The 65,917-nt window shown below is 55.9% G+C and overlaps 6 protein-coding genes across 7 annotated transcripts; 5 read left to right on the top strand and 1 right to left on the bottom strand.

Annotated features, from left to right (window-relative positions):
• The first annotated feature begins 573 nt into the window (after positions 1-573).
• On the top strand, positions 574-5,311 carry TAFAZZIN (tafazzin, phospholipid-lysophospholipid transacylase). Its single transcript, XM_004598868.4, has 10 exons — positions 574-729; positions 867-995; positions 1,651-1,696; positions 1,780-1,865; positions 3,595-3,675; positions 3,753-3,794; positions 3,974-4,036; positions 4,123-4,175; positions 4,459-4,536; positions 4,620-5,311. The coding sequence occupies exons 1-10, from the start codon at positions 621-623 to the stop codon at positions 4,719-4,721; spliced, it is 789 nt and encodes a 262-aa protein (XP_004598925.1). The 5' UTR covers positions 574-620; the 3' UTR covers positions 4,722-5,311.
• Positions 5,312-12,582: 7,271 nt separating this feature from the next.
• ATP6AP1 (ATPase H+ transporting accessory protein 1) lies at positions 12,583-19,345 on the top strand. Its single transcript, XM_004598872.4, has 10 exons — positions 12,583-12,805; positions 13,046-13,172; positions 15,551-15,625; positions 15,800-15,993; positions 16,412-16,452; positions 17,136-17,221; positions 17,548-17,786; positions 18,358-18,405; positions 18,497-18,728; positions 18,909-19,345. Exons 1-10 carry the CDS (start codon positions 12,648-12,650, stop codon positions 19,116-19,118), a joined length of 1,410 nt encoding a protein of 469 aa, XP_004598929.4. The 5' UTR covers positions 12,583-12,647; the 3' UTR covers positions 19,119-19,345.
• A 944-nt stretch (positions 19,346-20,289) lies between these two features.
• GDI1 (GDP dissociation inhibitor 1) lies at positions 20,290-26,630 on the top strand. Its single transcript, XM_004598873.4, has 11 exons — positions 20,290-20,433; positions 21,469-21,576; positions 21,675-21,774; positions 21,883-22,017; positions 22,345-22,543; positions 22,757-22,888; positions 23,692-23,791; positions 25,101-25,272; positions 25,528-25,672; positions 25,754-25,808; positions 25,897-26,630. Exons 1-11 carry the CDS (start codon positions 20,389-20,391, stop codon positions 26,047-26,049), a joined length of 1,344 nt encoding a protein of 447 aa, XP_004598930.2. The 5' UTR covers positions 20,290-20,388; the 3' UTR covers positions 26,050-26,630.
• A 685-nt stretch (positions 26,631-27,315) lies between these two features.
• FAM50A (family with sequence similarity 50 member A) lies at positions 27,316-33,645 on the top strand. Its single transcript, XM_004598875.3, has 13 exons — positions 27,316-27,500; positions 28,517-28,601; positions 28,690-28,789; positions 28,884-29,026; positions 31,948-32,024; positions 32,138-32,204; positions 32,365-32,426; positions 32,630-32,706; positions 32,878-32,932; positions 33,021-33,069; positions 33,159-33,229; positions 33,318-33,428; positions 33,538-33,645. The coding sequence occupies exons 1-13, from the start codon at positions 27,390-27,392 to the stop codon at positions 33,544-33,546; spliced, it is 1,017 nt and encodes a 338-aa protein (XP_004598932.2). The 5' UTR covers positions 27,316-27,389; the 3' UTR covers positions 33,547-33,645.
• A 7,254-nt stretch (positions 33,646-40,899) lies between these two features.
• On the top strand, positions 40,900-54,614 carry PLXNA3 (plexin A3). Of its 2 annotated transcripts, XM_004598876.2 has the most exons (33): positions 40,900-41,010; positions 42,261-42,883; positions 43,155-43,694; positions 44,018-44,200; positions 45,039-45,167; positions 45,240-45,340; positions 45,655-45,778; positions 45,860-46,016; positions 46,106-46,205; positions 46,384-46,498; positions 46,652-46,852; positions 46,998-47,094; positions 47,209-47,399; positions 47,480-47,625; positions 47,694-47,814; positions 47,906-48,042; positions 48,145-48,315; positions 48,466-48,559; positions 48,639-48,878; positions 48,961-49,104; positions 49,189-49,423; positions 49,522-49,664; positions 49,743-49,999; positions 50,085-50,151; positions 50,248-50,394; positions 50,465-50,624; positions 50,765-50,868; positions 51,055-51,151; positions 51,371-51,561; positions 51,770-51,939; positions 52,424-52,636; positions 52,717-52,867; positions 53,987-54,614. In XM_004598876.2, exons 2-33 carry the CDS (start codon positions 42,287-42,289, stop codon positions 54,080-54,082), a joined length of 5,619 nt encoding a protein of 1,872 aa, XP_004598933.2. In that variant the 5' UTR covers positions 40,900-41,010; positions 42,261-42,286; the 3' UTR covers positions 54,083-54,614. The 2 variants fall into 2 exon arrangements, with proteins under 2 accessions (XP_004598933.2, XP_058514679.1); XM_058658696.1 differs by having other exon boundaries at positions 49,522-49,999.
• Positions 54,615-59,217: 4,603 nt separating this feature from the next.
• On the bottom strand, positions 59,218-60,224 carry LAGE3 (L antigen family member 3). Its single transcript, XM_012930858.2, has 3 exons — positions 59,946-60,224; positions 59,574-59,702; positions 59,218-59,409 (listed from the first exon to the last, which is right to left on the bottom strand). The coding sequence occupies exons 1-3, from the start codon at positions 60,116-60,118 to the stop codon at positions 59,295-59,297; spliced, it is 417 nt and encodes a 138-aa protein (XP_012786312.1). The 5' UTR covers positions 60,119-60,224; the 3' UTR covers positions 59,218-59,294.
• Between the last annotated feature and the right edge of the window lie 5,693 nt (positions 60,225-65,917).

Genomic DNA, 65,917 nt, shown 5'->3' on the forward strand with positions numbered 1-65,917 from the left:
CCGGCTCAGCTCTGGGCATTGTGGCCACTTGGGGAGTGAACCAGCGGATGGAAGATCTTTCAGCTCTCCTGCTCTGTATCTGACCGATAAAAAGAAATCTTTTTTTTTTTAAAAAGGGGGGCAGTCAAGTAAGGGCATCTCAGACTTCGAGTGACTTCTTCATATTCTGCTGCTCAGCTCATGAGTGAACAGAAACCGCTAGTGCTGCTGCTGGCGGCCTCGAGCCGGGGTCCCGCTAGAGAGAGGGCGGAGCCGGCGTGAGGGCAGTGGCCCGCGGCCCCGCCCCGCTGCCGTCAAGCGTCCCGATGCGTTTTTGCGACACCAGGCAGGGAGCCGGGCGCTGGAGCGGCCCGCTTTCCGGCGGCGGTAGGGCGTGTGCGCCGGCGCGGCAGGCGCTCCGAGGCCGCTGGCGGCCCCGCCCGGCCAGAGCGCCAGGCCAGGATCGGCCGTGGTTTGACCCACCGAGTGACCTTGGTTGAGTTCCCCTGTGCGGGAACCTGTCACTGCCGCCTCGCTGAAGTGCTTTAAATCCCAGAGGCACCCAGAGCGCCCTGCTGCGGGCTGCACAGCGGCCCGGGGAGCAGCAGGCCTCTGGGGGCGGGACGGGCAGGCAGGGTGCGATGCCCTTGCACGTGAAGTGGCCGTTTCCGGCGGTGCCGCGGCTCACCTGGACCCTGGCCAGCAGTGTCGTCATGGGCCTGGTGGGCACCTACAGCTGCTTCTGGACTAGTGAGTGGGCCCAAGGCGGAGTCCGGGCCTGTCTCGGGTCCCCACCCCGATCAGAGTTGGGATTTGGGGAGCGTGGGGCATCGGCAGGGTGCTTAGCCTGGTGGGAAGAAGCGGGTTGACGTGTCCTCTCCCGGTAGAGTACATGAACCATCTCAGTGTGCACAACAAGGAGGTCCTGTACGAGCTGATCGAGAACCGGGGGCCCACCACGCCCCTCATCACTGTCTCCAATCATCAGTCCTGCATGGATGATCCTCACCTGTGGGGTACGCGCCACCCGCTGGGCATGGAGAGGCCGGGACTGGCCAGGCAAAAGCTGAAGCGCGGCACTCGTGTTTGTGGAGTGTCTTGCCAACCCCCTCCCCTGGGGGAGGGAAGTGAAGGGTACCTGTGTGGTGTGGTCTGTAGGTGGAAGGAGGCAGCAGCTGGAGAGCAGCTGCTGTGCTGTGCCCGCAGGCCTTTCAAAGCATCTATTTGGGCTGCACTGTGTGGGCCTTAGGGGATCTGGCTGGAAGAACTGTGGGAATCACTCCCAGCTTTCCCCCCCGGGTGCTTGGTATTCTTCAGCCAGCCCCCATTTACAAGCCTTATTGCCTCCTGTAGAAACACCTGCTCTGCCGACTGCACAGTGGGAGGGGGTGCCAGGGACTCCCACCTGAGGCCCACTCAGACCTCTGGGTGAAGAATGGCCTGGAGCATGTCCCGGTGGGTGGTAGCAGACCTGAAAGGGCCCCTCAACTGCCCAGGCGGCCGCGGCCCAGGCGTTGGTGACAGCAGCAGGAGTGGCTAGACGGGAAGGAGGCAGGGAGACGGTGGCAGCGCTGTCCTTGGGCCCCGGTGGCAGCGCTGTCCTTGGGCCCCGTCTCTGCAGTGGGGGGGGGGGAGCGGGCTCCACCTGCAGCCTTTCATTCACTTCCACAGGCATCCTGAAGCTGCGCCACATCTGGAACCTGCAGCTCATGCGCTGGTGAGGCGGCGTCGGGCAGGCCAGGAGGGGCTGGGGCGGGTGTGCTGTGCTGATGGGGCGGCCTGACTGCATCTGCCCCCCAGGACGCCCGCGGCGGCAGACATTTGCTTCACGAAGGAGCTGCACTCCCGCTTCTTCAGCTTGGGCAAGTGCGTGCCTGTGTGCCGAGGTGAGCTGGGCTCAAGAGGCTATTGGCCTCGCCCGTGGCTTAGAGACCCCCACGTGCGGCGTAGCCTAGGAGGCCAGGCTGCAGGGGCTGAGCTGCTGCGGTGGAAAGTGCTGAGACCCCCCCCCCCCCCCCCCCCGTGGCATGCTGGCGTCATTGCCTTGTGACAGCAGTAGCAAGGACAGAAGTTTGGCTTCTGGGGAAACAGGCGGGGGGGGGGGGGCGAGTGAGCTGAGACCTCTTAGGTCAAGACTTGAGCACGTACGAAGGCCGAACACGCACGTGAGGTACCAGAGGGCTGAGAGGGGCAGGGAGCGCAGCAGCCCAGGCGGGCGTTTCTGCACACAGGGGCAGTTGGAAGGCACAGAGCTGACACGGATCAGCTTGCTGTGGCTAGACAGGACGCGGGAGAGGGTGACGAGGCAGGTATGAGGAACAAGAGCGGACAGGAGACGCCCAGGGAGCTGGATGGGAAGCTGAGCAGCTGGGGCACAAAACAGTGGCCAAATGGGATCCTGACACCTGCAAGGTGAGGATTTAGTCTCTCAGCCATCACACTGGGCCCTAAATACTTTTTTTTTTAAGTGTTTGCAAAAGCTAGAAATTATGAAGTATTTCTCGAATAGTTTTTTTTTTTAAGCTTATTTTTATTTGAAAGGCAGAGTCACAGACAGATCTTCCATCCACTGGTTTGCTCTCCAGATGGTCACAACAGGCAGGCCTGGGTGGGCCTGTCCATCTGTGAGGTCATGACTACACAGTAATTACGGCCATGTGACTTCAAGTGCTGAGATCTTTGGATCTGTGACTGCGTGGAGGGGACATGGGTGTGTGTGGCTAAGTTGTTGGAAGGGAAAGTCATAGGTAAGTGGAGGGACTGTGAATTCAGCTTTCAGGAGATGGTTAGAAATGATGATACCGTGTATGTGACAGAAACTTCAAGATTTAAAAATTCTTAAAGTATTTAAGGGGAAAATGACGAAAACAAAACACAAAATATTCAAGAAGCTGATACTGTGGTGTAGCAGGGTCATCCTCAACCTGTAAAGCTGACATCCCATGTGGTAGCCAGTTTGAGTCCCAGTTGCTCCACTTCCCATCCAGCTCCCTGCCTGTGGCCTGGGAAAGCAGTGGAGGACGGCCCAAAGCCTTGGGACCCTGCACCCGCGTGGGAGACCTGGAAGAAGCTTCTGGCTCCCGACTTCGGATTGGCTCAGCTCTGGCCATTGCTACCACTTGGGGAGTAAACCAGCAGATGGAAGATCTCTTTCTCTGTCTCCTTCTTTCTCTGTTATTCTACCTTTCAAATAAAAATAAATATTTTAAGAAAATTAAAAAGTGAGAAAGAGAGAGAACAGGGCAAAGCTCTGTTTTGCTGTTTCACTCCCCAGATGGCCTGCAGCAGCCCAGCCAGAGAGGAGCTGGGACCTGGGAACTACCTCGGGGGGTTGCATGTGGGCAGCAGAGCCATTGCTACTGTCTCCCAGGATGTGCATTGCCAGAAGCTGAAGGGAGGAGCCGGAGACCAGGACCCCACTGGGACACTGACATGGGACATGGGCAGGCTGGATCTTAGCTGCTAAGCTGAATGCCTGCCCTCAGCTGGAGGCCCCAAGGGTTTGCTGGGGAACACAGGAAGTTAGCGTCACAGTGTGGCTGCGGCCGTGGCACGGGGCCGGGGGACTGCCTGCCCTAGGAAGGGTGCCACTGGTGAGAGGCCTTTGTTTTGCAGGGGACGGCGTCTACCAGAAGGGCATGGACTTCATCTTGGAGAAGCTCAACCACGGAGACTGGGTGCACATCTTCCCAGAAGGTCAGTGGAGCTGGCTGGGCTGTGCTGCCCTCTGCGTGGCCCGGGCCTGCTGCTGAATCTGCTCTGTGCTCTCACAGGCAAAGTGAACATGAGCTCCGAGTTCATGCGTTTCAAGTGGGGTAAGCACTGTGGGCCCTGGCCGTGGCCATCCCCGTGGTGGAGTTTTCCCTGGAGGCTCCTCAGGGTTTCCTGTGGCTGGTGTGTTGGAGACCACCAGAAGGGAGACCCGTGCCAAGAGGACAACCACCCAGGGGAGCTGGGTGCAACTGGGAGCCGTTTCTGCCCCATCTCCTCTTAGGAATTGGGCGCCTGATTGCTGAGTGTCATCTGAATCCCGTCATCCTGCCGCTGTGGCATGTTGGTGAGTTGGCAGCGGGAGTGCCCCTCCCTAGTCCCTGGGAGACTGCCCTGCAGCTCCCCATGTCTGCCTTGTCTCCTGTGCTACAGGAATGAATGACGTGCTCCCTAACGGCCCACCCTACTTTCCCCGCTTCGGGCAGGTGAGCAGGGCCTGCCTTGGCCCATCCATCCTGTCACCCACGAGCCGTGGAGCTCATGTGGGCCTGGGCAGGGGCTACCGGGGCAGGGATTTGTGAGCCTGGGATAGACGTGGACTCTGGGGACAGGACAAAGTCATTTCCAGAACGGACCCTGGGAGTAGGGTGGCCTTGGAACATTGTGGCGGCTAGCAGCTCACTTTCAAGAAGGAGATGCAGTGTGCCGAGGCCAGGACTTGCTTGGGCTGCAGCAATGAACAGCTGCCCTACTCCTTGTCCTGCACAGAAAATCACCGTGCTGATCGGAAAGCCCTTCAGTGCACTGCCTGTGCTTGAGCGGCTTCGCGCAGAGAACAAGTCAGCCGTGAGTCTCAGCCCCCCTGCCGCCCAGCACCCCCTCGGCTGAGCGCCCCGAAAGGTGCAGGCCAGCCGTGCCCTTGTCCACAGGTGGAGATGCGCAAGGCCCTGACGGACTTCATCCAGGAGGAATTCCAGCACCTGAAGACCCAGGCTGAGCAGCTGCACCATCATCTACAGCCCGGGAGATAGGCCCCACCTGGCCAGCGCCTGGCCCTGGCCTCCTCTTGGCCTCCCAGGCTGTGGGGGCCCCTGCTGCAGCCCGATTGGCTCTCAGGGCTGCCTTTCGGATCCTCACCCCACAGCTGAGACTGGCAGATGGATTGATGCTTTTAGCTCAAATGTGACTTTTAGACAGATAGGTTTCAGGCCTTACTAGGTGCCCCTCTGTGGATACTGAACTCGGTGGCTCCTCTCACATGACTGAGAAAGGAGGAGGAAGCTTCTGGAGGGATCTCTTCCCTTCTGGTCTTTGGCTGTTGTCTCCCCAGGCTTGTATCAGGAGGGGGCAAGTAGCTGTGTGGTAAGTGGGAGGCCCACAAGGCCCCTTAACCTAGTTTTTCACAACCTCTTCAGGGACAGCAGCAAGTGATGACCCCTTTCTGCAGGTGCCCTCCCCCTGGAGGGCCTCAGGTAGGCTGCAGACAGAAAGGGAGCCTTCGGGGAGGGCTGCCATGGGGGGACCCATGGCCTGTCCATCCTTTCTGTCCCTTGGCATTGCTCATGTCCTGGGGCCTGGGTTTTCACGTTTTGTAAAATAAAGCAACCGTGTCGTGCTGTTACACCTGTGGCCTCTCTGCTGAGGAGAGGGAAGGGAGGTGACAGCTAGATCTCCAAGCTGTGCACATGGCGGGAGCACACGAGCAAATGGCCATTGAGCTCTCTGTGTGTACCCGTGACTTAAGGTGTCAGTTACTGCCTGTAGTCCACGTAGCAACCTTAACTGACTAGCCATCAGTCCCTCTTTTGGCGAGGAGACCAGCACGTGTACAAAGCTTGCTTCAAAAGCAAAGCTCGGAATAGGTGCTGGGCACAGTGGGCAGGATGTGCCTGGATTGCCCACATCCCACAGCAGAGTGCCTAGCTTTGAGTTCTTCTCAAATGTTATCCATGTGGGAGACGCGGATTCAGTTCCCAGCTCCTGGCTTTGGCCATGACTGCTGTGGGTGTTTGGAGAGTGAATCAGCAGGTGGGAATGTCTGTCTCAAAAATGAAAAACAAGGATAAGTAGGTAGCATAGGCCTTGCTGAGAGAGCCTTAAGTATGTAGAGTCAGTTGAGTTCTGTGCTGGCTCATGGCAGGAAGGGGCTTTCTGAGGGGCCCAGCGAGCTGCTGGCCATGACCAGGAGGTACTGGGACTGGCAGCTGGGAGCAGAAGGACCAAGGGCAGCAATGTCCTGGACTTCTGGGAGTCAGAGACCTGGAGAAAGGAGAATGCTCGCATTTGGCCACCAGGTTGTGTATAGGTTAAAATCAACCGACAGATCTCCGTGTGGAAGGATGCATCATTGTACACTGTCAGCAGAAACTGGAGCAGCTTGGGGACTTCCGGTACTGACAGGAACACACCCATTATTAATCCTGTACTAGAAACATGGGAATAAAAAATGAAGCCACAAAAATGAGCGACAATGGAATACTCAGACAATGGACACTGTGTGCAAATGCTTCTATGTCAAAATCAAAGGCTTTATAAATATGATCAATAGAGAAGCAAATAAGTAGGATAAATGTGTGTAATGCACTGGAGATTCCAATAGAGCAAGGGTCATTTTCATGTATTTATCTCAGCAAATGTCAACTGTACTTCATAAAACTAATTTTGTGCTCCATGAATTCCATTTTTCATACTCCTGTATTTTTATTGCTAGTATGTATATATATATATATATATATATATATATATATATATATATATATAAAGAGTTATTTTTATTGGAAAGTTTGGAAAGTCAGATACACAAAGAGGAGAGACAGAGAGGAAGATGTGTCCATTATTCACTCCCCAAGTGACCAGAATGGCAGGAGCTGAGCTGATCCGAAGCCAGGACCTCAGACTTCCTCCAGGTCTCCCACACAGGTGCAGGGTCCCAAGGCTTTGGGCCGTCCTTGACTGCTTTCCCAGGCCACAGGCAGGGAGGTTAATGGGAAGTGGAGCAGCTGAAACACAAACTGGTGCCCATATGGGATCTCAGCATGTGCAAGGTGAGGAGTTAGCCATTGAGTAATCACTCCAGGCCCCAAGTCTCCAAAAATATTTAAACTCTTTTTTTAAAAAAAAGTTTTATTTATTTTAATTGAAAAGGCAGATCTACAGAGAGAAGGATATACAGAAAGATCCTCCATCTGCTGCTTCACTCCCCAAGTGGCCGCAATGGCCGGAGCTAAGCCTATCTGAAGCCAAGAGCCAGGAGCCTCTTCTGGGTCTCTCACTTGGCTGCAGGGTCCCAAGGCTTTGGGCCATCCTCAACTGCTTTCCCAGGCCACAGGCAGGGCGCTGGATGAGAAGTGGGCAGCTAGAACATAAACTGTTGCCCACATTGGATCCCGGCTGTAGCAAGGCAAGGACTTTAGCAACTAGGCTACCGTGCCAGGCCCATATTTAAACACTATTACAAAATTTATTTAGAAAAGAAGAGAAAGATCTCCCATCCACTGGTAAGTATCTTAAATGCCTGCCAAAGCCAGGACTAGAGCCAGGAGCTCAAGTTAGATAACCCACATGAGTACAAGGGACCAAAGCATTTGAGCCATTCCCACTTGCCCCCTAAGGTGCACAGTAGCAAAAAAGATGATTTTAAGTAGGGGAGCCAGATTTTGGACCCTGACGTATGCCTTAAGGATCAACTTAACTGGTGCAGCAAATGCCTGACCATCCATCAATGTGAAAGTACAGTTCTGCAGGAACTGGAGGCAGAACTGACCCGGCATTTGCAGCCACCAGCATGTGCATAGGCTGATTGGGGCGACGGTCTGTGCCAGACCCTCTACTGGCAAGCACACACAGAATCTGGTCTGGGATCACCTCAGATGAAGTTTCTTTGGGGATCCTCCAACTGAACTGCTGGGCTGAGAACCCCAACCTTGAAGAGAATTGCAGGCTCCCTGGTCTGACCGTGGAGTTCATGTGTCAAAGCTGAGCCTCCTTAGTGGCTCAGTCGGAGCAGTGGACAGCATACCCAGGTGCACATGGAGGATATGGCAGTACATTGGAGCCTGCAGAGGACACCTGGTACCATAACAGGACAGAACAAATTGATCAACTAGCCAGCCAAGTGTTGGCAGTGAAAATCTGGGCAAGTGGAGACGGTAAGATGGCTATGTCAATCAGCGGATTCCGAAGAGATTTTATCGTGCTTGGAACGGCGAGATTGGCAGCCATTCAGAACAGCTGAACTATCAAAACCACTTGAGCAGTGCCCTCGGAGCATGCCCCCATCGGGGACCTGGGATGGCTGGGAGTCCGAGTGTGACTTCTCCCTTTGTCGCTCCTCTTCCCCCAGATACAAGAAGGAAAAAAGAGAATGTGGAAACAATAGTCTTACGCACTTTCCTGTAGCCCTTGACCCTTTAAGCCCTAACCAACTATGTAAAGATCAAAATTTTAAAAAAAGAAAAACAAAATGAACAAAATAAAAGATTTATTTTTATTGGAAAGTCAGATTTACGGAGAGAAGGAAAGACAGAAAGATCTTCCATTTGCTAGTTCACTCCCTAAGTGCTACAACGGCAGGAGGTGAGCCAATCTGAAGCCAGGAGCCTGGAGCTTCTTCCGGGTCTCCCACATGGGTGCAGGATACCAAGGCTTTGGGGCATCCTCCACTGCTTTCCCATGCCACAAGCAGGGAGCTGGGTGGAAAGTGGAGCTACCGGGATTAGAACCAGTGCCCATGTGGGATCTCGACGTGTTCAAGGTGAGGACTTTAGCTGCTAGGCCACCACGCTGGGCCCGCAGGTTTTTAATTTTTGAAAAAATTTTATTGGGTTGGCAAATCAGACTTAAGGGGAAAAGGACAGAGATCTTTCATCTACTGGTTCATTCCCCAAATGGCTACAACAGCTGTAGCTGAGTCAGTTCAAAGTCAGGAGCCAGGAACTTCCTCCAGGTCTCCCACACGGGTGCAGGGTCCCAAGGCTTTGGGCCGTCCTCAACTGCTTTCCCAGGCCACAGGCAGGGAGCTGGATGGGAAGTGGAACTGCCAGGATTAGAATCGGTGCCCGAACGCCAGGGTGAGGTTGCCTGTACTGGATGTGACCGCAGCACCCAACCAGCACGCGTGAGAACCAGGAAGGGAGGGGGCAGAGCCGGCAGGGGGATTAAGGGGCTGGTCCCCTCGCCAGACAGCTACTCCCACTGGAGAGCGTGGGCTGGGATGGGAACAGACCAGACTAACCAGGGCCACAACACCTGTGCGCCTCCTGTGGACTAGACCAGGGAAAAGCCAGGCTGGGCGGATTATTCCTGCTGGTGCAAGCATAAATTAGAGTGGGTGAGGGTTGTTGGGGTTTAGCCACAGCATCAGACAGCAGAAGCTGGCATTGGGCTAATTCTGCCAAGTCAAACCACAGAACTACCCGAAGAGTGCATAAACCGGGATTGAGAGAGATCCGGGAGGGAAATAGTGGGTTCCCCCCTCTTGGGTTACTACTTCCGTGGGAGGGCATGAAAACTAGGATGGGGGCTGGGGTGGCAAGACAGAGAGGCACTCAAAAACATCCGTGAGGGCTGCATAGTGGAGCTGGTTAGATGCAACTAAGCTTTAGTACCCATTGCCATGTATGAGAGCAGAAGGGGATGTGGGACAGACTGGACTACTGCTACACATACTGGCAAACCAGGATAGGGGGCGGGCCTGGTGGGAGTTACTGTGGGTCTCTCCAACTAGGCTGCAGCTCCCACTGGCTGATGTGAGGGCCGAGTGTGTGCTGGGCAGAACCAGACTGGACTGCAACACCCATTGGTTCCAGTGGAAGTCGGGGCTGAAAACAGAACCAACCCAGCAATTGCAACCACCAGCTGATCGTGGCGATGGACTGTGCTGGGCCCTGTGCTTGCTAGAACATACAAGAATCTGGTCTGGAAATACCTCAAAAGTTTCTGTGGGGATCTCCCCAATCAAAATGCTGAACTCAGAACCCTAGCCAAGAAAAGACAGAGGACAGAACAGGTCAATCAACCACCTCAGCTATATGTTGGCAGTGAAAAACTGGGCAAACGGAGACTCTATGATGGACTATGTCAATCAGTGGATTCTTCAACAACCTCACCGAGCTGGGAGTGGCGAAAATGGCAGCGATTCATAACTGGTGAACTATTAAAATCACTTGAGCAAGGATCTCAGAGCATGCCCCACATCCGGGACTTGGGGTGGGTGGGAAACTGGGTGGGGCTTCTCCCTCAATATCCCCCTTTACCTCAGATGCATGAAGGAAACAATATGGACATAATAGTATTGCCCACTTCCCTATAGCCCCTGAACCTTTTTACCATAATTAACTATGTAAAGATTGTCAAAAATATAATTTTAAAATAATAATAATAATAATAATAATAATAAAAAAGAACCAGTGCCCATGTGGGACTCTGGTGCTTTCAAGGCTTTAGCCACTGAACCATTGTGGCAGGCTCCAGTTTTGCAAATTTTTAAGTTATGCATACATATTGCACTAAATAGATGATTCCATAATTCACTACCTTTTTGAAATAAAATTTTTTATTTAAAAGGGTAATTCTAAGACATGATGCAAAGAAAATTATTAGAGCTATAAATAAAATTCAGAGTATGGAGATGGACCCAGCAGCATAGCCTAGTGGCTGAAGTCCTTACCTTGAACACACCAGCATCCCATATGGACGCTGGTTCACATCCCAGCAGCCCAGCTTCCCATCCAGCTCCCTGCTTGTGGTCCGGGAAAGCAGTGGAGGACGGCCCAAAGCCTTGGGACCCTGCACCCGCGTGGGAGACCTGGAAGAGGCTCCTGGTTTTAGATCTGCTCAGCTCTGGCTATTGCAGTCATTTGGGGAGTGAACCAGTGGATCAAAGATCTTTCTCTCTGTTTCTCTTCCTCTAAAAATAAATAAATAAAGAGAAAGAAAAACAACAGAGACAGATGGATATGCTCCATCCGCTGGTTTGTCCCCAAATGTTTACAATGGCCAGGACTGGGACCGGCTGACACCAGGAGTCAGGAGCTCCTCATCATGCTTTCCACAGGGTTGCAGGGGGGTTCTTTTTTATTAATTATTTTAATTTTTTAAAATGATTTATTTATTTATTACAAAGTCAGATATACAGAGAGGAGAAGAGACAGAGAGGAAGATCTTTCGTCCGATGATTCACTCCCCAACGGAGCCGTAACGGGTCGGTGCGCATCGATCCAAAGCCGGGAACCTGGAACCTCTTCCAGGTCTCCGACGTGGGTGCAGGGTCCCAAGGCCTTGGGCCGTCCTCCACTGCTTTCCCAGGCCACAAGCAGGGAGCTGGATGGGAAGTGGAGCTGCCGGGATTAGAACCGGCGCCCATATGGGATCCCAGGGCGTTCAAGGCGAGGACTTTAGCCGCTAGGCCACGCCGCCGGGCCCAATTATTTTAATTTTTAAAAAAATATTTATTTTTATTGTGAAGTCAAATATTTACATAAAGAAGGAGAGACAGAGAGGAAGATCTTCCATCTGATGATTCACTCCCAAAGTGAGCGCAATGGCCGGGGTTGCACCGATCTGAAGCCAGCAGCCAGGAGCTCTTCCAGGTCTCCCACCCAGGTGCAGGGTCCTCCATTGCTTTCCCAGTCTTCAAGCAGGGAGCTGGATGGTAAGCGGAGCTGGTGGGACACAATCCAGCACCCATGTGGGATCCCGGCGCATTCAAGAGGAAGACTTTAGCCGCTAGGCCACAGAGCTGTGCCCTGGTTTTTAAAATTTTATTAGAGGACCAGGCAGCGTGGCCTAGCGGCTAAAGTCCTCGCCTTGAACGCCCCAGGATCCCAGATGGGCCAGGTTCTAATCCCGGCAGCTCCACTTCCCATCCAGCTCCCTGCTTGTGGCCTGGGAAAGCAGTCGAGGACGGCCCAAGGCCTTGGAACCCTGCACCCGCGTGGGAGACCTGGAAGAGGTTCCTGGTTCCCAGCTTCGGGATCAGCGCAGCACTGGCCGTTGCACTCACTTGGGGAGTGAATCATCAGACGGAAGATCTTCCTCTCTGTCTCTCCTCCTCTCTGTATCTCTGACTTTGTAATAAAATAAATAAATCTTAAAAAAAAAAAGATGTGGGGCTTGGTGGCGTGGCATGGTGGCTAAGGTCCTCTCCTTGATCCCATGTGGCCGCTGGTTCTAGTCCTGGCAGCTCCACTTCCTCTCTGTCTCTCCTCCTCTCAGTATATCTGACTTTGTAATAAAAAAAAAATAAAATAAATCTTTATAAAAAAAAGAGATGTGATTACAGTCATCCTTTGTGATCTGTTTGTAATGCTCTCGGGCCAAAAATCAAACAAGGGCTCAGAAAAAGATAAATCCCTCTTAATTCCTTGGAGGTACTGTCTCTCATTTTGTGAGTGTGACATGTGCCTTTCCTGAGGAAGGGCAGTGTGCTACTGTGTTTCCATGAAAGTTACATGGGACTAGCCCTTGCCGAAGTCCCCGGCTGCTGCTCTTCAGCTGCTACTTTTGTGTGATCTCTCTTGGGAACTCTCCTTCTCTCAGCCTATTGAAGAGGCTCATGTTCCTCTGGCTAGTATACTGGGCCCTCCTCTTCCATCTAAAAGATCGCCTTCTCATCTCAACTGGATCAGGCAGGGTACACCTACAGGGAACAGAAACCACTCTGGGAATTTTAGCAAAAGATTAAGACCAGGAATCCTACAGCCAACAGCCCCGCCCCAGCAAGAGCCAGTTCCTTTCCTCCTCCTTTCCCACCCGGAGCCTGTGTGCCTGGAGACACGTACAGCCAACCAGCGCAAAGGAGTGGTTCCGAGTGGCATGCGCTTGGCCCAATCACGCTTGGCTCTGGCGAAAAGCTGTAGGCTCAAGCCAATAGCAGCACGAGGCGGGACTCGGGCAGGGGCACCGTCACCTGATCTGCAGTGGCTGCAGTCCTCCAGGCACTGGAAGCTGAGGCTGTGATGGCGGCAGCGGTTACGGCGGCGGCCCGGGTTCGGGCAGGGACGCTGCGAGTCCCTGCTCTGTGGTGGATGCCATGGCTGTGGTTGTTACTGTTGCTGATGGCGGAGTTGGCGGCGGCAGAGCAGCAGGTGCCGCTGGTGCTGTGGTCCAGTGACCGGTGAGGAGGCCGGGCCGGGTGGGCTTTGCTGGGCGCCTGGCGGCTGAGTCGCCTTCGCCTGAATCCAGAGCTCTTATCAGCCAGGGGCGGCGAGGTGCAGAGGGGGGCCTGCCCTTCACTTCGGGGCTCGCAGAATGGCGTTCAGTATCACAATGTGGGCCCTGTGCATCAAGGTGAGCGCCTGTGGGCTTGGTCAGCTCAGGCCCTGTGTCTGACAGCATCTTTTCTCTCCCCTGCCAGGGACTTGTGGGCTCCCGCAGCCAACACGCACGAGGGTCACATCACCAGCGACATGCAGCTGTCTACCTACTTAGACCCCGCCCTGGAGCTGGGCCCACGGAATGTGCTGCTCTTCCTGCAGGACAAGGTGCGCGCAGCCCACAACAGTGATGCCCATTCTCCTAGGAATGCTTCAGTGACCTTGTACCAGCTGTAGGCAGACTGGCAGGTCTCTAGGGAACTGGGAAGGACCGTGGGAGACACTTGTGTGGGAAGTAGCCCCTACTGCACTGGAGGCAGCAAAGGATCAGATTACCCTTAGCAAGCACCAAGCTTACTAAAGTACCACTTTAGCTGTTCCTTGGTGGGATTCTCATCCCTGTTCATAGGTGACGGGACTGGTGCTGGAAGAGCAGCAGCCCAAGAGCAGGAGGCTAACAGGTGCCGGGGTTGTCGATCTAACAATAATGATCGTTATGGGGTAGTTGAAAGTAATCACTTGTTTCATGCTTCATATGTGCCATGCTGAGCTGATGCCATTGCGTTGGCTTTACTGCTAAGAAAACTAGTTTGTGCAGGCCCAGTGACTCGGTGAAGCTCCCAGTGCCAGTCCATTGGACTGTTCCCTGTGGTTTGTGATCAGCAACCGCTGTTTGCCTCCCACTCAAAGCTCTCTGCCTGCACAGCAGCTCTCCACAAGATCTCAGGGCAGCCTGGGGTTGGTGCTCAGGGGACTGGCAAGCCTCAGCTTGTGTCTTCCCTGATTGCACTGCTACACTCGTGCCAGGAGGTGGGAAATGTTGTAGTCAGACCAAGATTCAGTCCTAGTTCTCCCGCTTGCTGGCCTTCCCGTGCAGGATGGCATCTTTGTAAATGATAGCTCTGCTCTCGGCCAACTTAAGACACACCTGTGTAGAGGCACTACGAGCAGGAATGTTTTCAAGATTTGTTTATTTTTATTCGGAAGGCAGCGTTAGGAGAGAGAAATCTTTACATTCAGTGGCTCATTCCCCAAATAGCCACAATGGCTAAAGCTGGGCAAGTCCAAACAAGAATCTAGGAGTTTCTTCTGAGTTTCCCACACGGGACAGGGTCCCAAGGCTTTGGGGCATCCTCGACTGCTTTCCCAGGCCACAAGCTGATGGGAAGTGGAGCAGCCCAAAATGAACCAGCGCACATGTGGGATGATGGTGCTTGCAGGTTGCGGCTTAACCTGCTATACTGTGGCCCTGGCCCTGAGGAGGAATGTTTGTAATTCACACAATACCCACTGAGATACTCAGTCTTAGGATATTTGTCCACTAACCCCATTGCCAATCATGCAGGCTCTCACTCTGTAGCAAGCATTGGTATGTGTTGAATATTGCTCCCAAAATAGTATATGATATAAAATCAGGCCTATGATCTTTTTTTAAATTGATTTATTTGAAAGGCAGAATTATAGAGAGAGGAGAGGAAGACAGAGATTTGATTTTCCATCTGTTGCTTTGTTGCGCAGATGGCTGCAACAGCCAGGGCTGGACCAAACTGCAGCCTGCAGCCAGGAACTTCCTTTGGGTCTCCCACGTGGCTGCAGGGACCGAAGCACTCGGGCTGTCCTCTGTTGCTTTCTCAGGCCATTAGCGCTGAGCTGGATGGGAAGTGGAGGGGCTGGGACTGCATACCAGTCAACATATGGGGCCAGTACCCATATGTGATACTGGTGTCACAGCTGGTGGCTTTACCTGCTGTGCTTCCATGCCAGTCTCCAGGGACATGTTTTCAGGAACCATGCGGAAGTGACATCTGAGTGGAAAGCTCAATGAAGGGAGGCAGGGAGGAAGCCATATGTCTGTGTGTGCCAGACGATATTCCTGGCAGGCGAACAGGAGGTGCCAGGCCCTGGGCTAGGAGGTGATATGTCAGCTAGCCAGCAGGAGAGGGGGCCTTTATGCCTTGTGATGGGGCGGTACCTGTGGCTGTAAATGGGACGGGAAACAGTGGCCCACGTGGAATACACGCTGCTGATGTGTGTGGTTAGACAACTGGTCGCAGCCAAGCGGGGTGAGGGTTCCTGATGGAGGCTGGGCCAGTGTGTGTACTAAACAGAGTGGGCTGGGCCTAACTGGAAAAGGCCAGAGCAGGCTGGGGGCTCGCCTGGAGGGCAGCAGTTAAGGACAACTGGAGGTTGTACAAATACAGGCATTGTGTCAGCCCTGCCCCACTCCTGAGATCTTCATCAGAGACAGTGGGAAGGGGACCTGCCACCCTCTCTGAGGAAGCTCCAGCCCACCTTCTCCCCTGCCTTCAGTCTGGGCTGGCCCCGCCTCCTCGCAGCTTCCCTCTTCCTTCGCACTTCCTCTTTGTGCATTCTGACTCCTGCGCACAAGGTTAGCACGAGGCAGCTGGCCGCAGGTCACCTCCCAGCCGTGTGACCATCTTCCGTGTCTTCTCACTCTGGTCCGCTGTGCCTTCTGCTCCTGCCCCCCTGACCTTGAAGGCCTCACCAACCCCCCAACCCAAGATTTTCCTTCTGCCCCCTGTTAGCTGAGTGTCGAGGACTTCACAGCATACGGTGGTGTGTTTGGAAACAAGCAGGACAGCGCCTTTTCTAACCTGGAGGTAAGCGTCTCCTCCCGGGAGCCCTCTGGCCACAAGCAAAGAGCTACGTGCTAAGGGCTGGGGAGACTTGAGCTTCTCCAGCTGAAGGTGTGGTGGATTTTTCTGACCTGAACCGCGGAGGCGGGGCTTGCCTCCTGGCCCTCGGTTAGTAGCCCGCCTCTTCCTTGCCCCCAGAATGCCCTCAGCCTGGCCCCGTCCTCGCTGGTGCTGCCTGCTGTCGACTGGTATGCAGTCCGTGCTCTCACCGCCTACCTGCAGGAGAAGCTTGGGGCCAGCCCCCTCCACGTGGACCTGGCCACCCTGCGGGAGCTGAAACTCAATGCCAGTCTCCCTGCCCTGCTGCTTATCCGCTTGCCCTACACAACCAGGTATGGCCGGTATGGCCCAGCCTGCAGCCCTGGGGCCCAGAGAGTGCCAAGAGCCCGGGCTCTGGGTTCTGCTGGCATAGCTTAGCTGGGGTTAGCCCTGCTCCCCACCTTGAAGGCCTTCCAGAAGGTGGCCCATGAAAGCAGAAGTGCTGCCAAGGGCCTCCTGCCAGGCTGTGACTCCGGTAGCCCTCAAACAAACCTGTCAGGCCTCCAGAGATGAGGCAGACATAGGCCTGGTGGGGTGCCACCTGGCCTAGCCAAGCCCTGCTTATAGAGCAAGTTACAGGTACTTGAATGTGACCCTGAGACCTAGGAAGAAGGGGGACAGCTTGGGGAAGGAACAAGCCAAAGGGGCTGAGGCACCACGACAGGTGGCTGACTGTTGGGCATTGATGTCATCAGACTCTGTCTTCTACAGCTCCGGGCTGATGGCACCCAGGGAAGTCCTTACGGGCAACGGTGAGTAGAGGCAGGGAGCATGCACCGGCTGAGCCTACCCTTGGGCCAGGAGGGCAGAGTGGCTTGCAGTTCCTTGGCTTATCCTAATGCCCACGGTGCAGCTGACAACTGAGCTCCCCTTTCTAGCAGTGCCCTGCCTGGCAGAGGTGTCAGGACACTTAGGAACCCTCTGCGCAGGAGCCCAGAAAACCAATTTCTTTAGTTGGGAAACCATTTGTGTTTTGTTTGAAAGGCAGAGAGATGGAGTGAGACAGACAGAGGCGGAGGGGCCCGGCCAGCAGCCAGCTCCCCTCTTCCAGTGCTCGCAATAGCAGGGGCTGGCCAAAGCCAGGAGTGCAGAACTCAACGTCGGTTTCCTGTGTAGCTTTCAGGGACCCAAGATCTTGAACCCTTACCTACCGACCTCCCTTCTGCACCCCTCCCCTCCAGGAGGGGTATAGTACCAGGAAGCTATGGAGTATATTTTCTCCTTTTGCTTGGGAAGAACTTGGCCTTAGGGAGTCAGTGACATAGGCCACCTCTGTTCTCGGGGAGCACAGGGGGAGGGGCTGGGGTGAGAAACAGTAAAAGCTACACACTGTGCTTTCAGATGCCTTAGCAGGTTCCCACAACAACCAGTGGGGCTGTCCCTTTACATGCGCTGCCTGATGACCTTGTGCTGTGATTTCCCCATCACCCCTCAGATGAAGTCATTGGGCAGGTGCTAAGCATGCTGCAGTCTGAGGATGTCCCGTACACAGCAGCCCTCACGGCAGTCCGCCCTTCCAGGGTATGTGTCCCTCTGGCCAGGGCTCTGGAATATGTGGGGAGAGGCAGTCTGGGGAGTCTGCCTGGAGGTGGGGAGTATGCCCTAGGCAGGGCTCTAAGAGAGGCAGAGGATTCCTGGGAAGTGGCCCCTAGGGGTGGCTGGTCTCTTGAGCTGATCCTGGGGGGGAGTAGGATGAGGCTTCAGGACTGTTGTCTTCCCCCAGAGCAGCGTACCCTAAATCCAGGGGATCCCAACTTTGACTCCTCTGAGGCCAGGGCTGTTGCTGACTTTCCCACAGTGGCCACAGTGCAAACCAGTGAGTGGGGGCTCATGGGATGTTTCTACAGGTGGCCCGTGATGTCGCCCTGGTGGCTGGGGGCCTGGGTCGCCAGCTCCTACAACAGCAGCCCGGGGCAGCTGCGATTCACCCGCCTGTGAGTTACAATGACACTGCCCCCCGGATCCTGTTCTGGGCTCAGAACTTCTCTGTGGCCTACAGGGACCACTGGGAAGACCTGACAGGCCGCACCTTTGGGGTGCAGGAGCTCAACCTGACTGGCTCCTTTTGGAATGAGTCCTTTGCCAGGTGACCTTCCTGCTACTGTGGCTCAGAGGCGAGGGTGGGGAGCCGCGCTCAAGTATGGATGTTGTGCACAGGGGTGGTCTTCCTGGCTGTGGTTGCCACGGAAATGCAGGTGGGATCACAAGGGTTGGCAAGGAAGGGAGTGGCTCAGAGTCCTGCCGTCCTGTGCTCCTGGGTTGGGAGCTGCCTTGGTAACAGCTCACAGGTACCTGGGAACCTGGCCGTACCTCTTGAGCACACCTATAGGCTGCAAGTGGGTAAATACCACGCTAGCTGCTGGGGGATCCTCCCATTTATTCTTATGCCCAAACTGTGGGCCAGGTACCTCAGGCACCCCAAGAGGGCACCGAAAGGAGGGGGAGCAGACTAAGGGGAAGCAGAGAATGGAGGCCTAACCTGCAGGCAGGGACCCGACTGCTGCCTCGCAGCTCCGCTCTTGACCACAGGAGTGCAGCCTCAGCGTCTCTGGGGAGGTGGCCTTGGAAGGCCTCGGGCTAAGCTGAGGAGTGAACTCCTCCAGGCGTCCGTGACCCGGCTGCAGCCTCACAACATACTTCTGCTTCTGGCCCCACAGCCTCTCACTGACCTATGAGCAGCTCTTTGGTACCATGGTGACATTCAAGTGAGTCCTGGGGACAGCTGAGACCTGGCTGGGGGGTATGGATGCAGGCTCCCCCTACCCAGCTGACACCCCTGCCTCCCCCTGCCCCCAGGTTCATTCTGGCTAACCGCTTCTACCCAGTGTCTGCCCGACACTGGTTTACCATGGAGCGCCTGGAGATCCACAGCAACAACTCGGTGGCCTACTTCAATGCCTCCCAGGTCACAGGGCCCAGCATCTACTCCTTCCACTGCGAGTACGTGAGCAGCCTGAGCAAGAATGGCAATCTGCTGGTGGCCCGTGTTCAGCCTTCGCTCTGGCAGATGACCCTGCAGGACTTCCAGGTATGTGGCAGGGTAGGGCCCTGGCCAGCGGGCCAGGGAGGCCCAAAGAACCTCAGCTCTCCTTGGGCTCGGCCATGCACTCCAGGTCCCATTGCGTGGGCTGCCCCCTGGCCCTGGAATATGGACTGTTCCCTGACTTGGGAGCGCCGCCCTAAGAAGCTCCATCTCTGTGTCTCTCAGATCCAGGCTTTCAACCTGACCGGGGAGCAGTTCTCATACGCCAGCGACTGTGCAGGCTTTTTCTCTCCAGGCATCTGGATGGGGCTGGTCACCTCCCTGCTGATGCTTCTCATCTTCACCTACGGCCTGCACATGATCCTCAGCCTCAAGACCATGGACCGCTTTGATGACCACAAGGGCCCTGCCATCGCCTTGACCCAGCTGGCATGACCCTGTGCCGGGGGGGGGTTGTGATGGTGGCCTGCTTGTTGTTGTCCTACCTGCTACACTGCACCCAAGGGTCTCTGTCTTCCTGCCATAGCATGGGCCTCAGTGCCCCTCAGCGTGTCTTACTCCCACGTCCGTCTGTGACGGGCTTCCCTCGTGTCTTCCAACAAGGTGTCCGGGATTCTGGTCGTACTTCCCGGGCACAGTCATGGTGAAGGGGAGGGGTCATTAGTCCTTATTTATTCTGATCTCTCCACCATGAGCTCTCGCTGTGTATAGTGCTTTTGTGTAGCAAGTGCTCCTTCCCTAGCCGTGTGGGGCTCCCTGCAGCAGGCAAGAACTCCATGCTGTCAGAATCGGGCAGAACGTGGAAATGAGTACTGGAGTGTCCAGCTTGGCTGTGTTATTGTTTCGCTGCTGTGTGCAGAAGCCATTTACTGGGGTTTAGTGCTGTCATTTGACTAGGAAGGGACCTCCAAGACAGGTGTGGTGGGCATGATTACTGGGTTTCTGGCATGTTCCTGCCAAGAATGCTAGGCAGGAGCCTGTGCTGTTCTGTTCTCTGCTTCCTAACAAATTAAAGATGGGTCACCACACGTTGGGCCTCTTGTCATTCATTTCTGGCCTAGACATCAGGAAAACACTGGGCCTAGGGATGGCGTGGGGTGGAGGGATGGGTGGGTGGGGCAGATGCGCCTTCAGGCCAAAGTCCAGGACTCCGGGGCGGCGCGGGTGTCCACAGCGTCTTTATCAAACTGGGAGCCCTATCACTGGGGTGGGGAAGGAATGTCGCGGGGCAGCAGTCGCTGCTACAATGGCAGCTCCAGCGCCGCGAGGGGGCCGCCCCCGGCTGCTGCAGCAGCGCGCTCCCGACCCGCGGGGCCGCGCCAAGTCTCCCGGGGGGCGGGGCGGGGCGGGGCACGCGCGACTCCCGCGCACGGATTCTTCTCGGGCCGCAGTACCGATCATCGAAGCGCCCCACCTAGCCTCCTCTAGGTCCTCAGGAAACGGTGACGCCGGTGGCGCTGCACTGGTGCTAGGGCCCGGGCACCGGCTACCATCTTTGGTGGTGAGCCGGGGAGGCGGTAGCTCCAGCAAGGCGTGCTGGGGTGTCGGGAGAGGTGGTGGGACTTTTTGACGTGGCGGAGGGGTCGAGAGGATACTGGGCTGCCGCCATCTTTGGTCCAGTGCGGCGGCGGCGGCGGCGGCAGCGGCTGCTGTGGTGCGAGGACGGGAGGAGGAGCCGAGCGGGCGCTGCTACCAAGGCCTGACCATGGACGAGGAATACGATGTGATCGTGCTGGGGACCGGTCTCACCGTAAGTACGGCCTCGGGTCTTGTGGCCCCGCTTCGTGCCTTCCCCGGTCCTTGAGATGATACAGCCTCTGGCCGACGAGGGCATCTTCCTATCATCTCCGTCCCACCTCTCCCCCTCCCCCGCCCAGTCCAGCCAGGCCTCGCAACATGGGCTCTGCTCGCTGCCGTGTCCAGTCTCTCCACTCTCTCGCTGCCAGCTCCTGCCCTCTCCCATCTGCTACCCCGTCCTGCCGGGGCGGAAAATGCATCACCACTCGACCTAATGCCCACCCAGTGTCACCCAGTCTTCATCACCCCCACCCATCACACTGTTCGTGTCCCCCCCGCCCCCGCTCCCCATTTATACTTACCTTAGTAGGGATGAAACACAGGAACCTGGGGTCAGGAGGCCTGGCCAGGTTGGGACTTCATCCTGCCTCCTAGCTGGCCTCTAAGAGCAGAAAAATCCAGGGAATGTTCCAGAAGAACTAGCATTGAGGGCAGTGACCACATTCCCACCACCCCACCCTGGTTTCCCATGGAGACCTCAGAGTGAGTGATATGTGCAGCTTTTGTCCTTGGACTAGGAACAGCGGCTAGTGAGGAGTGTTCATCCTCACCCTCCCCCCTGAGAGATGCCCAGATGCCCAGATGCCCCTGGCAAGGGTCTGGGGCTCCTGCCCTTTGAGGAAAGAACAGCCCAGTGTGGGATCTGAGGCTGCAAGTGCCTTTCTTCAGCTCCATTGTGGGTGTCCTCCACAGCCTGGAAAGGTCCGCTCTGTGGCTCACTGTGTCTTATCTGCCTTGTTCTGTGGCTGTTTTGGCATGTTGCTGACAGAATGCTGGCCTTGTGTCTGCCGGGCATCCTGTGTCCCTCCATTCTTGTTATTTCTGTGCTTAACAGGGTTAAAAATGCTGAAGCGTCGCTGCCAGCTTTAGGCAAGGCTGCAGCAACGGCGGTTGGTGGCTGGAAGGAGCTGTCCATTGTGGGAGGCTTGGGGTGGAGAACAGATCTGGGCAGCTGGTGGGAGTGCAGCCAGTGTCGTCACCGCCCTAGGAGTGCATCCTGTCGGGCATCATGTCTGTGAACGGGAAGAAGGTGCTGCACATGGACCGGAACCCCTACTATGGCGGTGAGAGCTCCTCCATCACGCCGCTGGAAGAGGTAAGGCCACCCACCCAGCCTGGCCCAGACTTCCCGGGCAGCGGGGGGAGCTAGGCCTTGAGATGTCTCCCGCCTCTCTCACACACTCTTGATTACAGTTATATAAGCGTTTTCAGTTGCTGGAGGGGCCCCCTGAGTCGATGGGCCGGGGCAGAGACTGGAACGTTGACCTGATCCCTAAATTTCTCATGGCCAATGGTGAGAGAGATCTGGGGGCGGGGGTGGGGCAGGGCGGTGGTGGTGGGAGGGAGGGACTGCTTGGGGAGGGGCCATCAGTGAGCTGTGCTGAGGGTGCCCCCACCACAGGGCAGCTGGTCAAGATGCTGCTCTACACGGAAGTGACTCGCTACCTGGACTTCAAAGTGGTGGAGGGCAGCTTTGTCTACAAGGGTGGCAAGATCTACAAGGTGCCGTCCACTGAGACCGAGGCCTTGGCTTCCAGTAAGTACAGCTCTCCTGAGCCAGTGGGTCGGGCGAGACATACATACTGGCCTGCTGGGGTGTGGCGAGATAGATGCCCACCCAAAGCTGGGCACCACTATGCCCAAGTTCCCGTTCCCCACATGGTAGCACACATCGCTGGCTTTCTTCCCTCTACTGCCGTGTCCCTCCCCTCCCAGTGGCTTGGGGGTTAGGGGGGGAAGGACAGTGCTTTGTAGAAGCCTTTGACAGGGGCCACAGTCACGTCGGCCAAGGAGAAGAGTGTGGTCAGGGCCCCATGGCGGAGTGCCAGCGTTCCAGCCTGCCCCCTCCTGCTTCCTTCTGCAGATCTGATGGGCATGTTTGAAAAACGGCGCTTCCGCAAGTTCCTGGTGTTTGTGGCAAACTTTGACGACAGTGACCCCAAGACCTTTGAGGGCGTTGACCCCCAGACCACCAGCATGCGTGACGTATACCGGAAGTTTGACCTGGGCCAGGATGTCATTGATTTTACTGGCCACGCACTGGCGCTCTACCGCACTGATGAGTGAGGGGAAGCTGGTGTAGCGGTGGTCCCTTTCCCAGCCCATACTCCTCCTGACACCTGTCCGCTGCCCCTCAGTCCACCAGCCCAGTCACAGGCTCACCTGTTGTTGCCTATCCGTCCCTCCCCTGCACCTGACCCCTGGATCCCCTGGGCCATTCAGGGTGGTGGGAAGACTGGTCCTTAGAGCATCTTCCCTGACTTCTGTCCCCCTAGCTACCTGGACCAACCCTGCCTTGAGACCATCAACCGCATCAAGTTGTACAGTGAGTCGCTGGCCCGGTATGGCAAGAGCCCATACCTATACCCGCTCTATGGCCTCGGGGAGCTGCCCCAGGGCTTTGCAAGGTGAGAATACGGCTTTTTGTAGTTGATACTAGCGAGTGGGACTGAGACCAAGACTAGAAATGGCCCCCTTGAAGGTTTCCTTAGTGGTTCTGTGCCGTTCCCTGTGATGTGGACACTGTAAGCTTTTTTCCACAAACCCAAGATGCCAGACACAGCAGGCGAGCCACACGAGAGGCCTTTATTTCCGCGAGAGAGGTAATGTGGGGTAGGGAGAAGGTGAGAGCAGAGAGAGAACAAAGCCTCGAGCTGGGTGTGGGGAGTGCCAGGTCAGGGTTGGTAGCTGCAGCCACAAGTGGACACCAAGGATAAACGCCTCGGGGGATGGGCGGAGTGCACAGTTTAAACCTGAAGGTCACTAAGTTTACTTAGGCGAGTGGGCCCTCAAGGGGTTGAAATCTAGGAGGCTGGGTAACCAGGTATTCAAGGGGACTGAGACCTGGAAGGTTTAAGGCAGTACTGGGTCAGCAGGCATTCCAGCCGGCACTGGGTCCAGGGTGGTGGGGTTAGTCTTACAGTCACTGTTGCAGCAAAACTAGGTGCAGTGCCTGGCGCTGGGACCGGGAAGTACCTTGATTTTGCTTCCCTGGGCTCCTTCGCATGGGGATGTTCTTTCATGCCACCCTTTGCAAAACATTCTGGGTGGAAGCTGCAGAGGAAGGAGCAGAAGACAGCAGTGACAGCGGGGATAAGCAGCCGGGGCGCTGTCAGCTGCCCGCCTGCCTGGGCAGTGGCAGGAGGCGGTAAGCAGACTTTGTTCCCGCTGCTCCTCGAGGGGCATTTCACCTTCACCCTCCTTGGCACAGATTGAGCGCCATCTACGGGGGCACATACATGCTGAACAAACCCGTGGACGATATCATCATGGAGAACGGCAAGGTGGTGGGCGTGAAGTCTGAGGGCGAGGTAAGCCCTGTCCAGGCAGTGGGGCCGTCACGGTTGGTGTGGGGCTCAGTCATTTTCAGGGCTTCTCCCAAGGGAGCCAGAGGCTCCTGCCACAGAGCGTTGGAGCCGAGGACTGTGGGTCCCCAGGCCGTCTGTGTAGCCATTGCTTTGGCGGGAGGTCCCCGTCAAAGGTCTTGTGCCTGGAGTCCGTGTTGTGCCACAGAAAGTTAAGCCATCGACTGCAGTGTCGGCATCCTGTATGAGCACTGGTTCAGGTCTGGCTGCTCTGCTAATGTAGCTGACACACCTGGGAAAGCAGCAGCAGCATGGCCTGAGGGCTTGGGCCCCTGCTTCCAGGTGGGAGACCAGATGGAGCTCCAGGCTCCTGCTTTGGATCTGGCTCAGCCCTAGCTGCTGTTGTCATGTGGGGAGTGAAGTAGTAGGTGGAAGATCTGTCTCTCTGCCTTTGAAATATGTAGATTTTTAAAAGATTTTTATTTATGTTTATTGGAAAGTCAGATATACATAGAGGAGGAGAGTCAGAGGAAGATCTTCCATCCGATGATTCACTCCCCAAGTGACCGCAATGGCCAGTGCAGCGCCAATCTGAAGCCAGGAGCCAGGAACTTCCTCCAGGTCTCCCACATGGGTGCAGGGTCCCGAGGCTTTGGGCCGTCCTCCACTGCTTTCCCAGACCATAGGCAGGAGCTGGATAGGAAGTGGAGCTGCCGGGATTAGAACCGGCACCCATATGGTATCCCTGCGCGTTCAGGGCGAGGACTTTAGCCACTAGGCCTTGCCGCCGGGCCCTGGAATAGATAGATAAATCTTTTTTTTTTTTTTTTTTTAAGATTTATTCATTTTATTACAGCCAGATATACAGAGAGGAGGAGAGACAGAGAGGAAGATCTTCCATCCGATGTTTCACTCCACAAGTGAGCCGCAACGGGCCGATGCGCGCCGATCCAAAGCCGGGAACCTGGAACCTCTTCCGGGTCTCCCACGCGGGTACAGTGTCCCAATGCATTGGGCCGTCCTCCACTGCTTTCCCAGGCCACAAGCAGGGAGCTGGATGGGAAGTGGAGCTGCCGGGATTAGAACCGGCGACCATATGGGATCCCGGGGCTTTCAAGGCGAGGACTTTAGCCGCTAGGCCACGCCGCCGGGCCCAGATAGATAAATCTTAAGAACAATCATAGCAACAAGAAAAGTCAAGTGCAGAAAGTGTTTCTGATCACAGCATCTCAGTAGGTGCTGCTCACCTCATTTGGGGGCTCATCTGCCCTGTTGTGAGGGGCCTACAGCAGTAAAGCCCTCGGTGCCTTTGCAGGTGGCCCGCTGCAAGCAGCTCATCTGTGACCCTAGCTACATCCCAGACCGTGTCCGCAAGGCTGGGCAGGTGATCCGCATCATCTGCATCCTCAGTCACCCCATCAGGAACACCAATGATGCCAATTCCTGCCAAATCATCATCCCCCAGAACCAGGTCAACAGGAAGTCAGGTAGGCCAGCTTGCACAGGACTTCCTCAAGCGTGTTCTCTTTGGGTTTGCTCACTGTCTCCTACCTGATTTCCCCTCCTCCCCCGAGAAGAAATGCGACCCCATGGCTGTCGCCACGATGGAGGGCCTTAGGGGTTGGATGCCTTGCTTTGAAGCTCCCATGATGCCAGGCCACAGTGCCATGTACCCGCTGGGTGCCTTTGTTCTGCGTGGTGCTGCCTATGGCCCACACTAATGGGACACTTGCTGTGGCCAGACATCTACGTGTGCATGATCTCCTACGCACACAACGTAGCTGCGCAGGGCAAGTACATCGCCATCGCCAGCACCACAGTGGAGACTGCGGAGCCCGAAAAGGAGGTTGAACCAGCACTGGAGCTGCTGGAGCCCATTGACCAGAAGTAAGGGCCGGGGCTGAGCCCGGGCGCGGGGGAAGCAGCAGGCAGAGTAAGGCCTGTTGTGAGCCTGTCTCTCCCTCCTAGGTTTGTGGCCATCAGTGACTTGTACGAGCCTATTGACGATGGTTCCGAGAGCCAGGTAAGCAGCCTGTTCTGCCCCGCTTCCAGGCTGCCCACCAGGGCCCCTGCCTGCTGGGTCTGAGGCCATGGACTCTGACTCTTCACAGGTGTTCTGTTCCTGCTCCTATGATGCCACCACACACTTTGAAACAACCTGCAATGACATTAAAGACATCTACAAGCGCATGGCTGGCTCGGCCTTCGACTTTGAGAACATGAAGCGCAAACAGAATGACGTGTTCGGAGAAGCTGACCAGTGATTGCAGACCCCTCCTACCCCCTCTGCCTCCCCCAGCCTGGGGGCGTGGTACGGGCGGGCACCCCATGTCCAGTACCCTCTGCTTTCCCCACTACATTCCTGTTCTCCACCTAGTTGATTCACTGACCAAATCCTTAACCTAGTGATGGTTTTGGATAGCGTTTCTCTTTGGGCCCTCCCTTAGCCTAGGACAAGAGTGTGCGTCCTCTCTGTGTGTGCCTCCTCCCCGGCCCCGATTCCTCTGCTCTTGTTTGGGAACAATGTGGAGGACAAGCCTTTGGAGGTGCCCCCTGCCTCCCGCCCCACCAACTCATTCATGTGTTGGAAAGAAGGGGTCTTCCCAGCATACAGTGGCATTCCTCTTCCCCATAATTTATTCTAATTTATTAACTGGAACCCATCCCACCACCGCCTGCTGGCATAGCCGGGGTGGGGCAGGGGGGAGCTCTTCCTGCCCTCCTGCCCTCCCCAGTCCTGACCCAGCCTGGGGAGCTGGGCAGACTCCAGCGTGGCCCCAGTGGACTTTGCTCTTTGCTTCCTCTTTGTGTTTGTACTGAAAGCAGGAGGTGGACAGTGGATGTACAGCCCAGTGCTGGGAAGCCCTGACCTTGCAGTCAATGTGTTCCTTCCACAACCTCTAGCGTCTCACAGCAAACCAAGCCTCCCAATAAAGCCGTGTTCAGACCCGAGCCTGTGTCTGGGCGGTGCTTTCCCGCGTGGCAGCGCTGTGGCGCCCTGCGTCAGGGTCTGACTATAAATCATAATTGCTCAAATCAGAGTGTTACAGGGCAGACAGGTCCGGCTGACCTGTTCAAGGCTCCCTCAGCTACTGGCTGCGCCGGGCAGCAGGATACATCCCCGAGGCACAGTGCCTCCTTGCGTAGTGGAGCCCAGTCTTGGGGGTAGGAGTCAAAAGTGCCAAGTAGGATGGGGAGCTGGGAGAAACGCACCCTTGACGTCAGGCAGGGAGGAGGAGGGCTGCGGTGTTTCGCCGTGCGTCCGGGTGCACAGCAAGTAAGTGGAGGGTGAGCTTAGGGCCGGGGTTAACGAGGAGACGCAGGGAGCCAAGGTCTCCAGCCCCGCCGCCAGCGAGGGGAAGGCAAAGGTGTAGGACTACAGTGGCCCCTGGGGGCGGGAACCCAGCGGGGAAAAGCAGTCTGGGCGGGGCCCGGCGGGCGGCGATCACGTGCCGGGGGCGGGGCAGTACGCCCGCGCCGTCTCCTGTGCCTGACGTCACGCGTCAGCTGACTGCCGCCGCCGTCGCCGTCGCCGTCGTCGCGTTCAGCAGGAACTCTACAGCCACTGCTGAGACTCAACCGGGCTGCTGTCACTGCGGCCGCCATGGCGCAGTACAAGGGCGCCGCAAGCGAGGCGGGCCGCGCCATGCACCTGATGAAGAAGCGAGAGAAGCAGCGCGAGCAAATGGAACAGATGAAGCAGCGGATAGCAGAGGTGCGAGCCAGGGCGCCTTGGAGCCTGCACGCTGCCCGGGCCCTCTGGCGGCCGCGTGCGACGCTCGGGCCCTGGGAAACCCTGGGGTGGCGCGCTCGGAGCTCTCAACGGGCTCTGCGTCGGGGGCGGGGCCATTCTTTGCTCCAGCTGAGCACCAAAGGACCCGACAGCTGTCATCTGTAAAATGGGTCCAGAATCAGGGCTCGGCGTGAGGCCGAGCCCACTGGCTGGTGGCAAGCCTCCAGGTTGTGTTGGTGGTGGGGGTGTGGACCAGCACGGCTCTCACCGCACCCCTTCAGCACAGTGCACCCTGACCCGCTTCTCTCTGTCGTGGGTCCCAAGCAGGTCTCCACACCGACCCTTCGTACGCTCAAAAAAGGCCAGGAAAACTCAGGTTCCAGAAGTCCGCACACTGCTTCAGCCAGGGGCCACTTAGAGTGGCTGGGCTTCAGAGGCGCACCGACCCATTGTCGTTGGGTCCTCCTGCTGCCTCGCTGACAACAAACTCGGGGACAGGGACACCCTGTCCACCACCCTTGCAGACCCCAGAGATATGTTGGTTGCACTGACTGGGCTTGGGGCTTCAGTGAAGCTGTTGACCGTGTCCAGGCTCAGGAGAGAGGATAGCCATGCTGGGACGCTCCTGGCTCCTGGCTCCTGGCTGGGTCACTTGACTATTCCTCTGTGCTTGAGTCTAAAATAAGCCAACGCCAAGCAGGGCCTTGATCTGAGGGTGCAGAGGGAGCACTGGTCCCCAGCAGCATAGCTGGAGGCCCCCGCTGCACAGGGAGCAGAGACGACTGCTCTGTGGGGGCTGCTTTAGCACCGGAAGCCAGCCGCCCGTTCCCTGCATGCTCACAGGCCCTTCTATCAACAGTGCAAAGCGGACATGTATGTCTTTTGCAAGGTTGCTTTACAGTGAATTGAGGGTCAGGTCTGCCAAGCTCCTGCCCCTGGAGGCCGTGTATCGGTTCCGGGGCGGGGGCTGGCACTCAGTGCACTCTCCTCCTGGGCAGGAGAACATAATGAAATCCAACATTGACAAGAAGTTCTCTGCACACTATGACGCTGTGGAAGCAGAGCTCAAGTCCAGCACCGTGGGTGAGCAGGGCGCAGGGGCCTCCTGTCCCAAGCGGGGGCCGCTGCCTGCGGGGTTCACCGCTGCCCCTGCCATGTCCTTGCTTCACAGGTCTCGTGACCCTGAATGACATGAAGGCCAAGCAGGAGGCCCTCGTGAAGGAGCGGGAGAAGCAGCTGGCCAAGAAGGAGCAGTCGAAGGAGCTGCAGCTGTGTGTGCCCCGCTGAACACAAAGGGGAGTGGGGCTGGGGGCAGGGACCCCAAGGGGCCCCTTGGGACATGATGGCCCCTGCCCCTCCTGCCAGGAAGCTGGAGAAGCTGCGAGAGAAGGAGCGCAAGAAGGAAGCCAAGCGCAAGATCTCCAGTCTCTCCTTTACCCTGGAGGAGGAGGAGGAGGGCCGGGAGGAAGACGAGGCAGCCATGGATGAGGAGGATCTGGAGAGGGAAGGTGAGAGGGGCCTGCGGCTGCAGGGTGGCCTCCTCCCCGAGCCTTGTCCTGTGTTCCCGGCTGTGGAAAGGGCGAATGTAGCCGTGGTGCCACCCCCACTGTAAACACCACACCACTTTTCAGCTACTTTCTTTTCTACGTTTTTGTTTTTTCAAAGTATTTATTTAGCTGAAAGAGTTGCAGAGCATGCTGGAGAAACTGACCTTTTGTCTGCTGCTTCACTCTGCAGATAGCCACAGTGGCCACGAGCTTCATCCGAGGCTGCTGTGCAGGTGGTTCATCTTGTGGCGCTTTGCCCAGGCCATTAGCAGTGAACTTGATTGGAAGTGGAGCAGCCTGGACATAAACTGGTGTATATATGGAATACTGACTTTGCAGGTGGCAGTTTCTGCAATACAATCCACCGCTGTACCTTTTATTTAAAAAACTTTTTTTAAAAGATATTTTATTTACTTATTTTTATTGGAAAGGCAAATTTACAGAGAGAAGGAGAGAGAGAAAGAGCGAGCCTCCATCTGATGATTCACTCCCCAAGTGACCACAGTGGCCAGAGCTGAGTCGATCAAAAGCCAGGAGGAGCCAGGAGCCTCCTCTGGGTCTCCCACACAGGTGCAGGGTCCCACAGCTTTGGGCCGTCCTCGACTGCGTTCCCAGGCCACAAGCAGGGAGCTGGATGGAAAGTGGAGCTGCTGGGACTAGAACCAGTGCCCACATGGGATCCCAGGCATGCAAGGCGAGAACTTTAGTTGCTAGGCCACTGCGCCAGGCCCAGCCAGGAGCTGCTTCTGGGTCTTCCGGTTTGGGCCATCTTTCACTGCTTTCCCAGACCATAAGCCAGGAGCTGGTCCGGAAGGGGAGCAGCCAGGACAGGAACCATCGCCCATATGGGATGCTGGTATAAGCACTTGAATCATTGCATCAGACCCAGATTTATTTTTAATTTACTTGAAAGGCAAAGTCAGGAGGAGAGGCAGAGGATGAGAGAATGCCAGAGAGAGGTCTGCCTTCCATCCTGCTGCATTAGTCCCCAAACGGTCAGAGCAGGGCCAGGCTCCTTGAGTTTCTTCTGGGTCTCCCACATGGGTGCAGGGATCCAAGCACTTAGCTCATTCTCCACTGCTTTCCCAGGTGCATCGGCAGGAAGTGGGATCAGAAGTGTAGCAGCTGTGTCTTGAATCTGTCCATTTTGCATGCCAGCATTGCAGACAGAAGCTTAAGTTGCTACACCCCAGCAGCAGCCCCATCTATACCTGTATTTAAGGCTCAGTGTCACAGTCTCGCTCATGGCTCTGGGCAAGGACACATAGAGAAGACAAGTAGCCACTGAGGAAGGCTCTAGAGGTCGCCATTCACTAGTGCCCCGTGGGACAGACTGCAGAGGGTCGGGGACGATGTAGAGCGGGCTGGCTGGCCAGTGGGCGGTGATGAACATGATTGCGTCTGCCCTGCCAGTATGGCGGTAGTCATGAGGCTCAGGGCACATGGTGGCAACTGAACTGGGCCTGAAAGCTGAGGAATTTCACTGGGGGGCGAGGGGTGAAGCATGTGGACAGTGCACAATTACCAAGGGGGAGCCAAGAGGAAAGCCACCTGCGTGTTTTAGGAGCCATAATAAAACAGAAAAGGAAGCAAGTGTGATTTTGGTAGCAGGTTTTATTTAATAGGTTTTATATAGTGGCTATCTAAAATATAGCCATGGTGGCATGTGGCCCTGGCTGCATGCTGGGGTCCCAGTGCTGTGTGGGCAAGGTGCAGGCCTGGGGCAAGGTGGGCGTCACCACAGGGTTATAAACACTGCTAGGCGGGCTCGGCTCGCTCTGGGTTTCATTCCTAGAGGCCTGGGAACCGGATCACAGTGTCTTTTGTTTTGTTTTAAAGGTTTATTTATTTTTATTGGAAAGGCAGATTTACAGAGAGGAAGATCCTCCGTCCAGTGATTCACTCCCCAAGTGGCCGCAACGACCGGCACTGCGCCGATCCGAAGCCGGTGTGTGACTGAGTATCAGTGTCAGGAGCTTCCTCCGGGTCTCCCGCAGGAGGGAGCTGGATAGGAAGCGGGGCTGCCAGGACATGAACTGCCACCCTTATGGAGTCCCAGCACTGCAAGGAGATGATTAGCGAGTTTGCTGTTGTGCCGGGCCCAATGTGTCTTTTTTGTTTGTTTGTTTTCAAGTGAAAACTCTCACTGTGATTCTTAAGATTTATTTATTTACTTGAAAGCAGAGTTAGAGAGAAAGCCTCCATCTGCTGGTTCAGTGGTTTGCTGGGCCAGGCTGCAGCCAGGAGCCAGAAACTTCAGATCTCCCATGTGGGTGCAGGGTGCAGGCCCTTGTCTACCAGCGCTTTCCCCGCTATATACAGGAAGCTGGGCGGGAAATGTGGCAGCTTAATGCTAATGCCGTAGATGGTGGCTTTATCCACTACGCCACAGCACCATCCCCAATTTTTGTTTGTTTATATTATTTATTTGTTAAGTGGAATAACCGAATATTCCATCCACTGGCTCACTACACAGCTGGATGCGATGGTTGGGGCTATGCCAGCCTAAAGCCAAGAATCAGGAACTCGATCCGAGTCTCCCACCTGGTTCAGGGGCCCAAGTACCCGAGCCATCCTCTGCTTTTTTCCTAGGCTATCTGCAGGGAGCGGGATCAGAAGTGGAACAGCTGGGATTCGAACTTGTGCCCATATAGGAAGTCAGCACCACAGGTGGTGGCTTAATGTGCTGTGTCACAGCCCCTTCCTGTGAATGTAATGCGCAGCAGGCTCTGGAATCTGCTGGAGCGTCTGGCTGAAGAACTTCTGACTGCCTTGTAGATCACTGGTTTGCTAAGTGTATTACAGGGAGCCTGCGAAGCCAGGAGGCTAGCAAAGCTTTTTCCTAGAATAATGCTGATAGTCTTCACTTCCTTTTGCTCCAGAGGTCACCACGAAGAAGAGGAAGTTAGGGAAGAATCCAGATGTGGACACGAGCTTCTTGCCTGATCGAGACCGCGAGGTGAAGGCTGCCTGGTCCCAGCCCTGACCTTGACCCACTCCCCATCCCAGCCCTGGCTGAGGCTCTGGGGGAGCAGCACCGGGCCTCACGCCTGGACTGCTTTCCTGTCTTAGGAGGAGGAGAACCGACTCCGGGAAGAGTTGCGGCAGGAGTGGGAAGCCAAGCAGGAGAAGATCAAGAGTAAGTGCCCGGGCCAGGGGCCGCGGTAGGCGGGTCTGCGGCCCAGACTGGCTCTCGGCCCGCAGTGCCCTGAGCAGTGGACCGAGTCCTGAGGAAACTTCGGGGATGGGTGTGTGGGGACGCCTGGACGTGGAGGCCAAGAGGCACGTATGCTTTGCAGGTGAGGAGATTGAAATCACCTTCAGTTACTGGGATGGCTCTGGGCACCGGCGCACAGTCAAGGTGGGCAGCTGGGCTCGGTGGCCCTTGGCTTTGGCAGAAGGAGCTTCTTGGCTTTGCAGTCTCCCTACATACTCCACCAGGATCCGGAGGGCGGCTGGCTGCGGCTGAGGCTGAGGGCCTGAGCCGCAGTCCCTGGAGAGCCCTTCCTCAGGGCTTCTGTATTGCTACCAAGCCCTTGACTTAACTGCTGGCGTCTCTTGCAGATGAAGAAGGGCAACACGATGCAGCAGTTCCTGCAGAAAGCCCTCGAGATCTTGCGGAGGGACTTCAGTGAGCTCAGGTGAGCCGTGTGTGAGTGTGTGTGCAGGGACCTATAGCATCAGCACTCCCTAGCCTGGCTTGTTCCTGCTTTTCCGGCAGTGGCCCCTGTGTGCCAGCCCTGGCTCTGCTCCCTCCCAGTAGAGGTGCCACCTGCCCACCTGCCCATGCATCCCCTCCCTCTTGTCCTCAGGTCAGCAGGCGTGGAACAGCTCATGTACATCAAGGAGGATCTGATCATCCCCCATGTGAGTCCCTGGGCCCAGGCCCACGTGGGGAGGCAGTGGGGGCTGGAGTCCGGCCTGCAGGCCAGCACTGTCTGTCCTTGACTCCTAGCATCACAGCTTCTATGACTTCATTGTAACCAAGGCCCGAGGAAAGAGTGGTGAGTGCTCTGGCCCTAGCTGTTGCCTGCTTCTGGTGCCCGGGTGCGGGGAGGCTGTGGGAGGCTGCAGCACGTGCGTCCCGCTGTAGGGCCGCTCTTTAACTTCGACGTGCATGATGACGTGCGGCTGCTCAGTGACGCCACCGTGGAGAAGGATGAGGTATGTGCCGTGGGGGCTGGGTCCCATGCCTGGGCCGATGTCCGTGGGGCCGGGCGGGCAGGTGTCAGCCCGTGTGTGTCCTCCCCAGTCGCACGCGGGCAAGGTGGTGCTGAGGAGCTGGTACGAGAAGAACAAGCACATCTTCCCTGCCAGCCGCTGGGAGCCCTATGACCCCGAGAAGAAGTGGGACAAGTACACGGTGAGGAGCTGGGGCCAGGCTGGCAGGCGTGGGCGGGACTCAGCGGCCGGGCAGACTTGTCACAGCAGTGTCCTTCCGTGCTCCCGCACCCGCCTTGTCCTCGCACCAGATCCGCTGAGTGTCCGGGAGGCTGTGAGGCGTCAGCTGCCCTGGACCGCCGCAGGCCACTCCTGCATCTTCATAGCTCCCGACCCCCCTGCCCTCATCCCCTTCCTTTCCTGTTCCAATAAACAAGTTCACCCACCCTTGGAGCACTGCGTTGTGGGGAGGCCTGTTTGCTTCAGGAAGCTCATTCACCGAACGAAATTCCAGTGCGGTCCAGGCCGCAGCCACCTGGCCTACTTAGTTCCACTGCAGTGCCAACTATGGCAGAAAGTGTGTTTGGCAGTACGGGCAGCATAGTGGAGGGGGAACAGGAGAAGCACACGTGTGTGCAAGGGAAGGCTCAGCTGCCCCTATGGGCACATGCATTCCTGCAGCATCTGTGTGGCACTGGCACTCTGCTCGGGCTGTGATGCTGTTGCTGTCGGCTGCTGTGAGTTCCCGGTGATCACTACTTACACTCTGTGGCCAGTCCTGCTCTGTTGCGTGGGGCCACTTGCAGTGACAGTCCAGGCACTGGAGGCAGGTTCGTGGGTTCTGAGCTCCCAGCGTCAGCAGCCGTAGCCCTTCACGTGGCACCACAGCAGTGCAGGGGTGAGCCGAGGCCTGGCTCCGGGAGGCTGAGGAAGCTGGGCTCGTCGTGTGCTCCCAGCCCTCCTCCCTGTCGCTTGTGGCCAAGCAGGAAGCAGGGAGAAGAGGCAGCTGAGGTGAATGATGGGCAGCACACTAGCTCACCTCTGGCCAGCGTGCAGAGCTGATGGCAGTGGCCAGTGGGCTGGCTTGAGGCAGAAGACCTGCTTCCCATTCAGCCATGGCCGAAAGTCCTGACTGGCAGTGAGGTGCTCTTGGGTTCTCGGCACTGTGGCTGGCATGGGCCATGTGGGATTCTAGGGAGGACAGAGGAGGTAGAGTAGGTCAGGGTGCTTTGGGGGCACGGTAGGGAGGGGCATAGGAGCTAGCCTGTTGGGCTCCCAGGAGCTGTGGGTTCACGCGCTGCTCTGTGCCAAGCCCATTGTGCTCTTTGAGAAGCCACCGGAAGAGGTGACACACCCTGTAGCCTCTGGAGCATCAGCACCTTGTGGCTAGTCTCAGTCCCTGGAGCGCAGCTGGTGGGAGTGGAGGGAGCCTTATGTGGTCTAGGCCAGGGAAGGAGACACGCATCGTTAGCTAGAAAAGCCTTCCAAGGCAGAGGTACTCCCTGTCTAGCTGGCGGCTGAGGAGGCGAGGTAGGTGAGTTCTGGGACACTGTGGGCTGGCTTGTTTCACATCTGCTTGGAGTCCTTGGGGACCTGCGGTCCATGTGAATGTGGAGTTCGGAAGAGAGCTGGGCACCGCCTCTGCCCCCAACTGGCTCCTTACTGGCTTGCTCCTGTAGGCAAAGACGGGGTATGGGAATCCACACGGTGCTTCAACTGGTTTGCCCCTACCTCTACATCTTGCCACATACTGCCAGCCAACAGTATAGCCACCCAGCCCACATGCCTGGTCACTGGCTGCGCTCGCAGAACAGCTCGCTCTGTCTTCAGCGGCCTTACCTAGGCCCTGAGCCAGTGTGCTGGCCCCAGTAGGGGGTGCCTGCTGAGCAGTGTGGGAGCTGCGGTACCTCTGTGTGGCATTTGCCTTTTAATTTATAGTTTTAATTTTTCAAATGCAAAAATTGACATTACCAAATCAGCTGGGACTAGTGTGGCTTAAGGGGTTAAACTACTGTATATAACGCAACATTTTGTGTGAACAGTAATTCAAGTGCCAGCTGCCCAATTCTTTTTTTTTTTTAAAGATTTATTTATTTCATTACAAAGTCAGATATACAGAGAGGAGAGACAGAGAGGAAGATCTTCCGTCCGATGATTCACTCCCCAAGTGAGCCGCAACGGGCCGGTGCGCGCTGATCCGATGCCGGGAACCTGGAACCTCTTCCGGGTTTCCCACGCGGGTGCAGGGTCCCAAGGCTTTGGGCCGTCCTCCACTGCTTTCCCAGGCCACAAGCAGGGAGCTGGATGGGAAGTGGAGCTGCCGGGATTAGAACCGGCGCCCATATGGGATCCCGGGGCATTCAAGGCGAGGACTTAAGCCGCTAGGCCATGCCGCCGGGCCCCTGCTGCCCAATTCTAATCCAGCATCCTGACAATGCACCTGGGGAAGCAGTGGCTGATGGTCCAAGTGCGTTGGTCCTTGCCACTACCTAGGGGACCAAGCTGGAGTTCCAGGCTTCCTCCTGGCTTTAGCCTGGTCCCACCCTGGTAGGTGTGGGGCATTTAGGGGTTGAATCAGAAAATAGAAGACCACTTCATCCCTCCCTTTCTCCTTCATTCTAGTTTTCAAATATATATATATATATATATTTTTTTTTAAATTTGCTCATTTTATATCAATCAGTTTATTTTATTTATAGATTTTCATTTTACTTTTATTACAAAGTCAGATATACAGAGAGGAGGAGAGACAGAGAGGAAGTGGAGCTGCTGGGATTAGAACCGGTGACCATATGGGATCCTGGCGAGGACCTTAGCCACTAGGCCACGCCACCAGGCCCATAAATATATATTTTTAAATACCCCAAATTAGCCATTAACCAGCTCAATTCCAACTAGAACATTTATGGGCTGTACAATTCACCTGTGTGACCTGTTCTCAATGTTTTCATCACCCCAAGCTCACAACAATGTCCCCATTCCTTCTGCTCTAAGTTCCTGGAGGTTGCAAATGTATGGTGTTTATGGATTTAATTGTGGCCAGGACTTTAGCCACTGTGCCATCCCTCTGGACCCCTCCTATATTCTTAATTTCTGATATATCAGCTTTCATTTGATTCATTTTCTGTGTGACCTGTTCCTTAAATTTCGTGAACTCCTTGTTGTTACGAAGCTTTATAATATGTGGTTTGAATTCTGTATCCCCCATTTTCTCGATGTCTTCCTCAGTTAACTCTGAGGTTGGCATTGGGTTTTGCTCCTTTGCAGGGGAGTCTTCAGTAATATTCATTGTGCCTCTGTCTCCTCTTTTGCTCTTTGCCATTGTACTTCTGGTTAGCAGATTCTTTTCCTTGGGGCAGGTTTCTGAGCTCTGTCACCCACAGGTCTACAGTTTGATTTTACTTATTGCGGTTGGTACACAACTCTTTGTTTGCAGTCACTTGTGCCACTAACTCCAGTAAGTTCCAGGTCTGGGTTCTTATGCTAGATTTCCACCGTGGTCTCCACAGCCCCAGCTCCTGGCTCACCACTCTCCACCTCCTGTGATACCGTGCTGAGGCTGCACTGTTGTCTCTGCAACCTTTCTCCCACTTCCTGTTAGAGCAGTTCCCAGGATTATGGAGACAATAGGAGTTCTATATGGCTAGGTTGTTGGCTGTTAGGTCTGAGGGTTACACGGACCTATTTTGACCCATATGATACCATAGTCGGTATTATTTTCCCTGTCGGACCAGTGCAATGCACTGAGCTCAGTAGGTTCACTCCCAGCTCAGTGCATGCACAACTCACTATTGTCCCTGCAGTCTTAAATTATTTGTCACACTGTAAGAAATGGCACCTGACGTACCACTACTAGAGTTCTTGATCTGCTGACCATCAGGTCTGAGGGCTACCCACACCTATCTTGGGTGGAACCTGTAGGATGTCACATTGTTGCAGTTCACTGAGCCAGAAATGAGTTCACTCCCAGCTCAGTGCATGCTGGGTCCTTTCCCTAACCCTTGCCTGCCTGTACAAAATGGTGCCCCATTCGGCTCTAAAGAGAGGACTGGACTGTTCTTGCACTGCCCCTCTGGGATCTGCTGCTCTGTCTCTGCTCCTGGTCAAATGTAACAGCCCAGCAGGACGGGCAGTTCTTTGTCTGGGTTCACCTCCTGAGCTCCCAGTCAATGCCCCTCCCCACCTGGTTGCTGGTGGAGTCCGGCTGCTGTGGAGTTCAGATTGCCGTTCACTGCATGCCGCTGGAGTATCGGTCACTGCAACACTGCACCGTTGTGTCCATGACTTTCCCATGTCTGTCAGTCTCCAGGTGCCCCTCTGCTGTTGTTCTGTCCTCTGCTATTTCTTGGAATGTGCCCTCTCTGCTTCACACTGGCTAATGTTTCTCCATCCGTTTAAACGTGTGCTTACCCTATTCCACCATCTTGATTCTCCCAAAAAAGAACACTTTTAAAGATGTTTAGTGGAAAGACAGACTTACAGACAGAAGGAAGGCACAGAGAGATCTTCCATCCGCTGGCTCACGCCACAAGTGCCTGCAGTTTCCAGAGCTGAGCAGATCCAAAGCCAGAAGCCTGGAGCTTTCTCTGGGTCTCCCACATGGGTGTAGGAGCCCAAGAACTTGGGCCATCCTCTGCTGCTTTCCCAGGCCACAAGCAGGGAGCTGGATGGGCAGTGGAGCAGCCGGGACATGAATTGGTTGTCATATGGGATCCTGGAACATGCAAGGTGAGGATCTAGTCAATGGGCCCAAAGAACACATTTTTTAAAAAATTATCTATTTACTTGAAAATCAAGTTACAGAAAGACAGCAAGAAAAGTTTTCATCTGCTGGTTCACTCCCCAAATGACCTTCAACTGCCAGATCTGAACCAATCGGAAGCCAGCAGATGTTTCCAATTCTCCCATGTAAATGCAGGGGCCCAATGGTGCTTTCTCAGGTCATTAGCAGGCAGCTGGGTCAGAGGTGGAGCAGTTGGGATTTACGCCGGGATTCATAGGGGCTGCCAGCGTGGTAGGTGGTGGCTTTATGCACTGTGTCACAGCGTTGGTTCCTAGTTTCAAAATTTATTGTAAAGCTAGAGATGAAGACCAGTGGCATGAATGTAAGGATGTACACACAGAACTCGGGGGAGTGCAATGAGAGCTCAGAGACAAACACAGCTGGCTGAAGGCGGTGGCTATTCTCAGAGATGGCCAGGAGCCTGTGGCATGGAACTGCCAAAGAACAGCTAGACATGGACTCGAACCCTAAGCTCATGTGTGTATTATTCAAAATGGATCAGAGATCTAAATTTAAGATTTAATATTGTGAGGATTTTAGATGTGGACCTAGGTATGCATCATTGTACTTCAGATTAAGTAGGGATTTTATTACACATAACTACAAGAGCACGAACTAGTGGAAGTGGTGATGTGCTACAGTGGGTTAAGCTGCCACCTGGTTTGCCGCCATCCCATATGTGCCCATTCTGGTCCTGGCTGCTCAACTTCCCATCCAGCTCTCTGGTTATAGCCTGGGAAAGCAGGAGAAGATGGATCAAGTGCTTGGGCTCTTGCACCTGTGTGGAAGATCCAGCAGAAACTTCTGGCCCTAGATTGGCTCAGCTCTGGCCATTGTGACTGGGGAATGAACTAGTGGATGGAAGATCTCTCTCTCTGTAATTCTGCCTTTCAAGTAAATATATCTTGAACAAAAAAGAAAGTGCCAATTGTATGATAATGTGCAAAGATGGTCAACACCATTAGTCATCAAGGAAATGAGAAGTACAAGAAGTATCTGAGCATGTGGGAAACTGGAATCCTCACATGCTGTTGGTAGGCAAAGGTAGAAGCCACGAGAATGTAGACCGTTAGATAAAATGTAGTCTATGCTTGAAACGCATTGCTTTTGGGTAAAAATTCATTATTTACTTAATTGAAAGGAAAAGTAAGAGCGACTCTCCATTCACTCTTCATTCCCCAAGTAGCTGTAATAGCTGGGGCTGGACCAGGTCAAAGCTAAAAAACAGGAGCTCCTTTGGGGTGTCCCCTACGGGTGCCGGGGCCCAAGCGCTTGGACCACCCTCTGCTGTCTTTTCAGGTGAATTTGCCAGACTGTTGGGCTGGAAGTAGTGTAGCTGGGACTGGAACTGCTGGGCTAAGGTGGTATGTAGCATAAAGTAGGCATTACACATGGTGGCTTAACGTGTTATGCCTCACATGTCAGCCTCAATTCAATGAAATATTATTTTGTCTTTAAAAGAAATTAATTTTTGGCCCCAGTGCAGCAGCCTAGTGGCTAAAGTTCTCGCCTTGCATGCCTGGGATCCCATATTGGCAGCAGTTCATGTTTTGGAGGCTCCACTTCCCATCCAGCTCCCTGCTTGTGGCCTGGGAAAGCAGTCGAGGACGGCCCAAAGCCTTGGGACCCTGCACCCGCGTGGGAGACCCGGAAGAAGCTCCTGGCTCCTGGCTTCAGATTGGCGCAGCACCAGCTGTTGCAGCTGCTTGGGAAGTGAATCATTGGACGGAAGATCTTCCTCTCTTTCCTCCTCTCTGTATATCTGACTTTCCACTAAAAATAAATAAACCTTAAAATACTGCAAAGTGCAGTCAGTCAGCAAAAGGGCCGTGCATACTTTGTGACTGCATTTATTTGAGATGTGCAGAACAGAGCAGCTTCTAGCCAGTAGCTGCATGAAGTGCTTGCCAGGAGCCATGGAGCGGGAAGGTTTACTGGTTCTGAATTTCTTTTTGCATTGATAGTAATGTTCTAGTATTAGATACTAGGCATGGTTGCATGTGCTTGCTATTGAGTTATACATTTCCAATGGGCGACATGTGCTAGGCAAACTGTATAGCAATAAAACTGTTTACAGAAAAAGGAGGAAAGAAATCAAGGGAGCAAAAGCCCCGCTGTACCGGGTTCCCGCGGTCAACTGGGGAAGGGTCCAGTTGTAAATGCCAGCAGCCCGGTCCGTGTGCGGAGAGAGAGAGCCCTAAGCTAGGAACGTGCGGGTCGGGCTGATATGCAGCAGGCGTACCAGCACTGGGGACAGCGAGGCAGCAGGTGGCCCCGAGCACGCCACGGATCGGCGGGACAGGGTGGCCGCGCGCCCCAGGCCCAAGGGGGTGTGGCGCGGGCGCGCACAGGTTCCAGGATTGCCCAAGGCAGCGGGCGGGGGACTGTGTGTGGGGGGGATTGGAAGGCTCGTACTGTCGACGTGGCCTTTAAGCAAAGGGGATGGGCTCCTCGGGTGAGGAGCCCGGGAGGCCTGTGGGGGCTGGCGCTGCGTTCTCTGTGCGCAACGGCCCCCGCCACTGCTTGCTGCCGCTCTGGCGCCCCCGCCCAGCGCAGTGGTACGGTCCGGACTTAAAAGGCCCCGGCTGCCGCGGGCCGGCCCAGTGTGTGGGCGGCGGCGAGGGGCGGTGGCGCGCAAGGCGCTGGGCGCTAGGCGCTGGGCGCGAGGCGAGGTAGCGGGGGCGCGCCAGCGGGGCCAGTGTGGGGCTCAGGGGCGCGTCCACGTGGCCGACTGGCGGCCACTCCAAGGCGGCGGCGGCGAAGAGACAGGTAAGTGGCCTCCCTCCGCGCTGCCCATGCGGGGACAGCCCTCTGAGGTCCCAGGGCTTGGGCAGTCCAGGGTTCAGCTCGGGATTGGGGGAATCAGAACCTGTTCTTGTTCTGCTTTCTCCAATCTGCTTGGTTCTTTGCGTCCAGCGCAGCTCCCGACGGCCAACCTGAGCCGAGACCGTCTGTCCAATACTGCCCTTTGTAGCACCCCTATCCATTAGGGTCTCCGCAGGTGTGTGGAGGGTTAACCGTGCCTTGGAGCGCAGTGGGGCGGGGGCGGGGGCGGTTGTGGGAGCATTTCTGTGTAGGGGCTGTTCTCATTCTTTTCCCCCAGTGTCAGGGCTGGAGCACAGGGCCTGGGTATGCCTGTGATGCCCGATATTAGCACTTCACTGGGGGATGTCTCGGGCTCCAGATCTCACCTCCTGTGCCGACTAGCCTGTTGTTCAGCTGAGGGTAGGGAGCCTTCTCCTTCGCCTTTCTTCTCTGGCCGTTGCATTAGCGATCGAACAGGCAGGCCTGACAAAAGAGCCCAGGAGATGATGGATCCAGGCTGAAACTTTGCAGTTCCAAGCCGGGCCTGCCGCTCGTCTGAGCACATGCACTCCCCTCTGCCCTTCCTCTCTTCTCCGCTTCCTTGCTTGAATTTCTTGTACCCTTCCCAGCAGGGGACCCTCTGTCTCTCTTGAGCTTTGGGCGCAGAGACAGTAACCCTGAGCCTGCCCTGCTGGCTGCCACAACACTGTTGTGCTGTCTTTGCAGCTTGAGGCTGGCTGGGTGTGGCCTAGGGGCCAAGTGCCAATCGCAGCACTGTCCCCGTAGTCCGTGCCCCTTTTCCCCAGAGCCTTGACTATACTCCCTTTGCGCAAGCCTCCTGGGATGCCCTCTCTACACCTTCCGTTGGCCAGCAAACCTCTGCATCTCGCGGCAGAGCTGTGCAGAGCTGCCTCAGCTTGTCTCAGCGCATGGCTGTGGGGCAGACTTGTTCGGCTTTGTGTTGCAGTGGGGAGACCGGTTGAGGGCCCTGGAGCCAAGGCCAGCTGGGACCAGCAGCCACCGTGGCTTCAACAGACCCGTGTCCCAGGGCTCCTGGGGGCAGGGCTGCTGAATGGTGGCACCACAGCCCCCACTGCCACCGCACATCCCACCTGGGTGTGATGAGGGCTTTCTCCATGGTCTGGGCTTCTCTGCGGTGCCACCCTCAGCTGTGGGCTGTGGTGTTGGGGGTCTCTGTTCTGGGAGAACCTCCCATGCGTCTGCCTCTACTGCCCCCCTCCGGGTGTAGCCCAGCAGCAGGGGTGGGGATGATTGATGGCCCCCCCCGGCCAGTGTGCATTTGCTGCTCACTCCCACGCCCTAGTGGAGGCCCCTCCTCCGTGGCTGCTGTCACCATCTGGGGCTGTGGCTCGTCCCCTTGGCCGTGAGCTGGCGTCGCAGAAGGATGGTACACAGCTTGGTCTTCCATTGCCATTCTCTCCTCAGTACTGTCCCAGGGGCAGCTGGCGGCCATGCCCACTGTCTGCCTCCTCCTACTGTTCTCCCTCACTGTGGATGGGGGCCTGGGCAGCACCAGGGCCTTCCGTGCCTTTGCTGTGACAGACACCACGCTCACCCACCTGGCTGTGCATCGAGTGACGGGGGAGGTGTTTGTAGGTGCTGTGAACCGAGTCTTCAAGCTTGCTTCTAATCTGACTGAGCTGCGGGCCCATGTCACTGGGCCCGTTGAGGACAATGCTCGCTGCTACCCGCCACCCAGCATGCGCGCGTGTGCCCATCGCTTGGCCCCTGCAGACAACGTGAATAAGCTGCTGCTCATCGACTATGCCGCACGCCGCCTGGTAGCCTGTGGCAGCGTGTGGCAGGGCATCTGCCAGTTCCTGCGTCTGGACGACCTTTTCAAGCTGGGTGAGCCACACCACCGCAAGGAGCACTACCTGTCGGGGGCCCAGGAGCCCGACTCCATGGCTGGCGTCATCGTGGAGCAGGGCCAGGGGCCCAGCAAACTGTTCGTGGGTACTGCAGTCGATGGCAAGTCAGAGTACTTCCCTACGCTCAGCTCCCGCAAGCTCATTGGCAATGAGCACGGTGCCGACATGTTCAGTCTGGTGCGTGAGCTGTCTGCCTGCTCACCTGCGCGGCTCCCTTTGCCCCGCCTCTCCTCTTGCCCTCGGAGGGTCACGTTCCTCTCCTTTCCTTCCTAAGCCCCTGAGGACAGCCCTGGCCGAAGAGCACTGTATGGCCCTTGCTGTCACTGCCACGTGGAAGAGTGGCTCGGATGGGCGGGCAGGCACATCCCGACTGCGGGGCTGGCTGGGGCAATGTGCTGTGTAGGAGGAAAGCTCCATTTCCGTGCTGTCCCTTCTGCTCGGTCCACAGGTGTACCAGGACGAATTTGTGTCCTCTCAGATCAAGATCCCCTCGGACACGCTGTCCTTGTACCCTGCCTTCGACATCTACTACGTCTACGGCTTCGCCAGCGCCCCCTTCGTATACTTCCTGACATTGCAGCTCGACACCCAGCAGACGCTGCTGGATGCAGCAGGCGAGAAATTCTTCACGTCCAAGATCGTACGCATGTGCGCAGGGGACTCAGAGTTCTACTCGTATGTGGAATTCCCCATCGGCTGCTCCTGGCATGGCGTGGAGTACCGCTTGGTGCAGAGTGCCCACCTGGCCAAGCCCGGCCTGCTGCTGGCCCAGGCCCTGGGCATCCCAGCTGACGAGGACGTCCTCTTCACCGTCTTCTCTCAGGGCCAGAAGAACCGGGCCAGCCCGCCCCGCCAGACCATCCTCTGTCTCTTTACCCTCAGCAACATCAATGCACACATCCGACGTCGCATCCAGTCGTGCTACCGCGGGGAGGGCACGTTGGCCCTGCCCTGGCTGCTCAACAAGGAGATGCCCTGCATCAACACAGTGAGCACCCGCACCGTCAGCTGTGCCCTGGTTCTCTGTGCCTGGTCGACTGCCATCTTCCCCTGGCCCTTCAAATCAGTGGCAGCCTCCCAGCGTGTCCTGGCCTACCAGGCCCAGGTTCTGCCCCTTCCTGCTTTCCCTTCTCGGCTTCCGGTTTCCCATGGGGCTCTCAGGGATGGGATAGGGTGTTTGGGAGGCAAGATGTCCGACCCACTGGTGCATTCTAGACCCTGCTCCCTAGTGCTCATGCGCTCCACTGGCTTCTGTGTGGGTGGCTTGTACTTGGCACCTGTAGGCCCAGTCACTTTGCTCTGTTTTGCCAGCCCATGCAGATCAACGGCAACTTTTGTGGGCTGGTGTTGAATCAGCCTCTGGGTGGCCTGCACGTGATCGAGGGGCTGCCCCTCCTGGCCGACAGCACTGATGGCATGGCTAGCGTGGCTGCCTACACCTACCACCAGCACTCTGTGGTGTTCATCGGCACACGCAGCGGCCGGCTCAAGAAGGTTGGCTCTGCATCCCTTGGTGGGGGGAGGGGGAGCTCAGCTCTGAGACCCAGGACAAGCTGTGAGAGTGGGAACATGCAGACAAGGCCTAGGAGCCCTAGGCTCCCTAGCAGCCACTCAACCAGCCTCGCTAGTGCAGCTCGCACCATGGCCTGGGCTGCCGGGCCAGGCTAAGCGCTCATTGCCTGGGTCTCAGCCAGAAAAGTGAGGATGCTGATGCAGACAGAACCCCGCAGGCTCTCACCTTGGGGGTGTTGCCTGGGTGCGCCCTGCACCCGGACCCTCCCAGCTCTGGCACACACTCATCTCCTGCTCGCTTCCTGTTCCATCCCTCCAGCCTGGTCCACATATACTTTTTTTTTTGCATGGATAATTTTTTTTTTAATTTTGTTTTATGACACAGTTTCATAGGTTCTGCGATTCCCCCAGCCCCTCCCCATGCCCCCTCACATATATGTTCTTGTACTTGTAGGTGCTAAGGTTGGCCAGGTACAAAAGTGGGGCTGGACTCTTAGGAACCTGGGTGTCAGGGCAAGTGACAGACACAGGGCTAACCCTGAGGTGTGTGGGAAGAGGGTGTGCAGGCCACTGCGGCCATGTACGGCGTACAGTCCAGAGCTGTGCACTTGGCAGCACTGGGTCACTGCAGCACACTCTCAGTGTCCTTCAACTGTACCGTCAGCCCTGCTCCCTGTGCTCCAGACTTGAGGACCACCCTAGGTGTTCTGCCTCTCTCCTCTGGAAACAGTTGTTTGCACGCCAAGTGTTGTGACTGCAGCTCTGCCACATCCTGCAGAATCCCTGGGCGCAGTAGCCTCAGGCTGTTCTTGTGGTTCAGGTGCGGGTCGACGGCTCCCAGGACGCCCATCTGTATGAGACAGTGCCTGTGGTGGATGGCAGCCCCATCCTACGAGACTTGCTGTTCAGCCCTGACTATCGGCATATCTACCTCCTGAGTGAGAAGCAGGTGGGCCCACGGTGGGCAGTGCTGGGTGTGGGGATGGCCAGGGGCCGGGTGCTGACGCCTGCCTGTCCCCAGGTGAGCCAGCTCCCAGTGGAGACGTGCGAGCAGTATGTGAGCTGTGAGGCCTGCCTGGGCGCAGGGGACCCACACTGCGGCTGGTGTGTACTACAGCACCGGTAAGAGCGCTAGCCTGGAGGGCTGGAGGACTCCAGGAAGGTAGGCCCACTGGGTGCGAGCCTGTGCCAGCTGCTGTGCCCACTCCCCCTGGCTGCACACTGGCAGCTGCCTCCTCCCTTCCTTCTGTACTTTCTGCAGCTAATTAGTAGAACCTCCACCCCTGGCATCACTTGGACCCCAAGGGATGAGGCTAAGAAATGCTGTTGCCTGGCACTGGGAGCTGGGCAGGCTGCTGCCCGTCCCCCCCAGCTCAGTGCACTCCCAGGCCTTTCTGGGGCAGTGGTAGGATGGCTGCAGCTTGGCCTTCCGGCAGGTGCTGTCGTGAGGGGGCCTGTCCAGGCGCCTCTTCACCACATGGCTTTGTGGAGGAGCTGAGTAAGTGTGTTCAGGTGCGTGTCCGGCCCAACAACGTGTCAGTAACGTCACCTGGGGTGCAGGTGAGTGGCAGGGAGGGGCACTGGGGTCTGTGTGGGCACTGCTGGGGATATGCCGTGCCCTGACCCATCTGCCTCCCCCAGCTGACTGTAGCCATGCGCAACGTGCCAGACCTCAGTGCAGGCGTGCGCTGTACCTTCGAGGAAGTGGCAGAGAGTGAGGCCGTCCTGCTGCCCTCTGGGGAGCTACGCTGCCCCTCCCCCTCTCTCCAGGAGCTCCAGGCACTTACGAGGGGGCATGGTCAGTGTGCTGCATTTCGGGGCTGGGGTCTGGGGGAAGGTGTGCCTGCTGCGGCGGGCCCATTTAAGACCTCCCTGGGCTCGCCGTAGGGGCCACGCGCACTGTGCGCCTGCAGCTGCTCTCCAAGGAGACGGGCGTGAGGTTCGCTGGGGCTGACTTTATCTTCTACAACTGCAGTGTCTTGCAGTCGTGAGTACTCAGCCCTGGGGCCCGAGGGGAAGGTAGGGGTGGCTTTCCAGCTCCTCACAGCCCAGTGGGCGGGGCAGGTCTTGGGCAGTCCCCAGTGGCCTTCTTACTGGCGTTCTCAGGTGGGCTGAGAGAGCAGTGTACCTGCTCTGTTACTGCTGAAGGCTCTCTCCTCTGGCAGGTGCATGTCATGTGTTGGCAGCGCTTATCCCTGCCACTGGTGTAAGTACCGCCACGTGTGTACCAGCCACCCCCACGAGTGCTCCTTCCAGGAGGGCAGGGTCCACAGCCCTGAGGTGAGGCAGGGGCTGCGGGGGGGGGGGGGGGCTGAGCTGCATGTGGGCTGGGCCCTGGTCTTTCCTCCCATGCGTTAAGCCTCTCCATGCAGGTAGGCGAGCTTGGACTGCAGGCTGCACCCAGTGGGCAGCTGATAAGCGCTTTCCCCCCAGGGCTGCCCTGAGCTCCTGCCCAGCGGGGACCTGCTGATCCCAGTCGGCGTCATGCAGCCCCTTACGCTGCGGGCCAAGAACCTGCCCCAGCCGCAGTCGGGCCAGAAGAACTATGAGTGTGTAGTGCGCGTGCAGGGGCAGCAGCAGCGGGTGCCTGCCGTGCGTTTCAACAGCAGCAGCGTGCAGTGCCAGAATGCCTCGGTGAGCCCCAGGCCACCCCTCAGGGCCCAGGGGGGCCGCAGGCTGGAGCGGCTTGAGTCTGGGTGTGGGGGTTTGGCAAAGACCTTGGAGTGGGGCACGAGGCCTGCTCACCGTGCCTGGGGGCACACCACGCCCTGTCCCGCAGTACTCCTATGAAGGCGATGAGTATGGCCACTCTGAGCTGGACTTCTCCGTAGTCTGGGATGGGGATTTCCCCATTGACAAGCCTCCCGGCTTCCGAGGTGAGGGCTGCCAGAGGGCTGAGGGGTCGGGCTCCCAGGGCAGGGGTGCAGCCCTCACACCACATGCTTGCTAGCTGCTGCCTGCCCTGTTGGCCATGCTCCCTCTTCCCACAGCACTCCTGTACAAATGCTGGGCCCAACGGCCCAGCTGCGGCCTCTGCCTCAAGGCTGATCCCCGCTTCAATTGTGGCTGGTGCATCTCGGAGCACAAGTGCCAACTGCGAGCCCACTGCCCGACTCCCAAGACCAACTGGATGCACCCGAGCCAGAAGGGTGCCCGGTGTAGCCATCCCCGCATTGCCCAGGTCAGCCCACTGCCCTACCTCCCTGCCCACAGGGTCCCTGTGAGTGTGAGCTGACCCTTGTCTACCGTCCCACTGTGCAGATCCACCCGCTCATGGGGCCGAAGGAAGGAGGCACTCGGGTCACCATCGTGGGCGAGAACCTGGGCCTTGCCTCTCGGGAGGTGGGCCTGCGGGTGGCTGGCGTGCGCTGCAACTCCATCCCCGCCGAGTATGTCAGTGCCGAGAGGTGAGTGTGAGCGTCGGGCAGCCGGGCCCCTTGGCCTTGGCTGCCTGTGACCTCCTCTGACCCCCCAGGATCGTGTGTGAGATGGAGGAGTCCCTGGTGCCCAGCCCACCACCCGGGCCTGCTGAGCTGTGTGTGGGTGACTGCTCTGTGGACTTCCGCACCCAGTCTGAGCAGCTCTACAGCTTCGTGGTGCGTTGCCCTGTCTCTCTGTGCCTTCCAGCCCTGTCGCCCAGCCTGGGCTGCCTCCTCGTCTCAGCCCTCGACATTCCTTCTTCCCCAGACACCGACCTTTGACCGCGTGAGTCCCAGTCGGGGTCCAGCTTCGGGGGGCACACGCCTCACCATCTCTGGCAGCTCTCTGAATGCTGGCAGCAGAGTCACAGTGACTGTGAGAGACGGCGAGTGCCAGTTTGTGAGGTGGTTCAGGGTCCCACCGGCCTCAGCCTGTGCATGGGGGCGGGGTATGGAGGCAGGCACCCTGGGGCCTACCTGCTTCAAGTGCCCTGTTTGCTCACCTAGGAGAGATGCCGAGGCGATCGTGTGCATCTCACCCGGCTCTGCACTAGGTCCCAGCCAGGCCCCCATCACGCTTGCCATCGACCGTGCCAATATCTCTAGCCCCGGAGTCATGTACACCTACACCCAGGATCCCACGGTCACCCGGCTGGAGCCGACTTGGAGCATCATCAAGTAGGGCTCGGGGAGAGCAAGCCTCTCCCGGCCGGGCGGGGCAGCCTTGAGCCCGGATCAGTGTGCCTGGGCGGAGGGCAGGGTTGAGCCTCTGGAGGGCTGGGAGGGGCCTGCGCGGGAGGGACCTGAGCAGCTCGCTCCTCTTCCCAGTGGCAGCACTGCGATCACAGTGAGTGGCACTCACCTGCTGACAGTCCAGGAGCCCCGGGTCCGGGCCAAGTACCGGGGCATTGAGACCACCAACGTGAGTACCTGCTGTGCTCAACCCACCTGACCCGTTGCCATGGCCTCCTGGGCTGCACTGCCCGTTCTTGTTCCCACAGACGTGCCAGGTGATTAATGACACTGCCATGCTGTGTAAAGCCCCCGGCATCTTCCCGGGGCAGCCCCAGCCACGGGCCCAAGGGGAGCACCCTGATGAATTTGGCTTCGTGCTGGACCACGTGCAGACAGCCCGCTCCCTCAACCGCTCAGCCTTCACCTACTATCCGGACCCCAGCTTTGAGCCCCTGGCGCCCTCTGGTGTCCTGGACGTCAAACCTGGCTCCCACGTGGTGCTCAAGGTGCCAGTGGGTCGAGGCCAGCAGGGGGAGGGGAGAGGAAGGGATTCGCTCAGCCCTGGGCTCACATGTCCTCTGCCCCAAGGGCAAGAATCTGATCCCTGCTGCGGCTGGCAGCTCACGCCTCAACTACACAGTGCTGATTGGAGGCCAGCCATGTGCACTCACCGTGTCAGACACACAACTGCTATGTGACTCGCCCAGTCAGACCGGCCGGCAACCTGTCATGGTAGGTGGCAGATGGGACGTCCATGGGGGGAGGGGCAGGTACAGGTGGGCATGGCATGGGCTCACCTCCGGCCCATCTCTGCAGGTGCTGGTAGGTGGCCTGGAGTTCTGGCTAGGCACCCTGCACATCACAGCCGAGCGGGCCCTCACCCTGCCAGCCACGGTGGGGTTGGCAGCAGGGGGTGGCTTCTTGCTGCTGGCTATCACCGCTGTGTTGGTGGCGTACAAGCGCAAGACTCAGGATGCTGATCGCACACTCAAACGGCTGCAGCTACAGATGGACAACCTGGAGTGTCGTGTGGCCCTGGAGTGCAAGGAAGGTGCCGAGGCTGTGCATGCAGGAGCCCAGTGCAGTGTGGGGCGCAGAGCCAGGGAGCTTCTCCTGCATAGCTCCGCTCACCTCTCCACCCATTCCCAGCCTTTGCAGAGCTGCAGACAGACATCAACGAGCTGACCAACCACATGGATGGGGTGCAGATCCCATTCCTGGACTACAGGACCTATGCCGTGCGTGTGCTGTTCCCGGGCATTGAGGCCCACCCTGTGCTCAGGGAGCTGGATGTAAGTCCCCCTGGCCCACCCACGCCCTGTCCCCCGGAGGCCACTGCCCCACCTCCTGACACTCGCTACTCCCAACAGACTCCCCCCAATGTGGAGAAGGCCCTGCGCCTTTTTGGCCAGCTGCTGCACAGCCGCGCCTTCGTTCTCACCTTCATTCACACACTCGAGGCTCAGAGCAGCTTCTCAATGCGTGACCGTGGCACCGTAGCCTCACTCACCATGGTGGCCCTGCAGAGCCGCCTTGATTATGCCACAGGGCTGCTCAAGCAGCTGCTGGCTGACCTCATAGAGAAAAACCTGGAGAGCAAGAACCACCCGAAGCTGCTATTGCGCAGGTGTGTGCTGTGTTGCCTGAGTGGTCCCACCCCCAAAGCGAGCCCCACCTTCTCCCAGCTCCGCCTGAGGGTCCCCGTTCCCTAGGACGGAGTCGGTAGCCGAGAAGATGCTTACTAACTGGTTCACGTTCCTGCTGCATAAATTCCTGAAGGTGCGCTTGGGAGGTGGGCAGGCGGTAGGGGAGGGGACTGACAGGGACTCCCTGGGTGCCAGGCAGGTGATGGGCTGCGCTCTGACCTGGCCACAGGAGTGTGCAGGGGAGCCCCTCTTCCTGCTGTACTGCGCCATCAAGCAGCAGATGGAGAAGGGCCCCATTGACGCCATCACGGGCGAAGCGCGCTACTCCCTCAGCGAGGACAAGCTCATCCGGCAGCAGATCGACTACAAGACGCTGGTGAGCACAGGGCCTCCGAGGCACAAGGGCAAGGACCCAGACCAGCTCTGTAATCCCCCTCCTCCTTTAGACTCTGCACTGTGTGTGCCCGGAGAGTGAAGGTAGTGCCCAGGTGCCAGTGAAGGTGCTCAACTGCGACAGCATCACCCAGGCCAAGGACAAGCTGCTGGATACTGTGTACAAGGGCATCCCGTACTCGCAGCGTCCCAAAGCGGAGGACATGGACCTGGGTGAGGTTCCAGCTCCTTCCTGCCAGCCTTCCCTTTACCCCGCTCGAGCCCACAGCCTCCATGGGACCCGTTCTCCATGAAGAATGGGCCTGGAGTCTCAGCAGGGTGGCCCTAAGCCTCAGGCGTGTCTGTGCCCACAGAGTGGCGCCAGGGCCGCATGGCCCGCATCATCCTCCAGGACGAAGATGTCACGACCAAGATCGAGTGTGACTGGAAGAGGGTCAACTCCCTAGCTCACTACCAGGTGAGCAGCTGCAGGCCTGTGTGCCCCCAGGTGGCTCTGGCTCTCCCCGGCCCTTGTTCCCACACTTTCAAGGCCTTCTCACGGGACCGCAGGTGCTACCCACGTGTGCACAGGTTGCAGGTGGGTGGTGGCCCTTTGGATTCCTGGCTTCCTGCACTGCTCCCTCTCTATCTCTGTGGCCTCTAGGTGACAGATGGTTCCTTGGTGGCACTGGTGCCCAAACAAGTGTCTGCTTATAACATGGCCAATTCCTTCACCTTCACACGCTCCCTCAGCCGCTATGGTAGGTGTCGCAAGGCCAGGCAGAGTGGCGTCCACTGCAGAAGGCACCCTGGGCATCTGCTGTCCAAGTGGGTGGCTCCACTCTGGACTGCATACTCAGGAGCTCTCGGCTTTGGCAGGGTCCTGCAGCGGGATGGATGGCAGGAGCATGCAGTGTCTGTGTGGGGAGAAAGCGGGTGGCGGTCTGGTGATCTAGGGCCTTGTCCTCCCTGCACCCCAGAGAGTTTACTCCGCACTGCCAGCAGCCCCGATAGTCTCCGCTCGCGGGCACCTATGATTACACCTGACCAGGAGACAGGCACCAAGCTGTGGCACCTGGTGAAAAACCATGACCATGCTGACCACCGGGAAGGGGACCGTGGCAGCAAGATGGTCTCTGAGATCTACCTGACACGCCTGCTGGCTACCAAGGTGGGGGCATTCCCCATTGTACCCTTCTCAGCTGGCCCCGGCCCCGAGGTTGTCCAGGGAAGGAGCAACAGGTGGTGGGGGCCAGGCATTGGTGCGGCAATTCCTAGCCTGAGATCAGGGCCCAGTGTGTGGCTCCCAGGTCCCAGTGCTGTGGGGCAGCCACGCTCATTGCTGAGCCCTGTGTACTGCTTTGGCTGTCCCCACACAGGGCACGTTGCAGAAGTTTGTGGATGATCTCTTTGAGACAGTGTTCAGCACAGCCCACCGGGGCTCGGCCTTGCCCTTGGCCATCAAGTACATGTTTGATTTTCTGGACGAGCAGGCGGACCAGCGGCAGATCAGTGACCCTGATGTGCGCCACACGTGGAAGAGCAACTGGTACTACCCCATGCCAGGCCCCTGTTGGCCTCTCTATGAGAGGGGACCTGGGTAGAAGGAGCTGGGGGCTTAGCCAGCATTCAGGTCTTATGGACCAGGATGACTGGCAGGGAGAGAAGGTGGCTGGGCCTGAGGCTGATGTCAGTGATGCTAGCAAGCCAAGAGGGTGGTTGAGTGTCATCGTGCCAGGCCTTGGGGCAAGTGAGGTGCTGGTAGTGAGGGTGGTACTGAGAGGTAGCCTTGTAGGGGTAGAAATGCTGGAGGCTTTGGCCCTGGCGGTAACATTAGAAGCTGCAGCTACTGAAATGCAGCAGCCCTCTACTGTTATTTCTGTGTGCAGGCTAGTAGAAGCCTCAGGTACAGGCTGTTTCCCTGAACATGGCACGAGCCAGCCAGCCAGGAAGAAGATCCGAAGGGGAGTGGTGGTCATGAAAGGGGCCTTGGGAGCATTTTTGGAGCTATGCACATGTGTCCCCGCATACAGCTTGCCCTTGCGCTTCTGGGTGAATGTGATCAAGAACCCGCAGTTTGTGTTTGACATCCACAAGAGCAGCATCACAGATGCCTGCCTGTCAGTGGTGGCCCAGACCTTCATGGACTCCTGCTCCACATCTGAGCACCGCCTGGGCAAGGACTCGCCCTCCAACAAGCTCCTCTATGCCAAGGACATCCCCAACTACAAGAGCTGGGTGGAGAGGTGGGCCCTGAGAGGAGGCAGAACAGTGGGTGATGAGACAAAGGTGACTTCCAGCAGTGACTAACTTGGCATCCCAACAGGTACTATCGGGACATTTCCAAGATGGCATCCATCAGTGACCAGGACATGGACGCCTACCTTGTGGAGCAGTCCCGCCTTCATGCCAGTGACTTCAATGTCCTTAGTGCACTCAGTGAGCTCTACTTCTATGTCACCAAGTATCGCCAGGAGGTATGTGTGTTGCCTCCCCCCCCCCACAAGCCCCATTTTCAGCTGCAAGGGTGTGGCCAGTAGTGAAGATGGCGGTGCTGGAAGGGTCTGTGGGGCCACGGAGCCCAGCACAGGTTATCTCTGAATTCAAGGGACCTATACGTGAAGCCAGTGGCCAGAGGACAAAATTCCTCCTGGGCTGGGGTATCAGGTAGAACTGCAGGTGTGTGGCACAGGGGCGGGGGCAGGGCCCATGAGCTTTCTGACTAAGTGTGAATTTCAGGATGTATTTTTGGCTGAGGGATTGGATGTGGGGCATGGCAGGGTAACAGACTGGGGTGACTCCAACCTTTTCAAGAAAGCCACTGGAAGCTTGCAAAGCCTGTAGGTGGGACAGGCTCATGGGTGCAGAAGCAGCCCCCACAGCTCCCTCAAGATCTGCTCCACCCCCCAGCCCTCTATGGGCCACAGGGAAACTGCAAGGGAAGCTTGAGCCTCATCAGCTTGGGTGGGAGGACGGGGGTGGTGGGAGCAGAAGGCACGTAGCTTCCAGAACATGGAAGCTTATACTGTATAGCTTGGGGCAGGGTGGGGGACACAGGCAGGTGATGGCAAGCCTGTACATGGCACAGAGGGCCTAGGCTAGGACAGGCTTGTGATGGCAGGCCGTGGTGGGGGCTGAGGGAGAGGCGGCCTGAGCCCTGGACCCATGTGATGATGCTCTGAGGGCAGGAAGGGCAGCTGGAGGGGTGGGAGGGAGCCCAGGAGCCCCAGGAGTGTCTCGTGCAGCCCTGCAGCCCCAGTGAGGCCGAGAGGAGAGGCTGATGAGTCCTGCCAGGGGTCACTACGGCACAGTCCTCAAAGTCTGATCACCCTTGCTGAAGACTGTGCATCGGGGAGGTGGGAGTCAGGAGGGCCTGGGATAGTGGGTCCAGGCTGCTGGGAGGAGCTGTGCCCCAACTGTGGAGAGCAGGACGGGATGGATTTATGCCCTGTGCTGTGCGCTGTGCGGGGAGCGAGGGTGGTGGGCTGGGCTGGGCTGGGCTGGGCTGGGCCAGCTGGGAAGTAGGGGTTCTGCTTGGCACGGAGAGCACCGTCCTCTCCCCGAGAGCCCAAGCCCAGGGGCCCCTCCTCCCGCAGATCCTCACCGCGCTGGACCGAGACGCCTTGTGTCGCAAGCACAGGCTGCGCCACAAGCTGGAGCACATCATCAGCCTCGTGTCTGGCGACAGCTAAGAACGACCGACGTGGTGCCGAGGGGGCTTGTCTCGGGGACCGTCCTGCAGGCATGTGGGGTGGGTGCTCCCTGCACTGTTCCCAGGCTGAGTCCCAGGTCAGGTGTCGTTGGGGAGGGTACCGGACCACGTGTCCATGAGCACCCCGGGACCCCTTCGTTAGTGCCTTGCTCTGGGCCCTGTGGGAGGATGGGGTACCGGGCTGAGTGCCCCCGTCCAGCAGCAGCAATACCCCTACCCTCCAGCCATGGCACCCTGGGGGTGGATGCCCCGCCCCCTTGCTATTTATGCCCTACTGCCTATTTATTGCATTGAACCTGCCCTCACTGTGTCCCTCTGTGAAAATGTGCCCCGGGGGATGTTGCCAGTGTCACTTACCTTCTGCCCTTGAGTTGTCCTGGGCCTGCCGCTTGTGCTGGCTCCTCTGTGACAGTGCTGGCCTGGGCCCACTCTCTAACCATTGCCCCTGGCCGCGGCCAGCTGCAAGTGTGCTGAGCAGCAGAGGCCCGGGGTGGGCTTAGGGGAGGCGGTGCTAATGCTGTCCCCGGCCAAGTGTCTCAGGAATCAGAGCTTCCCTTCTGATCCATCTGAGCGCCAGCAGGCTCCTGCCCAGGCCTGGGCCGGGGTCTGGCCCAGGGCTCCAACACAGGGCTTTGCCTGGCCCTACTGCCAAATGTCCTCAGTGTCATCTGCGTCCACCCTGCACCCTGTCCTGTGCCCGCCCCGAGGGGCCAAGGCAGCAGTGCCTTACTGCTCTGTGTCTTCTGCCTCCTCCAAGCAGCTGGCCCTCTTTGCGCTTCCCCGGTCTCTCCTCTGCCACTGCATGAGTTTTCCTTTGTTCATGTAATGTCTTTTCCTAATTAAAAGGTGGGAAACAAGAGTCTTGTGTGGCTTTGTGGTTATGACACGAGGTAGACCAGTTGCTTGCTAGAAAGTCGAGTATGGGCAATCCATCAACAATGCATGGCAACCCAACCTGGGATGTGTACTCTGAGTCTGCTCCCTGCTCCCCTTCACTATTGTCTCTTGCCTGAATGCCAGGCTCTGATCCTACCCTGTGCCCCTGCCCCCGGAGCCCAATCCTAGTATGGGACATAGTGAGATCCTACCTGACACCCAACCAGGTGGAGCACCCAATGCCTCACATGTGGTAACTCCTAATAACTCCTAATTTTTTCACTCATGTGTACATCAGGTGTGCACGGCAACCTCAGCCCCCACCCTGTGCAAGCAGGGCAAAGGAGAGAAGTCTCGCTCGGCCAAAAACAAGGAGGGAAACAGCAAAGATCTAGACACATGACACTCTGGCTGGGGTTTGAGTTCTTGCCAAGGGGGAGGTCCCAGAATCGTGGCTGAGAGGTCAGCTCAGAAGCAGCCAAGCACAAAGAAAAGGGAGGTGCCACGGACTATTGTCCAAGGGGGGGACCAATCCCTGAGGAATCAGACAGTGAGGAGGGTTAGTAGAGCAAGAGAGAATTCTTGGCTAATTCAGCAATGATGTCTATAAAATACCAATCAACTCAGGTAGAAGGAGAAGGGAAGAGATGGCAAGAACAGCAGAGGGGCTTTCATAGTGGCTCTAGGTCTGACACCTGGCATGACGCTGGCACAGAGCACTGAAAGGCATCCAGAGTGCAAAGCAAGAGGCTCAGTGGCCAGTGCTAAGATGCCATGCTCATATGTGGAGAATGGGACAGCAGCCTTAGAAGAGCTGCGAGACTGTTTAGTTAGGCTGTGGGACAGAAAGCTGGTATAAAGCAAGGCCCAGTACTTGGGTCATCCTCTGCTGCTTTTCCAGGTACATTAGTAGGAAGCTGGGTCGGAGCGGAGTAGCTGGGACTCAGACCAGCGCCCATACTGAATACTGGTGCCTCAGGCAGAGGCTTACTTTGCTACACCACAGCCTCAGCTCCCTCTCCAAATTCTTTAGCCAATTGTCCCAGAAGTCTCTCCCACCTTGCAGTGATCTAATGCCAGTAAGTCACACAAACCCTAGTGTTTCTGAATTTTGTTCTAATGCAAACATTTATACTTTTGACACGAAACTGACGTATCAGTGGAAGGGTGGGAGGGTATATTTTTCAGAGAGCAATTTAGTGGAGTCTTCACTGTGGCATAGTGAGTAAATCCTCTGCTTGCATCACTGACATCCCATTTGGATACCAGGTGAAGTCTCAGCTGCTGTTCTTTGTATCCTGCTCCCTGCTGAAGACCTAGGAGAGCAGCAGAGGTTGGCTGCTGCACCCTCATGGGAGACCCAGATAAAGCTCCTAGCTCCTGGATTCAGCTTGGTGCAGCTCTGGCTGTTGCAGCCATTTGGGGAGCAAACCAGTGAATTCAAGATGTGTGTGTGTGTTTCCTGCTCTTTGCCTTTGAGATAAACAAGCCTTTAAAAAGTAAGTAGTGGATATAGTTCTTCTCCTGTCTCCTTGGTTTCAGTTGCTCTGGAATTGACATAAGTCCAAAAACAGTAAAAAGAAAAATCCTGGAATAAGCAAGCTCATGTTTTAAATTGCTCATGCTCTACCTAGTGGGATGAAACTCCTGCTCCAACCCCAGGATGTGACTCATCCTGTATAGCGTGTCCATGTGGTATACACTGCCTGTCTGCTGATTGCCTAGTAGGCACCTCAGTGCCTGTGTTCAACTGACCCACATTTTACTGAACAGCCAGAGAAGACAAGAGTCACATTGGCAGTTTAGATAAGCCAAAAGGAAGGTGGAAAGCTCTTCCTTGAAGTGAAAACATGAAACTACTTCAAAACGAAAGTGGCAACAAAAACTATATGGGAAGGTTGCTAAGATCTACTGCAAGCATGGCTCTGCTACCTGAGCTTGTGAAAAGAAACTGGTGGAAGGGGCAGGTGTGGTGCTTGCGTCCCTGCATCCCTTACTGGAGCACTGGGTCAGCTCCTGACTGCTCTGCTTTGGATCCAGTACCCGGATAATACACCTGGGAAACAGTGGGTGATGATTCAACTCCTTGGGCCCCTGCCACTCAAGTGGCAGTCCCAGATGCAGTTTCTGGCTACTTCTTTGGCTTGCCCCAGCCTTGGCTCTTGTGGCCACTGGCAGTGGGAATTAGCACATGGAGGATCTCTCTTCCTGTTACTCTACTTTTCAAATAAATACAAATCTACAAAAAAGAAATCTGTGCCAACTTTGCTGTTACATCTCAAACTGTAAAACGTACGGCCACAGTACATGATTGCTTAGAAGAAAGGGATGCTGGCTGTGGTAGAGCAGACTAAGCTGTCACTTGGGACACCCACACCCCATATCAGAGTGCTGCTTCAAGTCCCAGCTTTTGAACAAATCCCTGGTCAACACTGTGGCAAAACTGGCATCCACGTGGGCACTGGTTCATGTCCTGGTTGCTCCACTTCTGATTCAGCTCCCTGCTAATATGCCTAGGAAACAAACAGAGGATGGACCATGTGTTTAGGATCCGGCAACCCATGTGGAAGACTTGCAGGAAGCTCCTGGCTCTTGCTTTGGTGTGGCCAATGTAGCCATTTGGAGAATGCACCAGCAAATATAAGATCTTTCTCTGTCCCTCTAACTCTGCCTTTCAAGTACATACCTCTTTTAAAATTTTATGTTTATTAGAAACACAGATTTACAGGGAGAGACAGAGAGGAAGATCTTCTGTCCGATGATTCACTCCCCAAGTGGCTGCAACGACCAGAGCTGAGCCAATCCGAAGGCAGGAGCCAGGAGCCTCTTCCAGGTCTCCCACGCAGGTGCAGGGTCCCAAGGCTTTGAGCCGTCCTCCACTGCTTTCCCAGGCCACAGGTAGGGAGCTTGGTGGGAAGTGGAGCAGCTGGGACACAAGCCAGTGCCCACGTGGGATCCCAGCCACTAGGCCATTGTGCTGGGTCCGCAAATAAATAACTCTTTTAAAAAGCCCCACAAGCATCTTTAGTTTTAAAAATACTTATTTAGGGCCCGGCGGCGTGGCCTAGTGGCTAAAGTCCTCGCCTTGAAAGCCCCGGGATCCCATATGGGCGCCGGTTCTAATCCCGGCAGCTCCACTTCCCATCCAGCTCCCTGCTTGTGGCCTGGGAAAGCAGTCGAGGATGGCCCAATGCTTTGGGACACTGCACCCGCGTGGGAGACCCGGAAGAGGTTCCAGGTTCCTGGCTTTGGATCGGCGCAGCACCGGCCGTTGTGGCTCACTTGGGGAGTGAATCTTCGGACGGAAGATCTTCCTCTCTGTCTCTCCTCCTCTCTGTATATCTGGCTGTAATAAAATGAATAAATCTTAAAAAAAAAATTTATTTATCTGAAAGGCAGAATTAGAGGAAAGGGGAAACAGATCTTCCATCCACCGGCACGTTCCCCAAATGGTCACAAATGGAGAACTGAGCCAATCTGTAGCCAGGAGCCAGGAGCTCCCCCCCACCCCGGGTCTCCCACGTGGGTGCAGGGTCCCAAGGCTTTGGGCCATCCTCCACTGCTTTCCCAGGCCACAGGCAGGGAGCTGGATGGGAAGTGGGGCAGCTGGGACTCAAGCCAGCACCAGTGTAAGATTGACAGGCTAAAGACAGGTGTCATGTTCCATCTATCGGTTCACTCTCTCAATGCCTATGTGCACGGCAGGCAGCCAAGTTGTTGCCGCTTCCCAGCAGGTACTGGAAGGAATGTGGGCTGGAAGCAAAGTAGCCAGGATTTGAACTGACTGCTAAGGACTGAGGGGTCCCCACCACTGGCATAGCATGCCATACTACAGTGCCTAACCCACTCCATGCTCCTCATTCAGCCTGCTGGGAAACAGGAGCTAATGGCCCAAGCACCGGGGCCTTGCCGTCCTTGTCTGACACCCAGACAGAATTCTTGGCTCTTAGTTTTGGCATTACCTAGCCCTGACCATTACAGGTGTTTGGGAAGTTAAGCAGAGCATGGCATTCTCTTTCTAGTAAATCTTAAGTACAAAACCAAGGTGGCCTGTGCCTCACGGTACATGCTGAGGCAATCTGGAGGCGCCGCAGGTGCAAAAAATGGGAAGCTGGGAAGAGCAGCTGAGTTTTATTCTCGGTGCCAACAAACATTCAAACAGTGAACAAAATGAGTGGCTCCTGAGCACGTGGAGTTGATGCAGCAAACCACAGGGTGTCCAGCTGCCTTCCCGCACGAGTGCCCTCTGGCCAGATGCATTGTTTGGAGGGTACAGGCCTTTAGCTGCGTCTTTAAGGCCCTTTAGTTACTCTGTGTCAGCGGGAAACTGGGGGCCCAAAGCGCCGCAGGGTTCGCACCACTAGGGAAAGCTGCTCCAAAAAGTTGATAATGGACACTCGGAGGAGGCGAGGATCTTTTGCAGTCCAACGGCTGCAAGAGAAATAGAAAGTCAGGTCGAGGGGGCTGGTCGCTGCTCCCAGTGCTTGGCGAACCCTCGGGGATCCCGGCTTCCCTCTCCCTGGGCGGAGAACGGCCCCCCGCCCATGCTACCTCTTCTTCAGCACCGCGTCCCCGCCCCCCCTTCCAGCAATTACACTGCCAGCATGGTGCCGCTCACTGCCAGATCTTTTCCAATTGCTTCGTGGTGGGGTTCGGCATCTGGAGCCAGGGACTCTAGGGCGATTTCTGCTTCCAAACGGGTCGGGAAGGGCACACTGAGAGTGCTGGTGGAGACTTGGTAAAGGTGCCATCGGGTTCTCTGGTTCCCCGCCCTCGCTCAGGCGCCCCCACTGCTCTCAGCTCTTCAGAAGGCAGACGGCTTTAAACCGTGCCCCTAGGACCGCCTCGGGCCGAGGCCCAGGCCACTCTGTATCCCCGTTCTTCTAGCCCTGTTTTCTTCTTCCAGGCTACCCGGCTCCCGCCACCGGCATTCCCCAGCAGTTCACCACTGGGCCCTAGGAGGATACAAGAAATGTGTCCGCATTCCCGGCCGTGAGCCTGCAGTCGCTACTTCTCCGCCCGGAACTGGAACGTGTGCTGCCGGCGCGACCTGCTGGATTCCACCGGAAGCAGCTGTCTCTGTGTCGCTACCACTGGGGAAACCGCGAGCACGCCGACGGTGGCCGTCCGCCGCCTGCATACTTGCTGCCGCCCACCTCTGACCCCGCTCTAAGCGCGGGTTTCCGCCGCCGGGTGCTCCACACACGCCCCAGGCCGCCTGCCGCGCTGAAGCTCCGCCCCTCGCGTACTCCGCCACGCGCGCCTGCGCGTTCGCACCTTTAAGTAGGCTTCCGGATCGCTTGGTGGGTTCCCGCGATATTGGGGCTACTTGGACACCTTGCTAAGTGCCGAAACAGAGGTTATTCCTTAAAGCCTGTCCCTTCATTTATAGCCCGATCCTGTGCGCTACCGGAAACAGGGTCACTATTAAGCACGAAAACATGTTGTGGGTTCCCTACCAAACTGCCTTGTTATTCTAAAACCCTGGACAAAGTAGCGTTTACTCTTATAATTTTTTTCCCTTTTTAAGAAAGATTCATTTATTTGACACGCAGGCTTACACAAAGAGAGACCTCTCTCACCCCCTACTTCATTGCTCAATGGATCACAAACACCACAGCTGAGCAGATCCTAACCAGGAACTTCCTCCAGGTCTCCCACACGGGTGCAGGATCCCAAGGCTTTGGGTCGTCCTTGAGTGCTTTCCCAGGCCACGGGCAGGGAGCTGGATGGGAAGCGGAACGGCCAGGGTGTGAACATGAAATGCCAGTGGGATCTCAGCCCATATGAGATGCATGTGCTTGCAGGTGGACGATTAGCTAGTTGAACTACTGCACCAGCCCCTGAGGTTCACTCCTTATAGCAAAAAATCTTTTGGACTCCCCAAAAGAACCACTGCAAGATCCTTTATCATTTCCAATTGTAGTGTGGCTCAGGCTGAGGTTGTCTACTAGCTAGTGAGTGCTCCTCCCAGGACAACCTGGACAGAGGTCTTGGGGTGTGGCAGACTCCTCTGGTGTCCATGGGTCCCTTTGCAAAGGGAGGTAGGGTGCTAGGGCCAGGTGCAAACCAATCCATTAGATCTGATCTCAGCCACCAGGGGATAATGGAGTGGCTGATTTTACTGCCTTTCCTGTGTTTTCCCTTCGATTGTTCAAAAATTATGCTTAAAAGTTTTTAATGTAGGGCCTGGTGAGGTAGTCTAGCGGCTAAAGTTCTTGCTTTGCATGTGCCAGGATCCCATATGGGTGCTGGTTCTAATCCCAGCAGCTCCACTTCCCATCCAGCTCCCTGCTTGTGGCCTGGGAAAGCAGCAGAGGATGGCCCAAAGCCTTGGGACCCTGCACCCACATGGGAGATCCAGAAGAAGCTCCTGGCTACTGGCTTTGGATCAGCGCAGTTCCAGCCTTTGTGGCCACTTGGGGAGTGAACGAGTAACCAGTGGATGGAAGATCTTTCTCCCTGTCTCTCCTCTCTGTAAATCTGACTTTCCAATCAAAATAAGTAAATCTTTAAAAAGTTCCTAATTCATTGAATCCCAAGTTTCAAATTCTACAACTACTAATGAGGAAATTGACATAGGTGCATTAAAATATGATGGAAATCACACTTTACAATAATGTGTCCTCATTAATAAATCATTAAGAATGAAAATTTAGGTTGTCCTATAAATAGGACACTGACACAATATAGTATGTATGTATAAGGACATTGAGCACATATGACGCCCATACATGCATACACAGTATACAAAGAAATGATTTCCTTTATAAGAGATTTAATTGATTGAAAGGCAGGGTTACAGTGAAGAGACAGAGAGATCTTCTATCCACTGCTTCATTTCCCAAATGGCCACAATAGCCTGGTCAAAGCCAGGAGCTTCTTTGGGTCTCCCACGTGGGTGCAGGGAGCTGGATCAGAAGTGGAGCACCACGATATGACCTGGTGCCCATATGGGATGCTGGCGCTGCAGGTGGCAGCTCATATTTGTATGCCACACGATGCTGGCCCTAAAGAAGTGATTTTCATAATCCATCAACAATTAATGTTGGTGGAAAGGAGCAAAACACCTAAAAGTGTAACACTGCATTTTTAGCAATGTTGTTGACTTGATATGACATGTCTTACTTTGACAGTATCATTTTCTAGCTATTTGACAAATCATGTGGATTTTCATGTCAAAACTGGTAGCAGTTTGGACAGTAGTAGCTTCAGGAGAATCACTCGTTCTTTTTCTCACTGGTTTCTCTTGGCATTGTTTTAGGCGTACTAAGCAGGTGTCTCTTGGTATGCAGCAAATTTATGAGATCTTTCTGGTATTTGTTTACAAATTTCTGAATAATCCATACATTTATGATATAGACGTCAATACTTTGAACCAACGCCAATACTATTTTTCACCACTACTAGGAAAGTTTGGAAATCTCGTTGATCTACCCCACCTTTGAAATCATTGCAGGCATCCAAAGCGTTGGTAAGGCACATTGGTTATTCTCTCTCTAAAACACTGATTTATTTACTTGAAAGAGTTACACAGAGAGAGGGACACACACAGACTCTTCCATCTGTTGGTTCACTGCTCAGAGAGCTACAACACCTATGACAAAGCTCCTGGGTCTCCCACATGAGTGCAGGGACCGAAGGACTTGAGCCATCCTCCGCTGCTCTCCAAGGTGCATTAACAGGGAGCCGGATGGTAAGCAAAGCAGCAGGGCCTTGAACCAATGCCCACAGAAGATACTGGCATCGCAGGTTCTGGCTCTATGCAGTATACCACAATGCTGTGTACTCCTTATTTGTTTTGTTTTGTTTTGCTTTGGGGGCCAGTGCAAGAGCCTAGTAGGCTAAACTCTGGCCTATAGAACTGGCATCCTATTTGGGTGCCCATTCCAATTCCAGTTGCTCCACTTCTGATCCAGCGTCCTGCTAATGGCTTAGGAAAGCATCAAAAAATGCACAAATTCCTGGGTCCCTGCACGCATCTGGGAAATCCGGAGAAAGCTCCCGGGTCTGGTCTGACCTGGCCTAGGCCTTGCAGCCATTTCTGAACTCAACCAGTGGTTGGAAGATCTCTTTCTTTCTCTGTTATGACTCTGTCTTTCAAATAAAACTATCAATCTTTAATATACGTATTTATTTTTTTATTTGAAAGGCAGAGTTAGAGAGAGAGAAGGAGAGACACACAAGCAGATATTCCTCCACCCACTGGCTCACTCCCAAATGGCCATAATGGCTGCAGCTGGATCTCCCATGTACCTGCAAGTGCACACGGCCTTGTATCGTTCTCCATTGCTTTCTCAGATTCATAATCAGGGAGCTGGATGGGAAGTGGAGCAGCAGGGACAGCAACCAGTACCATTATGGGTTAACCCAGTGCACTGCAATGCCAGCGCCTACAGCTGCACTCGATTTTTTCCATCACTAAACTTTGCCAAATGGTTCCATTGTATCATAGTTCATTCTATGATGTAGCAAGGTAGATTAAAAACTATTTTCATTTGAAGGCAGATTTGCAGAGAGAAGGAGACGAGAAAAACTGTCCAGTTGCTGATTCGCTCCCAATGTGGTTGTAATAGCTGGAGCTGAGCCAATCCAAAGCCAGGAGCTTCTTCTGTGTCTCCCACAAGGCTACAGGGTCCCAAGGACTTAAGCCATCCTCCACTGCTTTCCCAGGCCACAATCAGGGAGCTGGATGGGAAGTGGAGCAGCCAGGACTCAAACTGGCACCCATATGGGATATTGGTGCTTGCGGGAGGAGGATTACCCAGTTGAGCCATTGTGCCAGCCCTGCAAGGTAGATCTTAATAATGTGTGTCAGAGTATTTGGTAGGAAGAGGGAAATGCACCTGTGTGTGTGAGGGGCCCAAGGCAAGAAAAGCTTCCACAGCATCTGGCAAGTGCACACTTGATACTATAAGGTCCTGTCCATACCCCGATCATTTTCTGGGTAGTCCTGGCCTTCCTCCTAAGGAAAGCACCCCAGAAGAATCTTGTGTGCCTGGCTACTCAGTCTGATAACACTGAGCAATTAAACCTTGTGAGGAATTCCACCTGTTCAATACCCAGCGAAACCTTTGTCCAGGGAAGGACTGGAACCAATTATGAGGCCCAGTATGAACGCAGACTAAACTCTGAGCTCAGCTTAGCTCTTAGCTCTTCCTGCTACATCTGACTTTCACCAATTTGAATAACTGGACCAGGATCCCATGTAGGTGCCAGTTCGTGCCCAACTGCTTCACTTCCCATCCAGTTGCCTGCTGTGGTCTGGGAAAGCGGTGAACAACCCTGTACCCTAAGACCCTGCACCCACTTGGCCTTGGGCCCCTGCACACATGTGGGAGACCCAGAAGAAGCTCCTGGCTTCGGATCGGCTCAGCTCCGGCCATTGCAGCACTTGGGGAGTGAACCAGTGATGGAAGATCTCTGTCTTTCCTTCTCTCTGTAAGTCTGCCTTGCCAATAAAAATAAAAACAAAATAAATCTTTTAAAAAACATATTCTGGGCCCGGCGGCGTGGCCTAGCGGCTAAAGTCCTCGCCTTGAAAGCCCCGGGATCCCATATGGGCGCCGGTTCTAATCCCGGCAGCTCCACTTCCCATCCAGCTCCCTGCTTGTGGCCTGGGAAAGCAGTGGAGGACGGCCCAATGCATTGGGACCTGTACCCGCGTGGGAGACCCTGAGGGGGTTCCAGGTTCCCGGCTTCGGATCGGTGCGCATCAGCCCGTTGCGGCTCACTTGGGGAGTGAATCATCGGGTGGAAGATCTTCCTCTCTGTCTCTCCTCCTCTGTGTATATCTGGCTGTAATAAAATGAATAAATCTTTAAAAAAAAAAACATATTCTATTCACACAGTACTTGTATGCAGCAATCACATCAGAATGAACATCTTGGGCCAGGGCAGTACTGTAGCAAGCCAGGCCTCAGCCTGCTTGTGAAAAAAGCAACAAGCAAGGAAAAAACTCTAATGACAAATAAAAAAGATTTTCAGAACATACTGTCATCTCACAAAAGTGCAAAGGACCCCCCATGTACAACTCTACTCATACTCACAGTTACACATGCTTATTAAGGGAAAAAAACAAAAACAAACATGGGCTTGTGCTGTGGCACAGAAGGTGAAGCTACCACCCGTGGTGCTGGCATCCCATATGGGCACCAGTTCAAGTCTTAGCTCCCTGCTTATGGCCTGGGAGAGCTTCAGAGGACGGTCCCAGTGCTTGGGATCCTGCATCCACTGAGAGACCTGGAGGAAGGTCCTGGCTTTAACCCCATTTCAGCCAATACAGCCACTTGCGGAGTGAGCCATCGGGTGAAGGATCTCTGGTTCTCCCTCTCTCTCTCTGTGGCTATGCCTTTCAGATACAATAAATAAATACTGGGCCCAGCACAGTAGCCTAGCAGCTAAAGTAGTCACCTTGAATGTGCTGGGATCCCATATGGACAACGGTTCTAATTCTGGTGGCCCTGCTTCCCATCCAGCTCCCTGCTTGTGGCCTGGGGAAGGAGTGGAGGACGGCTCAAAGCCTTGAGACCCTGCACCTGCGTGGGGACCTGGAAGAGGCTCCTGGCTTCACATCAGCACAGCTCCGGCCATTGCAGCCACTTGGAGAGTGAATCATCAGACGGAAGATCTTCCTCTCTGTCTCTCCTCCTCTTTGTATATCTGAGTTGCCAATAAAAATAAAATAAATCTTTAAAAAATCCAGTAAACAAATATTTTACAAACAGGCAGAAGCATAAATCAGAAACTAATTAAAATAGTCAGCTACAAGGGCTTGAGATAAGTATGGATTTATTAATTTTTTTAAGATTTATTTATTTAGGGGTGCGGGCCTTGGGGCTGGGGGCAAGTGCCGCTCCCTGCAGTGTGGCGACTGTGGGGGGTGCCCCTGCCAGGTCGGACCCAATGCTGGGGAGTCACGCCAAAGACACTGCCGGAA

This window comes from Ochotona princeps, chromosome X, assembly GCF_030435755.1.
Source record: "Ochotona princeps isolate mOchPri1 chromosome X, mOchPri1.hap1, whole genome shotgun sequence".
Classification (NCBI taxonomy): domain Eukaryota; kingdom Metazoa; phylum Chordata; class Mammalia; order Lagomorpha; family Ochotonidae; genus Ochotona; species Ochotona princeps.

Bases quoted from the DNA above. Each gene is read 5' to 3' on its own strand.
- PLXNA3 (XM_058658696.1), top strand. From the start codon at position 42,287: ATGCCCACTGTCTGCCTCCTCCTACTGTTCTCCCTCACTGTGGATGGG. The intron at 47,400-47,479 runs GTCAGCCCACTG...CCCACTGTGCAG, and splicing joins GCCATCCCCGCATTGCCCAG to ATCCACCCGCTCATGGGGCC. The intron at 50,395-50,464 runs GTGAGCACAGGG...CTCCTCCTTTAG, and splicing joins AGATCGACTACAAGACGCTG to ACTCTGCACTGTGTGTGCCC.
- LAGE3 (XM_012930858.2), bottom strand. From the start codon at position 60,118: ATGCAGGCGGCGGACGGCCACCGTCGGCGTGCTCGCGGTTTCCCCAGT. The intron at 59,703-59,945 runs GTATCCTCCTAG...AGTCTCCACCAG, and splicing joins GGAATGCGGACACATTTCTT to CACTCTCAGTGTGCCCTTCC. The intron at 59,410-59,573 runs GTAATTGCTGGA...TTTCTCTTGCAG, and splicing joins AGCGGCACCATGCTGGCAGT to CCGTTGGACTGCAAAAGATC.
- ATP6AP1 (XM_004598872.4), top strand. From the start codon at position 12,648: ATGGCGGCAGCGGTTACGGCGGCGGCCCGGGTTCGGGCAGGGACGCTG. The intron at 17,222-17,547 runs GTATGTGTCCCT...ATGTTTCTACAG, and splicing joins CGGCAGTCCGCCCTTCCAGG to GTGGCCCGTGATGTCGCCCT. The intron at 18,406-18,496 runs GTGAGTCCTGGG...CCCTGCCCCCAG, and splicing joins GGTACCATGGTGACATTCAA to GTTCATTCTGGCTAACCGCT.
- GDI1 (XM_004598873.4), top strand. From the start codon at position 20,389: ATGGACGAGGAATACGATGTGATCGTGCTGGGGACCGGTCTCACC. The intron at 20,434-21,468 runs GTAAGTACGGCC...TCACCGCCCTAG, and splicing joins TGCTGGGGACCGGTCTCACC to GAGTGCATCCTGTCGGGCAT. The intron at 21,577-21,674 runs GTAAGGCCACCC...TCTTGATTACAG, and splicing joins CCATCACGCCGCTGGAAGAG to TTATATAAGCGTTTTCAGTT.
- FAM50A (XM_004598875.3), top strand. From the start codon at position 27,390: ATGGCGCAGTACAAGGGCGCCGCAAGCGAGGCGGGCCGCGCCATGCAC. The intron at 28,790-28,883 runs GTGTGTGCCCCG...CCCTCCTGCCAG, and splicing joins CAGTCGAAGGAGCTGCAGCT to GAAGCTGGAGAAGCTGCGAG. The intron at 32,205-32,364 runs GTAAGTGCCCGG...TATGCTTTGCAG, and splicing joins CAAGCAGGAGAAGATCAAGA to GTGAGGAGATTGAAATCACC.
- TAFAZZIN (XM_004598868.4), top strand. From the start codon at position 621: ATGCCCTTGCACGTGAAGTGGCCGTTTCCGGCGGTGCCGCGGCTCACC. The intron at 1,866-3,594 runs GTGAGCTGGGCT...TTTGTTTTGCAG, and splicing joins GTGCGTGCCTGTGTGCCGAG to GGGACGGCGTCTACCAGAAG. The intron at 4,176-4,458 runs GTGAGCAGGGCC...TGTCCTGCACAG, and splicing joins ACTTTCCCCGCTTCGGGCAG to AAAATCACCGTGCTGATCGG.